At 39.2% G+C, this 72,089-nt stretch overlaps 3 protein-coding genes across 3 annotated transcripts in view; all 3 read left to right on the plus strand.

The window, feature by feature from the left end:
• Positions 1 to 417: 417 nt before the first annotated feature.
• grm1a (glutamate receptor, metabotropic 1a) lies at positions 418 to 37,419 on the plus strand (the record flags this gene model as incomplete). The annotated part of the gene is made up of 8 exons (XM_079256016.1): positions 418 to 1,147; positions 4,045 to 4,294; positions 24,630 to 24,865; positions 26,030 to 26,276; positions 26,678 to 26,846; positions 29,862 to 29,988; positions 32,493 to 33,429; positions 36,609 to 37,419. The coding sequence occupies 8 exons, from the start codon at positions 418 to 420 to the stop codon at positions 37,417 to 37,419; spliced, it is 3,507 nt and encodes a 1,168-aa protein (XP_079112142.1).
• Positions 37,420 to 40,673: 3,254 nt separating this feature from the next.
• rab32a (RAB32a, member RAS oncogene family) lies at positions 40,674 to 62,775 on the plus strand. Its single transcript, XM_079255422.1, has 3 exons — positions 40,674 to 40,971; positions 55,062 to 55,339; positions 61,681 to 62,775. Exons 1-3 carry the CDS (start codon positions 40,758 to 40,760, stop codon positions 61,828 to 61,830), a joined length of 642 nt encoding a protein of 213 aa, XP_079111548.1. The 5' UTR covers positions 40,674 to 40,757; the 3' UTR covers positions 61,831 to 62,775.
• A 1,172-nt stretch (positions 62,776 to 63,947) lies between these two features.
• adgb (androglobin) overlaps positions 63,948 to 72,089 on the plus strand; it is a gene marked incomplete at both ends in the record, with an annotated part of 37,250 nt that continues 29,108 nt past the window's right edge. Inside the window, 9 exons of the mRNA XM_079255099.1 lie at positions 63,948 to 64,012; positions 64,424 to 64,571; positions 64,741 to 64,833; positions 66,088 to 66,159; positions 66,254 to 66,430; positions 67,400 to 67,539; positions 69,351 to 69,437; positions 70,313 to 70,479; positions 72,058 to 72,089. The exon at positions 72,058 to 72,089 is cut by the window's right edge and continues 54 nt beyond it. Coding sequence (XP_079111225.1) covers positions 63,948 to 64,012; positions 64,424 to 64,571; positions 64,741 to 64,833; positions 66,088 to 66,159; positions 66,254 to 66,430; positions 67,400 to 67,539; positions 69,351 to 69,437; positions 70,313 to 70,479; positions 72,058 to 72,089 — 981 coding nt within the window. The remainder of the gene's footprint in view (positions 64,013 to 64,423; positions 64,572 to 64,740; positions 64,834 to 66,087; positions 66,160 to 66,253; positions 66,431 to 67,399; positions 67,540 to 69,350; positions 69,438 to 70,312; positions 70,480 to 72,057) is intronic.

The raw sequence follows: 72,089 nt of genomic DNA on the forward strand, positions 1-72,089 counted from the left end.
CATCAGCAACACGATGCACAATGGACGTGTTTTTGCCGTTGTTTTGTTTTTAAGGCGTGATTGTTTGATCTCTTAAACGTTTGGCTGCGCATGATTGAATCTCTGATTGGTTGGGTGTGGGTTAAGTGCCTTGCTCAAAGGCATCCTGGCAGTGTTTGGGAAGAGAGACGCGAGGGCGGTTGGCTGCTGTATTGGGAAGTAGGGCGTTGAATGAAACGAGCGTGCAGCTATAAGTGAACTTCATGTAGACTTTATAAACCACTGGCACGTCTGGCCTCTTTCTCTCTGGCTTCCACGTCACAGTTGTGTGTCTTGTTTGCCCTGCAGGTCCACGTGGATATACCCCAGGTGTCGTGCCGGCAGGAAGCACTGACAGACAGCAGATAATATGCCTGCAGAGTTGGCACGGCTCACGCTATGTGGCACAATATGGCACGCGTAAAGATGGCTCTCTTCGCTCTCCTGTGTCTCTCCACATGTCTCTTTCACATTCCGGTGCTCTCACATAGCAGCAACATCTATGAGCGGTCGGTGGTCCCTCGCGCCGCGTCTCGCTCCGTGGCTCGGATGGACGGAGACGTGATCATCGGGGCACTATTTTCCGTCCACCACCAGCCGTCCGCAGAGAAAGTGGCCGAGCGGAAGTGCGGGGACGTCCGAGAGCAGTACGGCATCCAAAGGGTGGAGGCCATGTTCCACACGCTTGACCGGATCAACTCCGACCCAAACCTGCTCCCCAACATCAGCCTTGGCTGTGAGATCCGGGACTCCTGCTGGCACTCATCTGTTGCCCTGGAGCAGAGCATTGAGTTTATCAGGGACTCCCTCATCTCCATCCGGGATGACAAGGACGGGTCCAAGTGGTGTATTGACGGTACCCCGTCCAATCAACCACCACCATCCAAGAAACCCATCGCAGGAGTGATAGGACCCGGATCTAGCTCCGTGGCTATTCAGGTGCAAAACCTGTTACAGCTATTCAACATCCCGCAGATTGCCTACTCTGCCACCAGCATCGATCTGAGTGATAAGACTTTGTTCAAATACTTCCTGAGGGTCGTTCCTTCAGACACCCTCCAGGCCCGGGCCATGTTGGACATTGTCAAGCGCTACAACTGGACCTACGTGTCTGCAGTCCACACTGAGGGTGAGAGGCCACCACTAACTCCCCAAACTGTAAAATCACTTTCATTTCACAGCAATGTGTTGGCACTCAAGCTTTTTTTATTAGTGAACAAATTGTGCGACTAAAGTGACCCAGATACTTGTTGTGGTAGTTTTAATTAAGTATGGCATCAAAGTAATACTGTCATTAAGAGTGACACATAGCTTATTAGCTGTTATATTTATAGAAAGGGTGACCACTTTGACATGTCCAGGATCACATGCTGCCAATACCAGAAGTCCTTGGTGATAGAAATCCGTACTAAATACTGTATTCATTTAATCTTTAGTTGTGCATTCATGCAGGTTTTTATGTGTGTGTCTGTTGAGGGCAACTTGAAGTCATTCCTCAAACACTTTTTGTAAATGAGCCTGTTCATGCCTCAGTGTGTTAAAACTCTTCAAAGCCATTTTGAGTGTTTTCATACTTATTTAGTAATTTAGAGATTGCGTAAGTCATTATAGTATGCCACCAATTTGGCCATCAGTTTTTCAGTATGTGGAAACAAAGCTTGGCTATGCTGTCACAGGAATCACGGCAAGTTTCAATAGTGTAATGGAAGATGAGGTACCATTTCAGCATTAAAAATGTAGGTGTTCATTAGGAAAGGTTAAATGAATTATGTGGTTTAGTGAGGAGGGCAAGGACAAAGACAGACTGATGAATATTTGATTAGGTACAAGTTTTTTAAAATAAGTATCATATCATATTTTGTGTTATATATATATATATATATATATATATATTCCCTATATTCATTTTACAGAGGTTTCATATATGTATATATATATATATATATATATATATATATATATATATATATATATATATATATATATATAAAACCTCTGTAAAATGGTATTTCATTCCACAATTGCCTGATTTTCTTTGTGACAACTTTCTGCAACTGAGCAGCGCAGCAGTGTATCAGAGGAGGCAGGATATAAAAGGGAGAGACAAGTTGGGTAGACAAAGTAATTACTGTGAAATGAATTATGTCCATGGCTTTTCATTAACGTCTTGGTGAAACAGTCAGTGATGTGCACCCAAATTATGACTGACAGGCTACATTACCCAGGACCCCCCCCCCCCCCCCCCCCCCCCCCCCCCCCCCACCGCCACCCTCCCCCCAAAGGCACTGCAGACTCATGGGGAGTGCAAAACATCTTTGGAAAGTCTTATTATCTTATTATAGCTAGGTGCAGGAATGGGCTTTGACACAGGAGCTATCAGATAAATGAAGAGAGGGAGTTTGGGAAGCGTAGTACCTGGAGGTAGAACTAGGTGGCGTCAGCTGTCTGACCTTCCTGTGGGATCGCAGTTAAAATTAGGAGTAATAAGGGTCCAGTCTGGGGAGGGGAACTGGGTTGCATGCAACCAGTTCAATTAGTTGCAACGTCAGTTAAAAAATGTGTCTGTGCAGGCATATAATCTGCTGTCTTCTTTTAAATAAAGAAGCTCTTAGTATTAAGATCATGTGCTTTTTTAAAAAAATTAAAAAAAAAAAAAAAAATTAAATAAAAAAAAAAACTAGATAAAAAACAAAATGGAATTGCAGTTTGGAATCATGGTTAATAAGTGAAATTTGACATAATAATTCTAATATACGGTAAATCTTATTTTAAACAAGTTGCGTGTCAATCTGCTTTTTTGTGTTCTATCTTATGTGATCTCTGATTATGTGGTCACGACTAGAGTTTTCGCTCTCCACCACTCTAGACATGTTATAAATGCAGCTTGTTGCCCGTAGCAACAGCTCGGCCTGTGAAATTACATAAATTACCTGTCTTGATTATCATCTCTGTGGTGGGAATGCTCAGAGTGTGTTTTTGGTGGTCGTTGTCAAACGGGGTGTCAACTAATGCACCACCTCCCACCTGTCTCACAGCCTAGATGGAAAGTGATATAATTGGATATCATTATTTCCATTTACCAGAGGCAGAATGAAAAGAGGCAACTGAAAACATTATCAAAGGACTATTGGAAAACTGACACACGGGCGCCTTTGTGTGTCTGAGTAAATACATTATAGTGACATCTATTTCTGCTGCTATCCTTCCTTCTCCAGAAAACCGTGCCATGCGTAGACATCGTATTTTCTACTTAGTTCTCATATAAGAGCAGCGTGGCACAGAGTGCCTTCAGGAGCCTTGTCTCTCATTATGACAACTGCACAACAAATGTTTCCTGATTTTACAGTGAACTGCTTCAAATTTCCTTCTGATGGCATGCACATCCAAACACAAACAGCGTGTTCCAGTGTGCATAAGTGATGGACTGTCTGTGTAATCCACCTCTCAGGATGAGGACCTGTGGGTTTTATCAACAATCCAGACTGTGACACATTAGTCAAGCACTGCAGTCCACATAGTAAACAGAGGATTTAGGCTCAGCAGCTCTGCGTTGCTCAAAAATGGGGTTGTGTGGAGTTAATGACGATAGCCGTCTTTACCCCTTTCTGTGGCGATTGCCATCAGGAACCAGCAAACTCGGATGACGCTCATTATCAGCGGATCAGAGCTTCAGTTCTGCCAAGATTTGATGTAGGGAACAATTCCAAAAGGGTGTGCTTTGAGCATAACATTGATTGTCCATTGGTGAAATAATTAGATATGTATGGATGAAGGCAATTACTCACACTATTTAACAATGTCAGTGTTTTTTTTCTTTTCCAATGACAAGGCTTGTAATGATTTGTTATCTCTAATGGGTCATGTTTGATTCATAAAATAACACCTCAAGAATGAAATAAAGAAATATGATGAGCAGAAATGGATTTCACAAGAAAAATGCTTTTTGAGTTTAATCTCAGTGAGAACAAGATGCTCTCCTACTAAATTCCCACTTTTCTCACTCTCCATTTTCTTTATCACATTTAGGGAACTATGGAGAGAGCGGCATGGAGGCCTTCAAAGAGCTGGCCTCTCAAGAAGGCCTGTGCATCGCCCACTCGGACAAGATCTACAGTAACGCCGGCGAGAAACACTTTGATCGCCTTCTGAGGAAATTACGGGAACGTCTACCCAAAGCTCGTGTGGTGGTGTGCTTCTGCGAGGGTATGACCGTTCGTAGCCTCCTGATGGCCATGAGGCGACTTGGCGTGTTTGGGGAATTCCTTCTTATTGGCAGGTATGGACATGCATCTGCAGGTTTGCTTGTGTGTGCATTATTTTTTAGCCTTTAATTCACAGTTCAGAGCAACCCACCCCCCCTGAATGGAAAGGCCTCAGTTAACTGGCTTGGAGACTGTGACATGATGTGTTGTCTTTCTGAGGTGTATGTCACCAAGGCAACCAAAAAGAATTAGACCACATACCAATAGCACTGAATAGAAATGTTCTTCAGCAATGAATAATTGGTATTTTGGTCACAGACACACAGCTAGAGAGGGAATCAATGCTGCTAGTCTGTTTTCTACCTGTGTGTGGTTATTTTTTTTTTTAACCCTAAGGCTGTCATCTCACACTTGGCAATCACATATTTACCTAGTCACATTTGTTTGTACACATTCAGATAATATTTAGTCAACCCAAACCAATTATTCCCCACTTTTTAATGATTATCCTTCTTTCTCGTATGCTGTATATTTTTCCACTCTCTTTGTTTGTTTGTCAATGCTGAGTGACGGGAATCTTGCTTTAATCTTGGTCATGAAAACCATCTTATTACACCACAAAATAATCTGCAAGGAACATTTGCAGATGTTAGAATAAGTTGCAGTGTAGTCTATGCTACTTCTATATTCATTCATGCAGCATCTTTCTATCATGATTCCAGGAAGGGGAGGAGGATTTTGACACCTGTCTCTTGTAGGTCAGTTGGCAGCTGTGTGTTACAAGATAGGGACATAAAAAGTCAGCTTGGGATGACCAAAGCTTGCAGCCAGAGCCACCAGTACTCACTGGAGATGTGTTTAACTGCATGACAGCAATGCAGATCCTGAAAAAAAATTACATAATAAAACTTTAATCACTATTGTATATTCAGACATATTAAGATTTAGCTACTTCTAATGATTAAAGCCTGTATTGTTATTCATAAAAAATGTATAAATCCAATGAAAGAATAAAGTCATTTTAGATTTGGAACTTATTTCCATTTTCATCCTTTTGACAGTTTTTAGATTTTTTGTTAAGTTTCTGATTTAATGTGATCAGCCCTGTGATGCTTTGTTTCTAGGTTGCTCATGCAACAGATTTCACATAGTTTACTAAAAGCTCAGCTTGCATATGAATATTTCTTTCCGTTAAGTGATTCATGTTGTTAAAAGCAACATATTAAACTTGGATGTAGTTGTGAGATAAGAAAAATGACATAGTTATGACCTGCATCAAAAGAACAAAAAGTTGCATTGGGACAATCAGAATTAGTGACTAGTTATTATTTAATTCCTCTTCTCTATAGATGCATAAAAATCATTGCAGCAAGAAGTTAAAAACAATGCAGGAATAGTTTCTTTGTGTTCCAGTCAAACCAAATTGTCCAAGATGTTTGACACAATATGTCACTCACCCTCACAACAATCAATTTCACCTGTTGTTGTTGTTGACACTGTTGTATGAAAATGAGAACACATTTCTGTTCATGAAAAGGTATTTTATTTAGAGCAGATGGCACTTTATCATGGCCCAGTACACACTATTAAAGGAAAAAGGCCATAATTGGGTCAGATGACCTTCAGCTGCACATTTCTTTGGTGCCTCCACACGTGTTTTCCTGTATCACCAGTGTCCATTTCTGAGATTCATCCAAAACACATTTCAGATGTGAGCAGGGTGCATGGCTTTTTTTTTTTTTTACCTTACAGGTCTGTTGGACACTAATAAAATTCACATATTTTGATTTATGAGATTGCCTATCTTGCCAGACTCCAATCTTTGGCTTTGTGGCCAAAACATATAATTTTGGACCAGTCAGGATACTGTACTGATTATACTGGCAGCTATAGGTAGATTTTTGATTAGACAAAAACCAGGAAGAGCTTAACTTTTGACCTGCTCTATCTGTATGACATCACTGATTTCATCACATTATACTTATTTCAAAAGAGTCACCTTATTATGTTTTTAGGGAACTTCCTACATTTTTACAACACACCATCTGACATAAGGTACTCATATAGTTACTACTTAAAAAGTGGCAGGTGCCAGCTGAGCTAAAACATATTTTAATGAAATATAATGGTATTCACAGTTTGTCATTTATTGATCCTGCTTCATTCTGATTGGTATGTATTGCCACTTATGTCCTGTTCCTTTGCGAAGAACGACACCACCCAGATGTTTCAGGAATGAGAGTGATTCGGAACAAGCACAACTGCTTTAGTAAAACACTAAAAATTTCTGTCTTTGTGTGGACTTTTAAACTGCTTTGTTTTGGAGGTGCAGAAACTTGTTTCAGTTTAATTCTAGTGACACTGGACTATACACATACTCATGTATGCTGTCAGGGGTAATCGGTATGTCTGCAGGACAACAAAATTATATGTATTGCCAGCTGTGAAACTGGAAACTAAAAGGCAAAAAAAAGTAATGCATGAAACACAAGATTCATGATACATTTTTGCCCTTGTCAGATATAACTGTCTTGTGCGTAGCTGCACACATTTGGACACTCTCTGATCTGATCTACACATCCCATGTTAAAGCAGTTATATCTTATTTCTGTTTTTTATCAGGGAGGAATATTTCCCTATCATCTGTATTATCTCCCACTGATAGAAGAAAAGTGAAGGTAAAATCTGGCTCTGTGTTCAGCGCATCCATGCATCTCTAGGTTCTCAGCAGGGGATGGCAGTCTTTCTTTTCAAATGCCTTTTAAATTATCTATTATAATGACACTCTATGATTGGCCACATTGGTTCCTATATCTCTCCTTTTTTCTTCCCTCCATAGGAGATGGAAAAGTGTGTCTTTTTTTAGCTTCTGTAGAAGTCTCCATGGGCAGAAGAAATGCTTTTGGGTCACAGAGAAAAAGAAGGAGGTAGAGAGACAGAGTGTGTAAAATGACAGAGCAAGTCTGGGCCAACACAGATGCCATGCCATGTGTGAAGCTGAAATAAGCTGGCAGCCAGGTATTAGCTCGTCAAAGGGGAACTTGTTGTCTTAATTTATGTTTTCACCAATACTTTCGCCTCAAAAGAGGCCTCTTTTTTATTGCTTGTGCAGTTTCACGTGTGTCTGTGCGCATGTGTTTGCATGTATGCAGAGTTACAGAGGAAGCTGTAGAGAAGAGTTTAGAGAAATTCAAGTCAAGTCTTGTGTGCTTAAATGTTTTACTGTAAATAGAAGGAAAAAAGAAGAAGAAAAATAAAAATAATTGGTGTTTATCTCAAAAAGTTACCATATAAAGCTTAAAACGATATTACCAGTAGTGAAATGGTCATGTTGGAAAAGGAATTTATTTTAGCTCAAACCATAATTACCGTCTCATTTAAAGCAATGCTTTATTTTTCCCATTTAGTAAAAGTTTCTGTCTTTTGCCTCAGAATGACGTGAAAAATGTTTTTGTAAAATGTTGTGCAGCCGATGGAATCTCAGTTGGTCTCACAAAGGCGTCCTGCTGAAAATGCAGCACTTACAGCCACTTTTTCCCAAACCTTACATCCTTCTTGTGCATCTTATCTTTGTGGCTTGTTAAATGATAAACTTCCCAGTGATTTCTGCCCAATAATTTCTGCTTTTCTTAGCTGTATTTCCTTAATACCACTTATATGAGCGCCACACAGGAAGGCATTGGGATTCAAATTTAAGGGTAAGAAGAAAAATATGATTGTTTCAGTTGGAGGACTTGTTATGATCTTAATTGTATTTGGAGAAAACCTACAAAATAAGATGAACCAGAAGAAGTTAACCAGGCATGCAGCTAGAGAAAATCCTCTTCATTCCATGCTCTGTGAGCATCATGAAACATGTCAGAGGCAGACAAAAACACTATACAGGAGTGTCTATGAACTGCAAGTGGTTTGAATCTGAAAGCTTTTGTTTTTGCTGTTCAGCTAACCTGCTCTTCAGATAAGGGCCAGGTGTGGCAAGCACGCTTGACTCACTTCATCCCTTATCTGCAAACTCTACCCTGCATCACTTCAGCATTTTACATCCACTCTGCTCTGCTCTTGTTGGTCAGAGTCTCTTGTCTCTGTATTGTGAGTCATATTATTTCCAATCAGCTTCCTCTGTTTCTGTAAAACACATTCAGAGGCAACATTTATCCAAAGCTAACTTCAGGAGTGCAGAATATATGTGTGATGGTGTATTATAGCTTCTTGCTGTTGTTGCCTTTAAGTATATGTCAAAGTGAAATTGTTTCAATTAATAAACCCCCTCCTGCAGAGGGATTAGACAGAAATGACTGTATAGGGAGGTGTGCAGCTAAGAAGAGTCGTTCAGTTTCGCAATGAACTAGTTGCAGATGGAGACTTATATCAGGATTCCTGACAGAAACACCTACGGAGTATATAAGTAAAGAAAGAGAGAATATAGAGCTAATAAGGCAAAGTTGTAATTGTTTATAATTACTAGTATTGTCTTTGGGATGTAAGATAATATGCTTATCAGCAAGTTAAACAGTTTTTTTTTTGTATGAAAAAAGGGGGAAAATACAAAGATTTCCCTTGTAGGGCTATGTTTTAAGCAAAAAGAAACATAAAAATTGCCATTAGCAAGCATTGGTTTTAAAATTGTCAGCAGCTGTGTTACAGTCCACGTATGCATTTTAACGTCATCCTTAAATCTGATGACACACCAGGTTCTTAACTATTTTGAGTCTTGCTTTGCTGTAATAACTTTCGGCACAGCCTCCATTAAACTTGATTAGAAAAAACTGCTATGATAAGCCCGTCCTTCACCCCTTCTGAACAGCATTTCGGAATGCATTTCTTTACTGTGAAGAAGTATTGTCTGAACATCACACAGAAGCTCCAGCAGACTTATAGTGACTTATAATTAAAAAAAAAGTTTACAGCTAAGTATAAGACATGATTTGCTCTCTACAGCTAATCCCCCCCCCCCCCCCCCCCCCTTTTTTTTTTTTTTTTTTGATGGCAACACGTTTTGCATGGCTGCTGTAAGTGGCTAGTTTGTGCCATAGCTGCTTGCTTGCGTTTGCCTCTAACAATGGCAACTGCAAAAACATTTTTGCAGATGTAGAAAATAGAAATATGAGTCATTTTTCACATTGCTCATAAATTATGTCACCTTGGCAATAGGAGTGTCATATCTCTAAGGCATTATGGTTTTAGAGGACAGAGAAAACATATTTTTTTGTTTACAGTAGAGATTTGAAGCCTGGTTGTGGTTATAACTGTCCAAAGTCTCAAAGTTTTGGCTCTATAACTTCTTAATACGATGTTGCTGTGCTATTTTAATTACGTTTTGCATCTTCCAGATTTAAACTTAGAATTAAAAATTGTTCCTGTGATTAAGGCTGTTTTGTTTTTCCTCATTAAATACACTTTAGATTAAAGCAATGTCTATTTGAACAACAGTGTTAATGGAAATCAATTTTCATTTTCACGATTTAATACCTGTTGTGCATCAAAACTGGCATTTCTTCCCATTGATAGTCAGATTAATGGTGGTCGTTCATGAATGGTCCATGGCTGACCTGAGCGAGATCAGTGTGCAACAATCCCTGCAGTGTTGCACTGTTGGAATAATTGTGATTTGTTTGTCCAGCTACATAACATCTCTATTCAGGCCAGCCTCAAAAGCATTTATCTGCAGTTAATTTAGTCATAGAAAACATATAAAGATAAGAGATTTCTTTTGAGATTTCTTCTTCTAAGCGTGCTACCCAACTAAGAAAAAACAGGATTGTTTACACCTTGTAGTTTTATTTATCGTAAAATAATTGTAAAAAAATATCGGTTGATATTTCCATGTCTGTGAGCTTTAAACATCTATTTGTAACTGAACAACAGGATAGTACTTTAAAATCGCCCCCTCCTCAAGAAGGAGGCCTGTGTGCCAAAGCAAGAAACACAACAGCATTGCTAACTGTGAGGGTGTCATCTAAATGAATGAACAATATCATGTGGGAAAAGTGTGTGAGAGAGAGTTTGATGCTGTTAAAAGGAAGCATAATTATTATTCCTTGTAATTTCACAAAGGAGGGCAACATACAGTGACTCCCAGGAGCCTATATTAATCCATATCGAACATTTTATTTAGTCTCTGCTCTTTTTCAATAGCTCTATTGTCCCCGTGTGATTTCTTGTTGATGTAGTTTCTCCATTATGAAGATCTTTTTTAGCGGCTATATATATAAAATCCTGTGAAATAATATATATTCAGTGCTGGGAAGTATATTGAGCACAGCACAAAATTGTAAAAGATTTCTTTTGAATCTTTAAGACAAAAGAAAAAGCAGTGATGTAGCAACATCTGATGAAAACAGGCCTCCTGATACTGACATTTGAGTCATAGCTAACTCATTTTTAACTCAAGAACAAGCTCTCTCACGACTGAATGCGTTTAATCCCTGCAGCATGTAAAAAGAGGTCCATGTCTAAAAATGTGACCTCTTTGACATTTGTGCTGTGAATTACACCACACTCATGCCGTGTACAGAAGTCAAACTCATTTCTACGGAAGTCAAATTTCAGCTCTTACATGTAGATGAATAGCAAACCCCTCTAAAGAATACAGTATGCCAAGCCATGTTAGATATGTTTCAGAGCAGTCAAAAGGGAGGTTTTAATAATTCATGAAGCGCATTTAAAAATTGCTAAGTTGTGCGTGCAAAAACTACGTGTGAGCTAATGATGTGAGGGGTGCATTTTGAAAATATTTAGCAGTGTGTATTTTCTTTTCTTTTTCTTCATGCTACAATTTCCCTGGGGCCAACACCATTAAACTGAGTTTAAAATGTTACAAGGAAGCTCAGAATCCTGAATGATCATTTCCACCCACTCACTTATACAAAGAAATTACCATGGTATTCAAGTCTGTCTGCTGAGCTGTAGGTTTTGCAGCTTTTTTACAACCAGATTTACATTTACCGTACAGTTTCTTTTGTTTTCACCCCCTCCGCTGCTTGTTCCTCTTTACCAAGTTTCTGAATGGTGGCATACAGTGAATTCACCTACTCATTTGCCTGTCTGCTTGCTCTCTTGCAATTAGCAACATCCGCTGTCTCTCCTCCTCTAATGCTGCTTGAATGCTGTTATTACTAAACGCCATTTGCATAAGCTGCTTTTCCACATGTAACGCTCATTTCTGTCCCCCGTCTTACACACATGGCTTTTGGTGCGGGTCCAGTTTTGAATGCCATAGTCTTGTTTATTATTTCATTCTTGAGGAAATGGACGCTCAGATAGCATTGTGGATGTTTCACTTCTCTGACTGCTTGATACCAGTCAATAAAAGGTTTTGGCTGTGTCTGTGAGATTGCTGGGAGGTGCATAGCTAGCTGGGAATCTGTTTTGTGTGTGTCACATGAATTTCTGCATTTGGCTGTCCCATTTAATTTTCTGCGAGAAAGAGACGGAGGTTTTGCTCCAAGCTTGAATAAATGAAATGTTTAGGGCTACACAGAAAGAGAGGCGTTGTGGAGATGACACATTTCTCTGCCTTTTCCTGCCATCTCTATAGCTCTCATCTACTCTCCATCTTAGGAGGGAGGATGCAGAGGATATGGAATTTTGCCTGTTTTCTTCTTTATACAAGTAATTTGGCAGATAGCTGAACATGAGCAAAGAAAGACAGCCCTGGAAATAAGGCAAAAATTAAACGAGTGTCTTTGCCATCCAGAGCTGTGGCTGTGCAAAGCACATAGAAACCGTTTCCAAGCATAAGCCATCGCTCTGGATCAAACCTTTTCCAAGTGTTTCAAAATGTAAGAAAAGACTTTGAATATTAAGATTCAGGAAATGTAAAATGGCAATAAATTATTTCTGTGCTTTAATCCAACACTCTGCTTTGCATAGGGAGGAAGGGATATTAGCCTGATTTATATAAGACAGTGTTTGACTAAAACCAGGGTTTTATTTTCTTCATTCAACAATATCCTTACATTAAATACATTATATCTATACATTATACATTGCATTACCCAAAAACAGCTTTGCATTTCATGGTTCTGGCTTGGCTTACCCTTTAGAAACATCTTTTTTTTAAAAAAAAGAAAAGAAAAGAAAAAATGTTTTATTAGAGCATACCGTGAATTTCAAATAAAACATTGTAGCAAAGCTGGAATAAATGTGTTCTATTACATAGAAATATGCACATGCCTTAAAAATGAATGAAGAGAACTCAAATGAAAAAATAATATTGGAGAAAGTCATTATGTGTCTGACAAAAATTGATGAATCTTGATAAACACTTGAGGCTTTACAGGCAGTCCCCAGGGGACAAAGCTCCAGTGGGCAATTGCTGGACAGTAAAATATAATAAGCTGCATATACCATCAGTTGCTTGGTGGTTGTGTTCATTTTACCAGACTCAATATGTAAACATGTTCATAAGTAGTACCTGTAACATTTAATAGAAATAACACAGACTGTAGCTCCACTCAAACTATTGATTCTCAGGAAAACTGCAGGGATTTTGTAGCTTCTCATCACGCCGGATCCAAGATTCCTCTATTTTACTGTACAAAGCATGAAGCCCTTTTCAGCAGCCCTGATGGATTTACAGATATAAACAGCACAATCCATGATAGCAGTGCAATCAGTTGAAAAATGTATAGTTTTTAGAGTCTCTTGACAATATGTTGGTTTTGTATCTTCAGACACATTGTGAGCCCTGCTGAGGTTATTTTCCTGGACCAGATGTACAAGCTTCCTTTGCTCTTGGCAATGGGCTGTAGTTTCCTTAGAACTTTTGAAAAAAATAATCTAATTCTTTTAGACATTGGACATTGTGGGAAAGATGTTTGTAGCTGTGGTCAACCCTGCACAACCTGCCACTCTCCCCAAACAGAGAGTTTGTCATTGCTTCTTTTGTTGCCTGGTGTTACCAAGACAGATGTTCAGACATTTCTCTTCATATTTCACTGTTATAATTTATTTTTATTTAGCCTTAATAATGACAAATCTTGCTGTTTCTGATGCAGTACAACAAACCTAAAGTATTATTCTACTAGTATTGTATTTCATATAATATATAAAAGTATATTGGTTTTCTTAAAAGTTTTCACAGAAACCAAAATACAGAATTTTTTTTTAGTTTTTCACCACTGTTTGTTCAGATTTAGTGATTTTTTTTCTTAAAGTTATTTCAAACATGAATTATTATAAGTTCTTTTAGCAGAGTTGGATTTACTGCATGACAACAATAATGAAAAAAAAAAGACTTGTGAGCTGCTTGTTCCACAGTCTCCATGGAGATATTGTTTGACCTCACGATGGAGATGGTGTGATCGTCTCACTGCAGATCTTTCATGCACTCCGTCAGCAGCTCTCCACACAATACAAGACAATAGTCTCTTCTCAGAAAATATGGCTGACATTTGAAAAATTCTCTCAAACAACAACAGAAACTAAGATTGCAATTACATGAAAAGGACACACTGTTGACATTCATGCAGCAGCGGCAGAGTTCCTGGCAGACATGTGGCTCTGGAAAGTGCATTCAAGTTAGGTCAGGATTTGTGATTGCATCTGTTTGTCTTCCACTTAGCAATAGAGCACAATGAGCCACATCTGAATATTCATAACACGCTTCTCATGTTAATTGAAAGCAGCCACACATTGTCAAGGACATCTCTGTCTTCCAGTTGATGCCTTGTGTTCCTGAGTACAAGGGGACAGCTGAACGACATTGGAGTGATCAAAAATAGCACACAGACCTCAGATCTGGACATAGTTGTCACGTGCTGATTAGTACAAAGCTGTAATGTTTTCTTGTACAGACAGTAGAAACAAAAGGGAACTTTTTTGGAATGGTTCATAAGCACAAGATCAAAAGAAAAGAACCTTTTTTCACTTATTTATCTCTTCACTGAAAAGGCCTCACATCTTTTATAGCACAATGAGCTTTTTTGGTGCCACAGTTGAGTTAATTTCAGTCATTGTTTTGGAAGAAGTTTTGCATTATTACACAGTATTACTGTGTAAGTGCAGCAGCACCAGGCTATAACTTTATCAAAGTGAATATGAAAAATGAATCTCATAGTTTTAAATATTGTAATAACAAACAACCACAAGCTTCAAGGCATTTTAAAATATAGAAAAAATTAAACAGCCCTTTAAAACAGTTCTACATTAAATTGGCCAAGTCATTAAGATCTTATCACCACTCGTCCATAAGCACAGACCTTTGTCATCGGGATTAGTGAATTAATGTCTTAGCAGTAAAATGTAAAAAGGATATTCTTCCTTTTTTTCCCCCCAGTCTTCCCTGTGAAGGTGGAGGACACCGATCTCCCAGCTCAAAGTGGGGCATGATGAATAAATAAAAGTAGCCTGGATGAGCTTTTAAAAGCTCCACAGCCCACCCAGGGCCTGCGTGTCACCTCAGGAGAGTCCTTTTGCTGCTGCCATGAAACCAACAAGCAAACATAACTCCTGTTTTAAGATAGGAATAATAAAAAAGGAGGAGATAAAAGTGAGGAGAATGATAAGCTCACAAGGGAGGAGGTTTTGGCATTGCAGCCTTAGTACTCATTTGAGGAAATAAAGCAGTTCTTCAGCTACAAAAATGGCTCTGAATTCATTTGTAATACCTTGGGATCAGCATGGAGATAAATTACCTTCAAGAGGGATTTTCCTGAGAGTAACCCAAAAATTCTGGGTAAACATTTGACTTTCTGTACAGAAGTGTACGATCAAAGTGTTGTGTAAAATGTAAATATGAACAGAATACAATTATATGCAAATGCTTTTAAACTTTTTTTAATAGAATACACTACAAAGACAAGATAGTTACAGCTCAAACTGAATCATACATACACAATCAACATACACACACACATATATATATACATACATATATATATATATATATATATATATATATATATATATATATATATATATATATATACACATATATGTGTGTGTATATATGTGTATATATATATATATGTGTGTGTATATATATATATATATATATATATATATATATATATATGTGTATACATATATATATATATATATATATATATATGCGCAGAGTCCGCATTACTGCAGACGCCGCACCGATCCGTCTGTCGATCTCGCGCTCCATCCTTCCCTCACTCGTGAACAAGACCCCGAGATATTTAAACTCCTCCACTTGAGGCAGGACCTGACCCCCGACCCGGAGAGGGCAATCCACCCTATTCCGGCTGAGGACCATGGTCTCAGATTTTGAGGTGCTGATTCTCATCCCAGCCGCTTCACACTCGGCCACGAATCGCTCAAGCGAGAGCTGGAGATCATGACCAGATGAAGCCAACAGGACCACGTCATCCGCAAAAAGCAGGGACCCAATCCTGAGGCCACCAAGTCGGATCCCCTCAACACCTCGGCTGCGCCTAGAAATTCTGTCCATATAAGTTATGAACAGAATCGGTGATAAAGGGCAGCCTTGGCGGAGTCCAACCCTCACCGGAAACGGATCCGACTTACTACCGGCAATGCGGACCAAGCTCTGACACCTGTCGTACAGGGACCGGACAGCTCGTACAAGGGGGTCCGGTAACCCATACTCCCGGAGTACCCCCCACAGGAGCCCCCGGGGGACACGGTCGAATGCCTTCTCCAGGTCCACAAAGCACATGTAGACTGGTTGGGCAAACTCCCATGCCCCCTCCAGGACCCCAGAGAGGGTATAGAGCTGGTCCACTGTTCCGCGACCAGGACGAAAACCACACTGCTCCTCCTCAATCCGGGATTCGACTATCCGGCAGACCCTCCTCTCCAGGACCCCTGAATAGACCTTACATGGGAGGCTGAGGAGTGTGATTCCCCTGTAATTGGAACACACCCTCCGGTCCCCCTTCTTAAAAAGGGGGACCACCACCCCAGTCTGCCAATCCAGCGGTACTGCCCCCGATGTCCACGCGATGCTGCAGAGGCGTGTCAGCCAGGACAGCCCCACAGCATCCAGAGCCTTAAGGAACTCCGGGCAGATCTCATCCATCCCCGGGGCCTTGCCGCCAAGGAGCTTTTTGACCACCTCAGCGACTTCAGCCCCAGAGATAGGAGAGTCCACCCCTGAGTCCACCAGCTCTGCTCCCTCATGGGAAGACATGTTGGTAGGATTGAGGAGGTCTTCGAAGTATTCCCTCCACCGACCCACAACGTCCCGAGTTGAGGTCAGCAGCTCCCCACCTCCACTGTACACAGTATTGATGGAGCACCGCTTCCCCCTCCTGAGCCGCTGGATGGTGGACCAGAATCTCCTCGAAGCCGTCCGGAAGTCTTTCTCCATGGCCTCGCCGAACTCCTCCCATGCCCGAGTTTTTGCCTTGCCAACAGCCGAAGCCGCATGCCGCTTAGCCCGCCGGTACCCATCAGCTGCCTCCAGAGTCCCACAGGCCAAGAAGGCTCGATAGGACTCCTTCTTCAGCTTGACGGCATCCCTCACTGCTGGTGTCCACCAACGAGTCCTGGGATTACCGCCACGACAGGCACCAACTACCTTACAGCCACAGCTCCGGCTGGCCGCCTCAGCAATAGAGGCACGGAACACAGCCCATTCGGACTCAATGTCCCCCGCCTCACTCGGGACATGTTCGAAGCTCTGCTGAAGGTGGGAGTTGAAGCTCGCTCTGACAGGGGACTCAGCCAGACGTTCCCAGCAGACCCTCACAACACGTTTGGGCCTGCCAGCTCTGACCGGCTTCCTCCCCCACCATCTGAGCCAACTCACCACCAGGTGGTGATCAGTTGACAGCTCCGCCCCCCTCTTCACCCGAGTGTCCAAGGCATGTGGCCGCAGGTCCGACGATACGACTACAAAGTCGATCATTGAACTGCGGCCCAGGGAATCCTGATGCCAGGTGTACATATGGACACTCTTATGCTGGAACATGGTGTTCGTTATAGACAATCCATGACGAGCACAGAAGTCCAATAACAAAACACCACTTGGGTTCAGAGGGGGGGGACCATGCCTCCCAATCACTCCCCTCCAGGTCTCACTGTCATTGCCCACGTGAGCATTGAAGTCCCCCAGCAGAACAATGGAGTCCCCAGAAGGAGCACCCTCCAGCACTCCCTCCAAGGACTCCAGAAAGGGTGGGTACTCTGAACTGCTGTTCGGTGCATAAGCACAGACAACAGTCAGGACCCGTCCCCCCACCCAGAGGCGGAGGGAAACTACCTTTTCATCCACCGGGGTAAACCCCAACGTGCAGGCACCAAGCTGGGGGCTGATGAGAATGCCCACACCTGCTCGGCGCCTCTCACCATGAGCAACTCCAGAGTGGAAGAAGGTCCAGCCCCTCTCGAGGGTACTGGTTCCAGAGCCCAAGCCATGCGTCGAGGTGAGTCCAACTATATCTAGTCAGAACCGCTCAACCTCGCGCACAAGCTCAGGCTCCTTCCCCACCAGAGAGGTGACGTTCCACGTCCCTAGAGCCAGCTTCTGCAGCCGGGGATCGGACCGCCAGGGTCCCCGCCCCTTGCTGCCGCCCAGCTCACATTGCACCCGACCCCTACGGCTCCTCCCGCAGATGGTGAGCCCACGGGAGGTATATATATATATATATATATATATATATATATATATATATATATATATATATATATATATATATATATATGTATATACATATATATGTGTATATATATATATATATATATATATATATATATATATATATATAAATATCAACGACTTAAAACAATACTGTTATGATTATTATTCATAATAGTTTACTTTTATAATCATACCAAATTGCTTTTTATAATCTGTGAATTACAAACAGCTAAAACAGCTAAAAAGTTTTTCATTAACTTTTATTTCCACATTTGCACAGAGCAATTAGGAAGCTCTAAGCTCCCATATCCTCCACTTCCTCTCTTTAAAATAACTCTTCTCATTCATCCTCCTGGGGGAACAGCGCATGTGATTAAATCTCTGCCCTGCCAATTAATTCATGGCTTCATAAATATACAGTTGTGCTGTCAAACTGGAACTGGATCATCTGGCAGAGTCACAGGAGCTCTCTGTTTACACACTTGTATACACGTCAGTAAATTGTCCAGCTGTCGACAAGCTGTGCTCATTTAAACAATGCTGCGCATCAACAAGTTTCAGTAAATCACTGAAAAATCACTTCCTGTGGCATGTGGTGTAAGGCCTGCTTACTTCACTTGCAAGCAAAAAAAAAAGAGAGTTAAATGCTTACTTAACATTTTTAATGGGTGTGTTTGTTAAGAAGTTTGCTTTCTTAAGAGTTTCCTCAGGCTTGAGGGTTTTACTTATTTTCCTCCACCTTGCCTGAAGCAATGGATCACAAGTCCTGATTCGTAGGGCTCTCTGAGGGCGTTTGTCATTGTAATTGTTAAAATGTTTAACCAGCTTTCATCAGCTTTGTGTGTGTGTGTGTGTGGGGGGGGGGGGGGGGGGGGGGGATTTGTACATATTAACAAGCAAACAGAAACCAGAGAAAATATGAAAGTCTCCACTTAAATGCAATTCTTTTAGTCAATCCCAAAGTTGATTAAACATTTAACTTCTATGTTTCACAATGAAAAAGGGAGTTTTTTTTCCTCCTCTGGGGATTACATCAGCATGCACAGATGTGCAGCCAAATCAATCCACTGAGCACACTAGTTTCATGGTTTGCTGGCAATAAACGTTCAGCCCACCTAATGCAGTGTCTTAACTCCCAGATCTAATGTTTAAGAAAGCACATAAAAGTCCAAGTTGTGTCAGGTGCCGCCTAACCAACTAGTGATTGAAGTGTATAAAGGTTTTCTTAAAAGCTGCAAACTTTATCTTTTTCGCGACTCGAAGAAGGAATCATCCACATTCTGGCAGCAGATTTGGGAGTTCACTTTCAGTCCATATTTACCTTGATGAGTTCCACCTTAACCCTATAAATAGCTGCCCATGCCAGAACCCTGCCACCGCCCTGCAAGAGCTGGACTCAAATTGGTTCAACCATCTGCTCCATCAACCAGAATCATGCTCATTCAGTCTGAACAGAAATCCTCCATCCAGGTTGTTGTTGTTGTTTTGTAACCCAGCCATGATGCCACAGCTAATGACTGAGCACTTGTCACTTTATATTTCTGCACTGCAGGTGTGCTGTAGTTTTTTTTTTTTTAAATCTGCTTGCACTGGAGAGGATAATGGTTTGCAGATCTCTAACTGACAACTTTTGATGGGACCAATGTTTTCTGTCAATAAGGCAGGTGCAACAGCCCTTCACATCTCCAGCTAGTCCTTTTCTAACTGGAGACTAATTTGCCTGTTTAAACTCATGCAAATATTTGTTTCCAAATGCAAATTACCAGGTGATTTCATTTTAACACCCCCACTTGATCAGATTCATCCGTATGTCTTCTGTAGCCACACAGGTTATTCGAACAGATCTTGGTTGTGAATATATTTCAATGGGGGCATGAAATTAAAAAGTAAATCTCACAGCTCATGTTAAAAGAACCATGATATATTTCATATTTGAGGTTTTATGCCTTGTAGGAACGTTAATGACTGAATCAGTTCAGGTGAGCATTGCTTTATAGTCAAACTTCCTGCTTCTGTGTATGCAGAGAACCAGCTGCAAAAGTAATAACACGCTTCAGCAGCAGTGACTCCTTAATCTACTTAAACAGGTGTTTCTCTGGTCTATCCAACCCATTTTATGTAATAATGGGCCTTTCAATATGCAGTGTGAAGGTGCAGAACATTGAGGTGACACCATATTTTGTTCCATTGGTTGTCCCTCGCGCGGCCTGAGAGCTTTGATGAGGTGTTTGGAGTTCTGCCAGACGGTACTATTCTGAGAGGGTTGTGTGAGAAGAGAATGTCATTTTACTTCATCATAAACTGCACTGTGAGACACAGTCAAGCATGCCCTCAGTATGCCGTGCATTATTCATGGAGAGTGTTAAACAGCACTCTTCCTGTCTCTCTTTCACTTTCTGTCTTTATTTAAGAACTGGCTGCTTCCATCTCCTCATTTAGAGCAAATGTGCTGAACGCAAATTGTACTGGACGTCATTAAATGTATTTAATTGGCGGGCTTATGAAATGCGCTCTGCAGATACTTGGGTACATTTTTAAATCTTAGTGTGTGAGACTGTCTTTGTGTCTCTGCACCGCTCGGAATGAATAATTGAGGGAGGGACAGAGCCGGTAGTCACTTGAAGTGAATGAAGGAAATGTGACTCGGCCCAATGATGTTCACGTGTTTCTAACTCAGTCAGTCAAGTGGAAAGGATGACTCAGTTTAATAGTCCTTTTTAAATAGTCAGCAAAAAATACAGCAAATTATTTGTGGACGTTATTGTAGGGCTATCGATATGTATAATTACTGCTATAATGAAATGAGGTTAAAATGTTCAAAGAAAGCATAGATTTAAAGTTAAAAAATTGTTATGATGACTCACCATAGAGTAAAGTAAAGCGAGTGTGTCTTAAACATGAATTCCCTCTAAGACCAAGAATATGCTTTTTAACTGTGTTTCCAACCAGCTCTGTCATGAGCATAATATTGTTCACATGCTTGCTTGTGCACTGCACTGGTTACCAGAGGATTCAGTGAGGGGTCACATTAGAGACTCAGACTGCATGGATTTGCAGAAATTAGTTTCAGTAGACTGGTGGTTGATGACATTTCTGAGCCAAGTCTGAACCAAACGCAAAGCAAAACAACTGGCCAGGGTGCCGCTGGCCACTTTGGAAATTTGATTGGACATTTCAGGTGCCAGCTCAGTTGTTAAACAAGCCTCTGAAGGAAGTCCGGAAAGTTTTCCAAACACAGTTGAATCTCCAGTGTCAATACCTGGGCATGTTGCCATAGAGATGGATTTGAGTGTGCTGGTGTGTCCACTTCTAGACTTCACAGCATAAAAGAAGGTGGTTTATAACTCAATGGAGTTTTTATTCTCCTGAAATCCTTTTATTTGTCGTTACAGATCAGCAGACGGTAACTCTGTCTATTACATCAGCCAATCAGTCTAATCCAGCAGCTACTGTGCAAAATCATTCTGTTGTCTGATCTGAAACCACTGATGGTGTGCAAGATGAAACAAATTAAACAAATTTAATATTCTTTCGTGCACTCAGCAAAAAACTAAAACACAGATCTGAGCTGGAAGTTAGATCTGAAGGGGGCGTGGCTCTTCCAGAAAAGTGTTAATAGTTCTAGTTTACATGAGAACACGTAGCTGATGAGGTGCTGATCAGCCACCCACTGACCAGGAAGAGACAGACTCTCGCCCCAATGTAAACCTAGCCACACAAGTCATTGAACTGGCAGACAAGCCATTGATCCCCCTACAAACACACCAAGTCCCACACAAACAAGCAACTTACCTTTATATGGACCTTGTTGAACTTATTGCAAATATTTTCACTTGATGATCCAGATCTATTATGTGTTTCACTAGTATGAACACAGTTCGCAGCAGTGTAAGAGAGAGGAACAGAGTAATTTTCTGTCTTCTGTCTGATAAAGTCTTGCCTTCCCTATTAGCACTCCATGTATAAACGTCTACTTTTGGCTCAGGTGCCAGTGCCTGGAAAAGAGCAGGTCGGACCCAGGATGGAGCAGAACTTGTTCAACAGTTACAGCCACACAATTTCACTTGATTTATTATCTCAGCTGTTCTTCATCCAATTAATATATTGTCTCTAGCTGTGTGTCTTCTTTAACACACCACAATCTCTGTTTTGTGAGTTATGGACTCATTGTGAAGAAATGGACACGCACAATTACTCAGTCAAATGTAAAACCATGGATATGTCCATATTTTGTTTTAAAAACATTTAATCAACTATCAAATGGAAACTTTACATTTTACACGCAGTGAAGCCCAAACCTTATTGGTTTTAAGAATTGTTTGATACATTGATTATTTATTTATTTATCCATTTTGCCCAAAAACTAATTAAGAGCTAAAGTTGATGAAGCCATTGCCTTGAGTACAAATTCCTTATCTTTGTGTTGTTCAGTTATTAATTTCTTCATGCAAACCCTGGTTCTGTACATGTAGGTGCAACAAATATGTATCAGTCAATCAGAAGCTTAGAACAGACGGTCACAGATTAAAATCAAATTAAAGATTAGACAGAGATCCAAACTCTTCTGACAGAAAATAGTGTTTTTAAAGGAATTTCACACAATTACAGACATGGAGTCTCTACATTTATGATAGAATCAGAGTCAGATGTCAGGGTCAGCTGCCTACACTTTACCAACCTCTGGATGACATGACCTCCACTGTTAGGATGATCTCCGCGTTTTGCGTATCCTTTTCTGCCCAACATAACTGTGTCTTTCAGATTTAAAAGGTCTGTACTTGTCTAAATGCACTGGCCTTACCGTGTCTCCTGTACAGTCTCGCAAATTAGTTTGAACGTCTCCATTTTCTCGACTGGCAGTAATTGTGGACAAAAAGTTTGTGATTTTGACCCAGACACGTCCTTATCCTTCACCCAGAACATCCCATCTGTGCAAGGTAATTGGTTCCACTGTGAGTCACACCTAATTGGTGTGTAGCTGTCAATAGAGTAGGTATGTCAAGGCAGTAGCCTGAAGCTCACATTAAATGGAGACTGGGAGGAAAATATAGCTGACAACATCAGCTCAGACTGAAAGACTGAGCCCCTGAGTTAGGCTGTTCATCACTAATTTGTTTTTCAGCGTTCCATTCACTGATGTTTCCTGTTTCTCTTCGAACCCACAGGCGAGATGTGTCCAAATGAACTTGGTAGGGCTGACATTCATGCCCAAAGGACTGTACAAACAAGCAACAAACTAGCTGATGGAGATTGTGTAAAGCCAGTTGTTGTAGGTTGCGTGGCCAGAGTGGCTAACAGATGGCAGTCAGCAGACGTCCTCCAACAAGTTGAGACTTTATTGTGTAATGGTGCATGTTGTCTTAAAATACATAGAAACCTACAATGGGAAATTATCATGACACACATTACATTTTACCCACTAAACATAATTGAAATCGAATAAGCCTAAAGTAATCTAACATGCACCCTGCAACATCAATATTGGCTCTCGCGGACAAACAAAATGCCTGCCTTAAATACCCTCACACCTGAATCCCAACATGGCCGCCCCCAGCATCTTCCACCTTTCAGGTATGCGTGCTAAATAATGTCTTAGTCATTCTTTCCCCGCTGCCACAGATAACTCTCCAAACTGTTTCCCCATCCCCAAACATCTGGTACAATACACATCCTATAAAAGACAAACCAATTCCTGTAACACAATACAACTCCCCCCCTTCTCATACTTGGTACCATCCAGTGACATCACCAGTTGGGTAAAACCCTCTAAATGCAGGACATGAGCAGCTCTTCCTCCTTTTTCGTCCTAGAACATAAGTATGATAAGTAAATCAAGAATACTAACATTTCATTAACACAGCAAAGAGAATATTAAACCAAATTATTTCTATTGGTTATATATTTTAACTTTGCTCAAACACAAAACACAAACAAACCCAGAATAGTTGGTGTCTGTTTACCACTGAGAGGATAAAGAAGAGTATCAGTAACTCAAATACAAAATGGTTAGCTGTTTTTGTGTTAAGTAACAGTGACAAGTGGTGGCACCTTACCCACTTTGTCACACCAGTGAATACAGTTTTGGCATTTTTGTTCAGTCTTCCATCTTCTTGAATTGAGGATTGTCCCACTGGACTTGTGGTACCCCTCCACTAATTTCCTTTGGCTATGTGTCTGTTATTTTCTTTTATGTCTTCCTCTTTCTTGAAAAGTGGCATTTGCTATTCACAAATCACTCGAGGCATCGTGTAAGTCCAAGCAGAGGATAATTAGGCAAAATAGGATCTGTAATTAAGATTAAAAAAAAAAAATTATAACGTACATGATCATTTCAAAGAAAGAAAAAGCGTTCTCGTGCTACCGTGTAGTGCTTTCCTCTTTCTCAGCTTAATGATGTGCAAATGATGATGGAACAAACTTAGAATTTACAAGCTGTACTGACAACTCATTCACCACTAACTTGCTCATCCAAACTTTTATGTGGTTTTAATCTTTTAATCAACCTTTTACGAGAAATTAAGAAACGAGCTGACAACATGGCATTTGTCTACCACTCAGAGCAGCTTCTTGGCTAAAAGTTAAGGATGAGGACTGTGAGAAAGGGCAGGAACGGCACAAATAACATAGGAAAAGCTTCCCGAAGGTAAAGCCGAGTAGCTGTATGTTTGCATTTTGATCCATAAATAAATGACTCATGGAGCCCCGGCTTGTCAATGTAAATCAGCTGTTAGATGCAAATTATAAGATACAGCAAAGAACCGTGGATGTGACTGAATACTGTCAGTGCTTCTAATTGTTGTGACAATGTTTCACTCTTGCCAATCTTTTTGTTGCAGTGATGGATGGGCAGACCGTTATGAGGTTGTTGAAGGTTATGAGCAGGAAGCAGAAGGAGGGATTACCATGAAGCTGCAGTCAGAGGTGGTCAAGTCCTTCGATGATTACTACTTAAAGCTGCATCTGGACACCAACACCAGAAACCCCTGGTTCCCGGAGTTCTGGCAATATCGGTTCCAGTGTCGCCTTCCAGGCCATCCACAAGAGAACAAGAACTACAAGAAAGTGTGCACCGGTGGGTAACAGCAGAGAAATCTAGATGGTTAGAGGTTTAAATTTGACCAAAGTGGAAAACTCATGAATAATTACAAAAACTGCATTTTTTCCCTCTATTTTTCCTTTTTTTTTTTTTTTTTTTTTTTTTTTTTTTTTTTTTACATATCCTCTCTACTTGCTCCCAAAAGGTGATCACGGTAAATTGCGTTCTTGGCTCAGCAAAACTAATGCTCACAGCAATCAGTTTGACAACAAAATAAATAGCTCAGCATGCTTTTTAATCACACAATTAAATAGTAACCAATTAGTGCTGTGTGATGACTGTAATAATCTTTGAGCAGAGCAGGCAGTGCAGTCATGGCTGCTTTTCTGCTTTGTCTGTATCACATTTACAAACCTCTTATGTTCCAAAGATCTTCAAGGTGGTAAGTGTGACATTGAAGCCGATGTTTACTTTCGTCTCTGAATGTCACCTGCACTTTGTTCACATCTGACATCTTCAAGAAGGGAAGAGTTTGACCTATGCTTTTTTCCAAAGCACAGCACTGTTGTGCTTAGTGACACAGCTGGATGTCTTGATCCCGGCACCCTGAAGGATGAAGTGAGAATTGCATCAGTCAAACTCCAATGTGAAGCATTGGGCTTGTTTATGAGATGTAAAAACCAAAATATGTGTTATATATTATAGGGGAAAAAAACTGCACAAAAGAATTGTTCACCCCAGCACGAGATGATGAAACACTTAAAAACTATGAAGATAAAAGATGCTGTTGTTTTCTGTTGAATGCGCATGTTAATCAGCATTTTAAATGCACTGTCTTTACAGGCAGAGAGAGATTTAAGATTGGAAGAAACTCGATTGTATCTTTTTCAACCAAATTTCCCATTTGTACAGTGGGGGACAGTGCCTTTAGATGACTGGAGCAAAACTGATGAGCACAGTCACATGCAACAATTGCTCTCCACACCTGTTTACGTTTTGATGTTTGGTTTGGATAAGTAAGCTAAGATATTCTACGGCATCTGGTAGTTTTTTCACTGCTCTGTGTGTCTGATTCAATTTTTATGTTCTCACGCCGTGAATGCAGAGAAAAACACCCAAATGTTTTCTCCACTTTCAAACAGAAAATCTGTTTTGTGACTTCCTCCTTCTGCGTCATGACTTCTTGTTTCTTTTTAACAGGAAATGAGAGTCTGCAGGAAAACTATGTTCAGGATAGTAAGATGGGCTTTGTCATCAATGCCATTTATGCTATGGCTCATGGCCTCCATGACATGCACAAGGAGATGTGTCCGGACCAGACGGGGCTTTGTGAAGCCATGGACCCTATTGATGGCAGCAAGCTGCTGGACTACCTGCTGAAGACGTCCTTCAGAGGAGTCTCAGGGGAGGAAATTTATTTTGACGAAAATGGAGATACCCCAGGCAGGTAAGAGGACGTGGAAAAGGAAAATGGAGCTTTAATAACATCATTAATTTGATCTGTTTTCCTCCACATTTTCCTGCTCATTAGCACAAGTGCATAAACACACACATGTTCACCAGTATTGAGCTTGAAAGGATGTAATTAGTTTGGACTGGAACAGATTCAGTGGATGGTCCACTGTGGCAGCCACTTTCATCTCTTTTCAGTCCAACAGACACCATTTGACAGTCATAAAACACAGCCATGTGATTTCTCTGTCAGATTAAGGTTAGGTGGAGCACACCGTGGTTTGGGATAAAAATGGGGCCATGGTCTGTCTTGCAAAACCATGTAGAGGGGAAACCCATAAATTCTTCCTCTCACAGGTGCTCATAACAATCTGTCACTTTTCCCTCTGCACACAGGTATGACATCATGAATCTCCAGAATGTGGACGATGATCGATATGACTACATTAATGTGGGCTCGTGGCACGAAGGTATCTTGAGCATTGACGACAATAAGCTTTGGATGAACAGCAGTGAAATGGTTCGCTCCGTCTGCAGTGACCCCTGCTCCAAAGGACAGATAAAGGTACACACTCAAATAGACTGAATTCCTAAGTTCCTAACAAACAAAACAAAAATTCAATTTGTCAGAAAGGTCTATGATCATTTTCAGAACTGGCATCATGAAGTCTTCAGTCATACTAAAGGTTCTTTGACTCTGTTTTTTGGTATAGCAGGCTTGAGCAACTCAGTAAGCACCAGTAGTTATGTTCAGTTTACTTTTTAGTAGAAAACTGGTCAATATTAAGTCTAAATATCTACAAACTCTTTGTGTCCCCCTTTTCAAGCAGTTAAGTTGCATTTAAGTCATGCTTAAAAATCAAAATAAGCTTAGCCTTTTCAGTATGTTTTAGGTTTAAATAATAAAATGGATGGCCTTTCATTCATTCAAGTCCAATTAAGGGTCACTGGGAAGCTGGAGCCTATGCCAACAATCATTGGGTGAGAGGCAGGGCATGAATACAAAGTAATGGATACTTAATAATCATGTCAGTTGGTTAGGCTTCACGTTGGCTACTTCAGGATCACAACACTTGTTTTATTTCAACAAATGCTGGTGGAACAAGTCTCAATGTCAAAAATGGTCAATTTGTTGCTAAAAAAAAAAAGTCTTTTAGTTCACTGACATCTTTTTACATACATTTAATCTCCTTTTTATCAGATACACTTGTGGAGGTATTTTACTTGGTATAAGGTGAAAAAAAGTTAAAACATGCTATATAGTAGCCTTAAAACCAATAATAACAGTAATTTTGCAAGAATTTGGCTATGAACCATAATAATGAACAAAGTGAACTTTAACCTGAATGTAACGCTGGGTAAATAAGTAAAGAATGAAAAAAGTTTGAAGCAATCATGCTGTATAAACTTCAAGGTAAAACTTTATGATCATCATTATAGTAGCTGTTGACATATTCAAAATCAACCAAACACCAATAAAATAAATGGAAATTTGGTTGTCACTGCAGAATAATTAGGGAGCTTGTCAAAGTCATTTGCATGGCATCATGTGTTTCTGCATGTCACTAAAAGTCTTCTGCACACACACCCATACACACACTCAAATCTCTGCTTACCTGACCAAGTGACAAGTGCGTTGGAGGGAGGTACTACTTAAAAACAACAGGAGTCACTCCTGCACACTGATGAAGGCCAGATAAACTGGAACAATGCAATCAAAGATTTCAGCAGTAAACAAGATGCGTGTGTGGAGGAGCTCCCTGCTGTTTGTGACATTTTGCTGATCCATTTAGGCAGCAATAGAGACAGAATGTTTCAGAGAATAAATGTTGACATCATGCATAATGTACATTATCTTCCTTTGACTGCCGATGCTTCAAGCTAACTTGCTCAGGGCTCTGACTAGATGATTGCATATTTGGCTTCCTTTATGACTACTTATTTATGTAAGTGTTGCAACGCCGCCCATCTGAAGTTGCTGAAAGGTCAGATATCTGAAATGTGACAAAAGATTTTTGATGTTGCACGTGCAACTTGCAAGTTCCTCCTTCTGATTGCATGTAACTTCTTGGTTTGAGATGTTAATGGTGTTGTGCCAGATGTAAAGAAAGGAATCTTTCTAATATCTCTTATTAAAAGTTAAAAGATGACAGGTGTTATATGACTATGATGACTGCCGGACGTTTCCAAGTTAGAGCTACATCAGAAGAGACCGTAATGTGCCAGTGCTTTTAAAAACATTGCTGCCTTTGGCCTTGCTGTTTCAGTAAGTCTAATCAATTTTAACTCGGTTTTGTGGGAACTATCCAACAAATCCTCAGGCGGCAAAAAAAAGAAAAAAAAAAATAGTGTTATTTTGTTCCAAAATTTTAGATCAAGCTTCATCCATTTGAAAAATATACTCACAAACATGTAAACCTCACCTCATGACAAACTGTTAAGCAGCTTTTAAAAGTACAAAATGTGGGTCATTGTCGTATGTATCCTAACATGTTTTTGTGTGATGTTCACGTTCCACATGTCACTAGTGTGTTTTTAAGCCACACACACCTCTGAGAAGAGATTCAAAGGAGATGGTGGAAAGTGCTACTTGCTATTGTTTTCAGACCTGTCCTGCACATTGCTGTTGTTTTCCTTTCATTAGAAATTCTTTGCGTTTCTATGCCATTTTCCCAATTTTATGTCGCACACACACACACCTTTACTCACCTTTCTCCACTACGTGCTCACCTTTTCTCAGCTTCTTTCCCTGTGCACTTGTGCAAATGGCTGGGGTGTGCTGTACAAAGCCAGAGCTGGGGTTAATGTACACTGTTAGGTCTTCATGTTTCAAAACACCTTCTATTCATGCAAACGTTCATGTCACATGAATGCTGCCCTAGAAAAAGCAACAGCCTGAGGATGCACGACAATCTAACCATTTCCAGCCACGGATTGTGACACCACTATCATTTGGACATAATGTATATATTTCACATTTTCTGGAGACACTGAGCTGAAAATGTTCACTCAAATGATCATTTTTAAAGGAAAAAAGAAACAAAACTGATAAATCCACCAGTTCTGCTCAGCTTTAAACCTCTACATTACACCACAGACTGTTTAAATTTGTTCTAGATGTATGAGGTGAAGGCCAGTTTTATGCAGTAAACAGTAAAACTAGCACTGAGCCCAGTTTGATGAAACGCCCCGGTTAGCTTCATCTGGGGCTAGATGTTTTTGTTGCTGAGCGCCAAGCTGCCCTGAGGGAGGGTGCATCTCTCATCGCTGCTCACGCTTCTCCCTCTATCTGCTTTGTTTCCTGCCCCACTTATCACCCTGCTTTGCATATCGCAGTGCTGGTAACAGCTACTCCAGGAGCAGAATGTAAAAGCAGCTGGCCTTGTTTTCTAAACACTGTCTGGGGCTCAAAAAAAAAAAAAAAAAAAAAAAAAAATTCAGGAAGACAGCCTTGCCTCTGATACCCATCTTGATACTTATTACTTATTTAGGTTGCTGTGCTGCACCACAGTTTGATCGGTGTTGTGACAGGTTCCTAAGTTGTCTTTGACCCCTCATTGTTAATCATCTTCACATGCAGGTGATAAGGAAGGGCGAGGTGAGCTGCTGCTGGATTTGTACCACCTGCAAGGACAACGAGATTGTTCAGGATGAATTTACCTGCAAGGCATGTGAGCTGGGATGGTGGCCTGATGAGGACCTGGAAGGTAGGAGAAACACACCACCCAGTCTGCTTTTGTTCCTATGAGCAATGTTTCATCATTATCCCTGAACCAGTCCTGATTATTTTAGCTATGTTTCTCTTCATCCCAAGATTGACAATAAATGTTTTCGCCCTCAAAATTCATCCTCCCCCTTAAGGCTATTCATGCCTCAGTAGTGTGTTCAACAGCCAGGTCCTCAGCCCCTACGCTTTTATATCTTCCTCAGCCTCTTCATAACTCCCCCAGAGGTGAAACCCCTCGCTTCCCTCCTCTCTGTTCTTTGCCTTGTTGTATCCTGGTGGTTGTTTTGACAGCGATTTATGAAGTTGAGAGAAGCTCTCAGTTTCCAGGTGTTAAATCCTATTACTGCCAGGAGAGGCTCGGAAACGCATTTCAGCAGTCTGTCGAGGAAGCAATTCTCCCATCGCTCTCATTACATCTGAAGAACGAGAGGCTTGATGGGCCACATGCAGTTAGTTCAGATAGTCTCCATGCTTACCCATGTGATTATGCAGGGAAGGGTCTTTTTTTCAAAGCGATTTGAACATGCAGCTTTTATTTGTCTGTGCAGAGGTGTTAGAGCCGGTGTTTAAATGTTAAAAGGTCTTTGTCAGAGCCCTGAGACTGTACAACAGAATGTAGGAGTATCACTGAAAAGATGAAGATAAAGCTTTTGATTTTTGGCAAGTTTGACTATTTGAAGTGGGCGACATACGTCTCTAAGCACAGCTAAGTGACAGGTGGGCTTCAGACTCCTTCCCCTTCAGTGGCTTACGCTATATCATAATATCATCAAGTTAGACTGAAAAAATTTTTTTTATAATGGTGATAAAAGAAGCTGTTTTAAAATGACTGGTTTCTTATGATTTGACATGTTAGGTGGTAGCTTGCAGATCAGAAGAGGGTTTCTCAGTGATGTCATTTTAATGCTATTAGTAGGCATGTAATTTATGGAGTTTTAAGCTGGGGATGTCGAGGGATGTCATTTTTCTCTCATTAAGCTCTACAAAATTCCTCTGCATGTTAGAAGACAAATATGCAACCAGCACATCGTGATAGACACACACATGCCCGAATATTAGCACATACTCATGGATGTGTAGATGTATGTAAGAGAAATCTGACAAAATTAGAGCTGTGGGATGTGTATGATGACACATGCTAATTAGTTTTAGATGGCAGCCAGGATTCATGACCCTGTAGTTATGGAGTCGCAGTGGGTCCCTTACCCTTCCACATAACTGCTGTTAGACAAACCAGTAAGTTCATTAACATGTAAACGTGCTGAATTTTAAGTCACTTTAAAAATGCAGCAAAAATTCTCACATTACATATTATGTCTCATAAATCTAATTTTGCTATTTAATATACATTTTTTTTCTTTTTTTTTTTTTTAAATTAATCTATGCATTCTAAAATAAATTTGATAAGCTTTAACAGAATTTCAATGCTACCGTTCCTTCTCCCAATACATATAAGACACTTGTGTTGAAGATGCCATGTGATGAAATGTTTCAGATGTTACTTTGTCCAACATATTCTTGCAAACACATCTTAAAGTCTACAATTGTAAATTTAGATTCTGTCCAGTGAGACAACATAAATTGCTTTAAATCTCTGTTATTTAATATGTTTCTACATCAAAACTCTGATGACATAAGTGTGATAAGACTAGGGCATTGATAAAACCTCATACCATCACAAAGTCTGGCTTTTGGACTTGTTGCTAATATTTCCTTTTATCTTTAGCCAGGATCCCACCTTTTTCTTTTTCCTTTTGTTTCTTCTGTAAAGAACTGAAGTACGGATCTGTCTTTTTATTTTATTTTTTTTAACTTTTCCTCTGCGTTGGTTAAATCCAGAATTCCCTAAATCCAGAGAAGGGGGTCACTCCCTCTGGATACAGGTTACATAAACTTTATTTTTGGCACAATACATCAATAATTTTCTTATTGACAAGCAATCATTACAGTAGTCCCTGGCCAGTCTGAGTACACCGGAAATACTGCAGACTAACAGTGTCCAAATCTAGGCATGGATTCCTTGATTTTTCTTTAAGACATAATATGGGAGGAAAAATCTGCAAATCCTGTCCAAGCTGCATTTAAGGTACTTTTTTTCATCCAGTTAAATTACACACACACTTGTTGACATACTAGAGAGACACAACCCATCTATTCTGCACAGTGTAATCCTTGTGTGGATTTTGCTTTTGTACCAAATCATGATAACAACCATCCTTTGGTATCACCTGTTAGAAACATTTGTTTTTCTGGTCTGCGTTGTATCGGAAGAAGCAGTGCATCAATAAATATATCACATTTGCACATAAAGATTTTCTGCCATCTTGTAAAATGCTGAGCTATAAGTTCCTCTTTCCCACCCCTTTAATCAGCATTTCTTTGTATGTACATATTATTATTATTATAATTATTATTTTTATTATATTATTATTAATAATAATATATACAACACCACCAAACCGAGCCGTTTCTCATCTCTTTCAGGCTGCCAGCCTCTGCCTCTGAAGTATCTTGACTGGGCCGATGTGGAGTCCATCGTTGCAGTTGTTTTCTCCTGTGTGGGCATCCTCATCACCTCCTTCGTTACCTTTGTGTTCATCCAGTACCGTGATACACCTGTGGTTAAGTCGTCCAGCAGAGAACTCTGCTACATCATCTTGGCAGGCATCTTCCTGGGTTATATCTGCCCGTTCACCTTAATCGCCCGGCCCACAGTGGCTTCCTGCTACCTGCAGCGCCTCCTCGTTGGCCTCTCATCTGCCATGTGTTACTCTGCTCTGGTGACCAAAACTAACCGAATCGCTCGCATTCTGGCCGGCAGCAAGAAGAAGATCTGCACCAGGAAACCCCGTTTCATGAGTGCCTGGGCCCAGGTGATCATTGCCTTTATGCTCATCAGCGTACAGCTAACACTGGAGATCACATTAATCATTCTGGAGCCTCCTGAGCCCATCAAGTCATACCCAAGCATACGTGAGGTCTACCTCATCTGCAATACCAGCAACATAGGCATGGTGGCACCACTGGGCTACAACGGCCTGCTAATCATGAGCTGCACCTACTATGCCTTCAAGACTAGGAACGTCCCTGCCAATTTCAATGAAGCCAAATACATCGCCTTTACTATGTACACTACCTGCATCATCTGGTTGGCCTTTGTGCCGATTTATTTTGGCTCCAACTACAAGATCATAACCACATCATTCTCTGTCAGCCTGAGCGTAACAGTGGCCCTGGGTTGTATGTTCACACCCAAGATGTACATTATCATTGCCAAACCAGAGAGGAACGTCCGAAGCGCCTTTACCACATCGGATGTGGTGCGAATGCATGTTGGAGATGGAAAGTCTGCTGCTCAGTGTGGCAGCAACAGCTTCCTCAACATGTTCCGTCGAAAGAAAGCTATATCTGGAAATGCCAAGTAAGTTACCTTTCTTTTTGTAGTTTTTCTACTTTTAAAGATGCTTTTCTTTCTTTTTGGGGATATTAGCTTAAAATAAAAACTGATTTATTTATTTATTTTTTATTCTAACATCATTTGTGATGTTCAGTCCCAGTCAGACATTTGTAAACACTTCATGGACATGAACATTGGGCTTTCAGAGGTTTTCCTAACTAGACTTTTTTCTACTATGGAATTATTTTTGAAAAAAAAAAAACTTAATTATAAAAATCATAAGAGTTGAAAGTGTCTGAGCACCTTAAAGAGAGGCTGTATGACAACATCACTGGTTGTTTGAATATTTGACTTGACAAAATGACATTTTTCCTAGCAAAAACTCCAATTTAAAACACTCATATTTTCAATAAAATTTAGGTAGACGACAGATGTAAAGCTGGTGGTTTGAATTATACTAGATTTCTGAGATAGATGTGCAATCTACCAGCTGAACAGCCCTGGGGGAGGAGTGATGCTACCACCACCAAGGCTAACTGGTTGAACAGAGCTCCTTTATTCAGCCATATATTTCTGTAATCATTGTGTAATCATGACTAAATTCTTTGTGTAATCTGACACGAAACCTTCCGAGCTGAAAACTTTAGCTGTACTTTGCTCAGCTTTAGCTTTAAAGTGTAGCTTTTGGATCAGAAACTTTCTCCTTGGACCCCCATCTTTCAGTTCATGTTAGTCCAACCAGTTGTCTTTCATTTGGGTGACAACTTTAATCTTTCCTCAGATATTGGCTGTGATTTGTTGCACTTCCCCAAAAAGTGTTCATGTTATTTCCTAAGATCAGTTCTATATTTCCTACTCATGAGAACAAATATGTTATGATTCAGGCCACAATGTAAAAGGCTCTTCTTAAAAGAAATAAATAAAAGCAGAAAAAACAACCAAATTTCAACTTCTTTACAAATTTCCTTCTGGGATAAATAAAACATTTTTCATTTAATTCATTTAATTTTAATTTCACTCTCCACCAAGTTCGATAAAATCCTGCTTTGTTGTTTTTCACATAATCTTTTTAACATAGAAACAAAGGGCAATTATCCCATTTCTTCTCCTCCACTTTTATCTTCAAGGAGAATTAAATTTATTTATACCCAATTTTATGAACCAGTGGTCTGTCAAACTGTGTGTTTTAGATATGGCTCTAAAAGACCCTTACTTCTCTGGCTTGAGTTGAGTTTACAATTCTGTCTCAGCTCAAACAGAGCTCCTTTGACTTTCACATTGTGCTTTTTAAATGCTATGAGTGCTGTCAAAAAAAAACAACAGAAAAACAAAACCAGTGAAAGCCAGTGACATCCATGTCCATGATGGATTTTGTTCAGAATTATATTTCTGCAGTTTGAAAGGAAACTGAACTTCTTTTGAGTATTCAAACATGACTTTTGTTTAATTCTCAGTCTAAATACAATAAATATAAAACATAAATTCATATACAGTAAATCCTGGTTCTTATGTCACACCTCCCTCCCCTAAGATTACAATTTTATCAATGAAATAAATTGAATTGAATAATTAAAAAAAAACAAAAAAAAAAAAACTCAACACTGATTTGGTGCTAACAGGTCGGGCCAACATGTCAGTGATTATTTAAGTATAGATTTCACTCATCTAAGCTAGATATAAGACTTGTATTTAACTCTTTTGAGATCCACAGCTGTGGCACGAGGGCAGGTGACTAAAGTAAGGAGTGGAACAGAGAATGAGAGTGTTCCCAAAATGTTTAAGTGTTGTCTCTCACCCTTGCTATGCAGCCTATTTAACTTTAACCTTTAACCTTCTACACAATAAAAGCAAGTGTCAAGGCTGGCAAATGTTTTGGCATGGGGGGGTATTCCCATCTCTTTTCCTGGAGAGCTGCTTTGTCAACTGAGTGATTTCATTGTCACATAAATAAAAAGTGAGGCTGTTCAAACCCTCAGTAAGTTTACATCCACAGTTATGTCAAGTTATGGTTAAAGCTTAACTATAGGGCATGTAACAGGACCACTCGACTTGCTCCAATATTCATCTCACTGAGGTACGGATGTCACTACTATCCTAAAATAGCAAGTGACATGTCCCCTCACAGCTTGTTAGAATTGGAATTTTTCTGGTTTGTTTTGTCAGCAGATATTCAATTTAGTTGGTACCATGTTGAGTAGTAAATTGGACAACTTTGCAACTCTGTATTTATTGATTTTTATAGATAAGAAGTGTGCTGTCCTCTGTGACTTTACTTCTTCTGCTTGTTCTGGGTCAAAGCCTGAGGCAGGAAAGATGAAGTGTTTGCAAAGTAACCAGGCCAGATAATGTCCAGTTGTAGGAAAAAATTTATTTCCAACGGATTAATCCAATTTATTTGGACTTGTATGTTTACATGCATGTAAAAAAAAAAAAACCAAAAAAAAAAACTAATTTAGTCAGACTAATAGAATGAATTTTAATGTCAGATAAATGTCTGAACAGCTTGAAGGCAACATTTTCTGCAGTATTTTATTCTTTTTAAATTTTAAAATTGGTTGGAGCTCTGTTTAGGTCTCTGGCGGGCATTTAATCACTTGCTTCTGTGGTCCTGACACTCTTCTGCTTTTGACACTGCAGCCCTCCATGAAGGAGACCTACTACTCTGCTGCTTTTGGTTTATCCTGAATTCACCTCACATTTAACTTTTTCTCAGCATGTCCAACCTTACCCCGCCACCGCCCTATCTAACCACACTAAGCCAGTCCGAGCTCATTCTTCACTAAACTGTGTCTCATTTCCAGGCCAGTTCAGGGAGCAACAGGAGTACTTTGCAAATGCATGCGTCCCATTTTAACTGTAAGATCATAGGAAGGATAAGAAATGAACTGGATGGCTTTTAGTTCTTTCAACTCTGTCTAAAATAATACGAGGATCATAATGCTGTCTGCAGCACATTATGAATCATTGTCTGTGGAGCTGATGAATGTAATGCTCTTTTGAGCTCATGAGTGAACCCTTTGGCAACACTGTAAATGTCAAGTCACGTGGTCAACAAGTATTTTAACATGCACTCGAAATGTTGAAATGCTATTGCTCTGTTGTGTTATGCTGCTGCTATGTTAATGTTGTTTTTCTACCTTCAACCCCACCCCCCCACACCGGTTTTCCTGTGATAGTAACTTCAGTCTTTATCTCGTTCATAGTTCTAATGGCAAGTCTGTGTCATGGTCTGAATCAGGTGCAAGACACCCTCCGAAGGGGGGGAATGTGTGGCACAGACTGTCTGTGCATGTGAGGAAACAGGAAGCCGGCTTGAATCAGACAGCGGTCATCAGGCCCCTAACTAACACCCCCGACCCCCACAGTTGTGAGCCCTCCACCGGCAACCTTGGCACAGACCCTCATCTCTCCCAAGAACCGCCTGGCACTAAGCCTCTGTGCAACCTAGCAGAGGAAGACGACGATGGTGATGCACAACGACCCCTCTGGACTTCAACTTGCTCTGAACAAACGCAAAGACTGGAATCTGATGTAGATGAGCCGGCTTCTTATTTGCCCTCTAACTCGGGCCCCACCACAGAGCCCTTGCAGGGGGCTCTGGTGGACACACACAGCACCCATGTCCCACCGAATGACCTCACTGCCAGGGAGACAATCCCTGCCAATGAGCCTTTGAGCTTAACACCCTCTCAGCTTCTTTCTGTCCCACAAGTGGGGGCGATTGAAGATGAGGGGCTTGAGGACGAGGAACAGGACTTCTTACACAGCTACATTTACGACGCCAAGGAGGAGAGGGAAGGGGAGGACGAGGAAAGCGAGGATTTAACTCAAAACAAGCCAATGTTGGAGGATTTCCTGGCCCTGTCTCCCCCCTCCCCCTTCAGGGACTCTGTGTGTTCAGGGGAGTCTATCATTGGCCCCCCCATCATCGAGTCGATGCTTGGTAGCCCTCCAAGCTCAGTGTATGCCTCAAACATCCTCCGAGACTTCGCACATAGCTCCTCAACACTGTGAGAGCAAAAACGGTACTGACACAGCAGTTGTCAGCATCACACAGACATTTCCACACACAGTTACACACACACACACACACATACACACACACACTTACACAGTACACAAACACAACAGCATACCTTTACATTTAGTATTTTTGTTTCGTTTGTTTTTTCAAAATGAATTGCTTCCTTTTAGTTATTATTTCTCGTAGAAAGTGGTCAAAACTGGAAGTGGAAATTCATCGGGAATGGTCGGTGAGTGCTTACGTGTCTGAAGGGCTGTTAGTGCACAAGGCCTTTCTAAAACACGTAAAACCAGGATCAGTGGCAAAACTAGCCGGCTCTCATGCCAGATTTTGATGAATGACATAAAACTGACAATTATAATAGAAGATGTAGCTGTGTTTTTGGGTGGTGGCAATTTGAAGACGTGTTCTGTGTGGGGTTGAGGGACAATAAGGTACATCCATATGTAAGTGCATTTAATGACAGATTGCATCAGGTATGCCACCCCCCCCCCCCCCCCACAGGTCCATTTGCAGATGAAGCAACCACAGATTAAAAAGAAAAAAGAAAAAAAAAAGCTTTTTGACTAATTCATTAATTGCACCTCTAGTTTTTCTCCTCTTACCTGATTTCATTGTGATATTGCAAGTTATTTAAAACAGATGTTCGTACCTTGGCTGAATATTGCGTTTAAATGTTGAGAGGTGAGCTTGCCACAAACATATTCTTAATGAGATAAGATTTTGCTGAAGAACTACGCTGTATGATATGTGATATGGATATAATGTGCCAATCAAAGCTGTTTTCAACCTACATCCCTGCTTTAAATTTTTTTATAATGTAGCTGATAAAGGTAATGGTGTGATTGTAGATGATGCAGATGTTGTTTATTCCAGTTTACGCTCAATCATGGCCCTGGGAACAAGTTTTACACGCATGGGATGCGAGAAAAGAGTCGCTTTTGCTCTCCATGCTGTGTTGATATTTAATGTTTTCTGGGTTTGCTGTGTCATTGTAATGGAAACACACAGTACAAGTTTGTAATACTGTCAAGCCATCTCTTGTTTTTCACACAGGTGGTATGTTTGTAATACTGATAAATGTTTCTATATTTAGAATGTCAACAAAAAAAAAAAAGACTTTATACATTTTGAAACTGCCCTCAAATACTTGTCAAGAAGCAGTGTTTGATTTTCTTTTTGGTGACTTTTAAGCTGAATCAAGTCGACTGTATCCTCTTAAAAACTTTTGGTTGTAAATGTAACCAATGATTAGTTGCTTCTTGTAATGAGATTATACTTGTTTCAGTTTTGCTTCAATCTTGCTATGAACTTAAGTAGTTTACTTGAGGTTAAGCTTCTTAGTTCTTTATATATAAGAATGCAAATCATTTCAAAGTTTGAGACTACACAGTGCATACTGTAGTGAAACTGTGTTGTATTTTCAAATCTTTTTAGCCGATTATAGTGTAAATTGTTTTAATAATTTTAACCAATGTAAGATATATACACGGTGCCACCTGTTTAACATTGTTGCATCTAGACAGAAATAGGCCTTTATGTTTTGGGTGAGCTAAACATGAACAATGCTGTAAAATAAAAAAACTATTTATATTAAGAGGACTGATCACTGCCTAACCTGTATAGCTGAGTTTGATAAGTTTGCAAAAATCCTTCCACCTACCAAACTTCAATTAGTTATTTTTCTTTTAATCAAATATTTATTGTCTTCAAATGTTGTCTTTTGGATTCCATCTTTTAAATTATTTGGAAGGTTGTCTGAGATTATAAAAAAGATTTTAATATGATGAATTGTAAATTGTTAATTCATCATATTTATTACTTTTTGTTTTGTATTATCAGTATTTCTTCATTTAATTTCAATTTGTTTTACTTTATTTTGATTTTTTTTTCATCCCTGCATTTAATCCCTCACAGAAAAAGACAACAGAACTTACTTACTACTTAAAAATCTGTTGTTTTTTCATTTGATACCACTAAATCCCTAAAAACTTGGCATATGGACGCATGACCACCTTAATAACCTCAGAAAGTCATGTGTCCAACACAACTTGAAAGCTGAAGACCTACAATCCCAACATGATGCCATAGTTACTGGCTTTTCCCTTGAGGGCAAGTGATGTTTACTGGTTTGGTTCTGAATAACCTATTGCACACCAAGGACAGACAAGCTAATACTTAAGATTAATACTCGGAGTGAGGAACAATGTTTTGCGGGTATACCTTTGTTTAAACAACACAGACACGTGTTAATATTCTTTTTCTTATTATTATTTTTATCAAGGGCTTTACAAAAGATAAAACATCACAAAAACATACTACATCATAGCAATCAGCCTGGCAAATACAGAGACATAAACGAGTTAAAACACTGAACATTGTCAGTATTCCTAGAAAATATAAGTGTTTGTAGAAGAATTCACCTTCTGGGGTTCTGAAATCACTTGAGTCAAGCTCTCACTATGTGTGCACAGTGTAGTTTATATCACTGAAACCTTCTGTGGAAAAGATGTGTGGAAATATTGGTCTTACTCTCTTAGGCTGTTTGCTCAGCAGTGACATCTCCTTAACAAGTATTGATGTTTGTGCAGTCATGCGGTTTCACACCACCATGGATGCTGCCCTTTGAACTGCACATTTAAAACAAGGCCACACAGCCTTTCGGAGAGGTGAATGTCATTCCTCTGACTTGTTGCTTTCCTTGTTTTATCGTCCCGATTCCTGTTTATTTTACTTTTGCTTGTTTATTTGTTTTTGGCTCTGCAGCCCATTTTCAGTCAAATGCGGAATTTAAATAATAACAAACAAAAACGACAAAACAAACACTTGTAATTCCAAATTGACACTTTACAAAGTGACGCAACCGTCTTGAAAATGTTCATGTATAGTTTTTCAAAATGAACGCTTTTTTTTTCTTAACTTAGAACAACAGAGAATCAAATTGTTTTTCTTTAATAAAAAAAACAAACAAACAAAAAAAAAAACAAACCCCAAAGCTATTAACTGTAGGCTCCTACTCCCAGCAGCAGCAGGAGGAGAAACGTCTGTCATGCTTTCTCTACATTTCCGGGTCCTATGACTTATCAGGTGGTTGCTTTGTGGCAACAGGAGGAGGAGGAGGAGGAGGAGGAAAGAACAGCATTAGAAAGTGGTAAAGTAGAGGAGGGGAAACGTACTTCTTTGCCTCTCTTTTTTCCCCTCTTCTTCTCTCCTTCTTTCACTTGGTCCTCAGCTCTCAGACCAACCCGGGCGTCCCCAGTTCGTCAAAACCCACATGAGCGAGGAAGCAGAAGTTATCTGAGTTTTCACTAAAGCTGTCAGTCTCAGCATGGCCGGGGGCTCGGTGTCTGAGTGTAAGGAGTACTTATTCAAAGTGCTGGTAATCGGGGAACTAGGTGTGGGAAAAACCAGCATCATCAAACGCTACGTCCACCAGCTCTTTTCGCAGCACTATAGGGCGACGATCGGGGTCGACTTTGCACTTAAAGTCATCAACTGGGACAGCAAAACGCTGGTCAGGTTACAGCTGTGGGATATTGCAGGTAAGGAGACTTTTTAACCGCTTGAGAAGTGTTATAAAAGTTGTATGTGTGACAGCGTGAGAGTTTCCGTTTTGCAGATAAAAGCTGCATGTTGATGATTTGGGGATGAAATTGCGCAATTATGACAGCCGTAACGTTCAACAAGAACTGAAAACAGACGGGGAAGAAGTTCTCATTGCTGAAGACTCCTCAGATGGGGAAATCCAACAGAAAATACCGGTTCATCACGTCTGCTTGTTGTGTTTTCCAGTGTGTGATCTCCGCAGCTCGTAATAGTCAATGGAATGTAGGTCACGTTATTACCGACTGAGCGCCGCCGCACCAACTTCTTCCCATGGAGGTTTTATAATATTTGCTGTGAGAATAAACGACTTGTAGGCTTGTTAGCTGACCTTTCTGTCTCTTTATCTTTACGTCGTGTTTTTTTTTTTTTCTTTTCTCGTTGCAGTGTAGCTGCAGAACTGTGTAAACTCCTCATCACATTGCAAAATCCCTTTCTTTAATTCAAGTACTCCTCAAAGAATTTCACTTTACTGTAGGAACTTTTCCCCAATGCTGCTAAACTTAGCACCCAAGCCAACATGTGCATTCCAGCAGCTTGAGTAAGCAAGCTTAGACGAATCAGAGTAAATAGAAAACAGACAGCAGGCAGCTTAAATTTTAACTTGGGGATGACATAATCAGACAGTAAACAACAACCTTGAGTGTGACAAGCTGTACAGGTGAGTGAAGACTAGATGAAGACAAACCAACAATTAAGTTTGCCATCACCAGCAGTGGTCAAACTGACTGACACAGGGTATTACTGCTGTTAACTTATTGGCTGGTATGAAGGTGTGATGTCTCTTTATTATCTGTCTGAGCCTATTGTCTTACCAGAAATAAATCCGCCATTAGGACTTGTGAAGTTCTCTGGTCACAAAGGCGCTGATAGATGTGCTATAACTCATGAAGCATATTTATGCTTCTTATCTTTATGTTTTGTGAAACGCGAGTGTGTGGTGTAAGGGCCTCTGAATATGTGTGTGGCTTTTCATGAGAAAAGTAAACGGTGCCCATATTTGCTCGGGTATATCTCATTGGATCTTTTTCTTTTCTATAAACTTCATTGTTGTGTTGTAAATTTAATTTTTTTTCATGATAATTCAGCAAATTAGATCACTCTGTACAGTTCACTAAATGAGGTGCATTCAATGGGAACTGCTGCCTTATTTTTGGGACCTTCTGTGAAACAGAGCTTTGGGTTTAAATTCAGATGATAAATTATATTTTATTGACATTTTTCAGACTAAACTGAAAAATTCTAGATTTTTCTTTTTTTTTTTTTTTTGTTGTCAAAAAAGGAAAAATAGAACCAGGAGTTTCAGTTTAAGTGCTAACCTCCTTAAGATGTGACAGATAAAAGCTGCCATGTTAAATCACTCGCGTCAAAAACCTTTGAAGTGTGTGGTGTCATGATACCAAGATCCAAATGCCTCCTTTTAGCCTTTATAAAACAGGTTGTGGATGCATGCAAGTCTGGCCAGCCAAATTGTATTCAAACAATGTGACATAGTGCTGTTTAGTCAGGATGCCTGCTTGTCACAAATCAATGAAAAGGGAAGCCCTTACCATCTGTTTTCAAAGTATCAGGCAGTAGTAAGTTTACTGTATTTCAAACGAAAACACAATCCTGTCCTGAACTTAAATACTTTGCTTCGGTTACTCAACCTCACAAAGCAGCTTTGAGTTTTAGTCTCAGCCAGGTTGACTATAAACTTACACCGACTGACTAAGAAAGAAACATAAAATCAGGAAGTGATAAACATAACTATTACAAACTAATCTCAAACTTGACCCTCATGATTTTAATTCCTGTGATGTTTTTTTTTGTTGTTTTTTTTGTGTGCAACTCCAAGGGGCTTTGACAAAATAGCATTGTTTGAGGCATTGAGATTAAAAATGCTTTTTCTGGGAAAGGGCATCCAAAAAAAAACCCAACCCACTGAATAAACCATTTTTCAATTATGAAAATAATCATCTAATAGGAAAAACCTGTTGACAAACCTCTAATTGTTTTGGAAGTATTTGTTGCATAGGTAATTTAGACTGATGACATTTCCTTTAAAGTCAGAACCTAGCCATAATAATAAAACATTTTACTTATATGTACCTTTGTAGACACTTAAGATCACTGTACAGATAAAAACATGGTATGAAATACAATAAATAGAAGATAAATAGCATGTTTTAAATAACAATAAAGCCATTACAAATAGAATAAACCATCAAAACAAATGTAAACTGAAAAAGGCATTGTCCAGGCCTGTCTACTGATAGAGAGAAAATTGCATGTGAACCACGAGGCAGGCAGGGTGGAGTCAGGTTGACTGGAAATGTAGAGCTGAGTATCATCTGCATAGCAGTAGAAGTGGATATGATATTTCTGCAAAATAAATCTAAGGGGAAGTATATAGATGATACACAACAGTGGACCCAGGACAGAACCCTGGGGTATCATGTTGTGACCAGAACTGGGTGTGATGTGAAAGATTTTAACTGAGTGCAGCCAGAGTGATGAGACTTGAACCAAGTAAAGGGAGTGTGGATGATGCCAACAGTCCAGGAGGATGGTGTGTGAAATGGTATCAAAGGCCATACTCCGGACAAGCAGAATGAGAATGGACTTTGGGTTTTACTGCTAGGTATGTAGTAATACTATTATCTGCAACGCCATCCAGTCTGATGACTCCCTTGGCTGTCCCACTGATGAATGGTTTTCTATGGCTGGGACAGTCAGTGACTGAGGCAGAGTAGTTCATCTAAGCATTTGATAAACTCTTCTGTTTTTCTTGATTAATTCTGGGGTTTGAAATGATAATGATAATTGAACCTAAAAATGATTAGTTTTTGAATTATTACCTTTTAAATTTAAGTTGTAATCACAATCGCTATTAGTATTTTCCTTTTAAACATTTCTCTTTGATTTAATTTTTTCCTTTACTTAATATATTTATTTAATTCAATTCAATAAAATAATTATTACTTGTGCCATATTGAAAATCCAAATTTGGCTTTATTACAGCAAAATAACCTTATTTTGGACATTTAGGTGCTTTGTCACATTTGTCACATTTAGGTGCTTTGGTGGCACTGAATCCACCAAAAAGTACTTTATTATCCTTATTTTTAAAGATTCTAAATTTTCTGGCCTTACATTTAAGAAATGGCTGCAAGTTAAACCAATTTTTTATTGATATAAGATGAAAAGAGTTAAAAGTGTTATCGGAAGTGAAAAAGTGGATTGGTGCATCCCTATCACCCTACTGTCTGACCAAAAATTAAGTCACCTCCTATGCAAATAGGTACAAGTCTGATTGAATTTTATCATGGGTGACTATCTTTTAACTATCAAAAGCTTATTTACCCCAACTGATGCAATGAGTAGCTTTTCATTTCTTAAAGATGAATTCCGTAACTTTTTGACACTAAAACTCTGCTTCTCAAAATTGTTTGATGGCACAGTGACATCTATCCTGTATTTCTACAGTCACTGCTACCCACCGGTGTGTGTCCCAGGGCTAAGAAACTGCACTATACAACTATTCTATTCTATTCTATTCTATAGTCATTTAGCAGACGCTTTTATCCAAAGTGACTTACATATGAGTGAGAACAACACAAGCACAAAATCAAACAGTAGAGGACATCGTAGGAAGGTGCTAGTGGACTCTCCAGTTGGACGCAGGTCCTTCCATGAAGTGCTACAGGCTTTTTTTTTTTTTTTACATCCGGGGCGCGATGTGATGTTTCGCTTTACAATAATATAAGGAACTGGCTGTTTTGAACACACAACACTGCTGATTCAGCAAAAAAAAGCAAGCATATTAAAAGAGAGAAAGGGACTAAACGAGTTATAGGATTGTCTTTTGCTGGCTGGAGAGAGCTAACAGGTTAGGTAGGATGCAAGATGGATGCTGAATTATCCATTGATAGGGGGCACGGGACTGGAAAAATGGCAAAAGTTCTGTGGTGTCTTTAAGCAACCACATAGAAGGACACATCCTGTGTTTGTGGAAAAGATGTTTAATAAGGGTCAAATCCTTGGATCATTGCACGCATCAAGCACATGAAACAGCTAAGGAGATTGCAGAAACTAAAACTGAGTTGAAAAGTTGTCTAATAGTGAAAGTAGGAGCATTTCCACATGTACAGTGTGAGCGGAACTCAAGAGATTGGGACTTGAACAGCTGTGTTACCATAAGAAAACCATTCATCAGTGGGACTAACCAGAGAAAAAGATTCTAATTTTCTTGGGAGTGCAAAGATTCGACTCTGGAAAATGAAAGAAGGTCATGCGGTCTGATGAGTCATGATTTTGCGCTGTTCCATAAAAAGAGAGGCAGATTAGGGGATGCAGCCATCATGCCTTGTGCCTACTGTAGAAGCCTTTGGAGGCAGTGCTATGATCTGTGGTTGCTGCAGTTGGTCAGGTCCAGACTCAGCACATTATCTGCCCAAAGAAGAGGTGAGCTGTTTACTTGAATATACAATATGACCAATTTATTCGATCTATGGATTTTTTTTTCTTCCCTGATGGTACGGGCATGTTCTGAGATGACAGTGCCAGAATTCATCAGGCTCAGATTGTTGAAGTGTGGTTCAAGGAGCACAAGACATCATTTTTACTACTGGATTCCAGTCCAGATTTGACCCCTACTGAGAAATTTTGGGTTGTTCTGGAGAAGGCTTTGCACAGTAGCCAGACTTTACCATCATCATTGCAATATCTTGGTTAAAAAAATATATCCAACAGAGGTCAGAGGTCTTTTGCATGTGCTAGTCAGTCAGCAGAAAACAAAAGGTGTCTGAGCCTTTTAAGTCTGGGCTCCAGAAACTCTGGAACAACCTACCCAGGGAAATCGGACTATGTGTAATTTCTTAGGAAGAATTTGAAAACATTGAGATTCTGTTATGCCGGGCGGACACTGTGCAATTTTAGAAATCTGACTGTCGGGGAAATGCTCCCACTGCACGACCGGGTTTGTCCCTCGTACTCTATTTGACCCTACGACATGTGTACTCATACTGTACGACTGCTGTCAGCCACGATTATTGACAACCACTACTACTTGTCGGCGTCAGTCGGCGTGTGACGGCACGACGTGCTCGAGTGTGAACAACGAAAAACAAAGGCTCCTAGTTCCTATGACAACCACAGCGTGCCTGACAACAAGATGGCAAGCAGGCAGCAAGTGGTTGCAGTTGTGTGCGCTGAAACAAAATAAAAAAAGAAAACCTTGTGTTCTCTCCATAGCTCTACTAATCTCTCTTCTAGCAACCATGTCCACACGTCTGAAGTTGGGGTTGCCCGTCATTGTTTAAAGCTCCACCGGTGTCTCCTGCGCAGGTGCGAATGTAGAATCGTGATGTAACACCACTCACATTGTACGAGCGACGGCAAAAATTTCTGACATGCCAGAAGTTTGATCGGGAGGTCGCAGCATCATCGTTAGAACGTAGCAGCAATTAATCCTTCCTCGTGAGTGTTCTCACACTGTACGGCTCACGACCTCCCGACCGGACATCCCGACGCTACGATGTTTTCACGATGACGCAACGTGGTCTACGACTTCAAAATCGTGGTGAAATCCCCACAAAATCGCACAGTGTCCGCCCGGCATTACTGTGCTTCTTGCGATTGGGTGGTATTCACAATAGAGGTGCTTTTTTTTTTTTTTTTTTTTTGGGCCATCTCCCTTTTCCTATTTCATTTCCTGTCTTGCAGTTTTAGATTCATTAGTAAAGTTCTTACCGAAACTACCTCAAAAGTCTCAAATAGTGTATTTATAAGTGTGTTTTTATTCAACAATGGTTCCCACAATATTTTTCTACATATTAATTTAGGCAGGGCTCTAATCTGTAACATGAGCTTTAACCAAACAAGAGCTGTTATAGAGTCTCCTCTAGTTCTGAGATTTGACTGTCTTGAGTCCAATGTTTTGGTTTCAAACTACTAAGGTCCGATTTAATAAGGTATGTAATAGAGCTTGCATGCCCATGAAAGGGTTTTTTTTTTTTTCCCCAGACTTTTTATATTGCTACTTTTCTTTTTCCTGTCTGGGCCAGACTGCTCTGACAGGCACGTGACATCACAGAAAGAAGTATTGCTTTCAGGTTTTAAAATGAACTTTTTTCTTTATATTCATGTTTCTAGAACCTAGAAGGAAAACAAATCAAAGCCCGCCTTTAGACATTTCAATTGCATTCTTTCCCTCAGTCTAACAAACCTCGTATGCTGAGACGGATCAGGACAGATGGTTGGAGGACTGCTGTTTTTATATTTATTGCATTGCTCACAGCAGTGACACAAAAAGAGGATGAACATTTGGGGAGGGGTGTTGGGGAGGTCGTCACAGCAACTTGTGTATCTGTCAAAAACTGATTGGCAGTAGATTGGTGTAGGCTCCTCATATCCCCCACCCCGACTTTCACTCGGGCCCTAGGCGGCACTAGCGCGATGTGCAGGGGCATCTGTGACTGAATGCCAGGGTGGGCCGTCTGCCTGTCACCGCCAGACAACACTTGATCTGAGGATCTGCGAGGGTAAATAAAACATTGTCACACACACACACGCACACTTGGAAAGCCTGATATTATTCATCGAGACAAGGGAGCACTGGCACATATTGGGGGGGGGGGCAGAACATTTTCTTTTTGCATATACTCCGACCAGAATGTTTGGGGTTAGATGACACAGATGCTAATCTAAATTATTCACACCTACACAAAAGCGTGGCCTAAGGCTAGTCTGAGGAAAAAATAAGTAACAAAATGTGGGTGGAAGAGCGAAAGCTCGAGGTGTATTTGCCAAGTCATTAAGGCCATTAATGAGTGGCCTTCAAGTCATTTGATCATGCAGAAAAAGAGGAGGGATTATCATCTTGGCTACACTGAGCAATTTCAAAGTTGCGTTGCCTTTTTTTTTTTTTTTTTTACTAGCTTCAACCGTGATTACAGTCTGGGGGGTGGGGAATGATAGTAATCAGAGGCTTGTGTACGATGGAGGATGTCTGTGTGAAGCTTACAGGCTTTCCTCCCATTTTCACCCAGAATTGCTACTCTTGTGGAGTTTTCTAAGCCTGTAGACAGGATGATTACCACCATGATATAAAGTAAGGGAAGCCTGAGTCTTGCAGAATTAAAATACTTCTAAATGGGCAGAAAGGTCACAAACACTTTGGGCATAGCAGTGTGTTTCCATGACCCTCTCTAACCCTTGGGACATTGCTCTTTGTACAGCTAGACCTCTTACTACCTGATCTGAATTAACCCTGTGATCTCAACCCTTAAACTGTCCTATGTACAGGGCATAATATACACACTACCTCATGTTTTGCAGTAAAATGACGTTATATTCTCTCTGTGAACCCATGACTTTGGACACCATTCTGAGGTCTTCACTGGGGTTCAGTGCAAAGACATCCTCACTTCTTTTTAAGTTTTTATCACTAATCCTGAACCAGCATCATCAGTGTCTACTTGAACAGTCTCACTACTATAGTAGTGCTCTGATGAAATCTCTTCTTAAGCTCATCGTCTTTGATCAAAGACAGACTTTTAGAACTTTGGCCTGCTTCTGCTGTCAGGTAAGAGTGCCGAGTGGGTCATGTGGTATCATAGGCTGTACATGCGCCAGGCCTTCGCTTCATTTCCTTTGAACAGGATTTTCTTGTTATAAATGTTATTCTCTGATTTACTGGAAATTTCCATCAAAACGTCGCTTTTGTTCAGATAAAACATATTTGAAAACTTTTAGATATAATGTCAGTAGTTTTCCTAAAGAATGGATACATAAATAAAAATAAGGAAGTGCAAACTTAATAGATTTAGGATAAATAAACTCAAACTGCATTTTCTGAAATTTCTGTCTGACTTTTTTTTCCCCTGGTATGATTCTTTCATATCAGGAAAGGCATCTTGCATTGGTTTGGTTTTAAAGGTATGGCAGTCACTGAAGCACATACAGTCCAGGTGTGTGACGTGGCTGTCCCAAGACAAGTTATCACATGTTTCTCTTTCAGGCGAGCGATCCACCACTAATAAAAGTCAGCATTACTTGATGTGTTTTAACAGTTGTGTTTGTAATACAACATACTTAGCTTAAATATAAATTTGGTGTGTGAAAGGTTTATCTTTTGCAGAAAAATGTATTTTCATTAGGTATCTGTTTTCCTTCAACACTGACCGGTGCATGGTAAAATGTCTGTCTGCAATTTACATTTCAAGTGTTTCCTCTGCCAAGGAGCTTATGTTTTAATGGGCGTTTATCTTTTTGTTTGTCTGTTTGTGTTCAAGATAACTCAAAGTTATTGATGGATTTTCATGAAATTTTCAAGAGTTAGAAATGTGAAAAGGAAGAACTGATGTAATTTTGGTGGTGATCCGGATCACTGTTTTGATCCAGGAACTTTTTAAAGGCCTTGGCAGAGGTTTGTGCTCTTTGAGGGCTTTTCTAGTTGTTAACTGAAAAGTATGTGATAAGATTCATAAAGATAATAATTTGATTCACCCACAGATGACTAATCAATAGGCTATTTGTATAAATAGCTGGAAAGTAGAGTTTTAAAAAAGTCCATCAGAATTTTATCTGGTTTAAGCGTATGCTTTGAAGGTAATAGTCTCATCAAAAACCCTAAAACAAGGAAATGACAAACGGACAGCTTCTTAAATGAGGAGCCTATATAGTAATTAGATAACTAATGGGATGCTTGCAGATTAATTGTCTGTCTGTTGACTAATTGATCTACCTCTTTAAATTTGTGCTCTGTTTGTGAACCAGAAAGTGATAGAAAAATCAATGCAAATTAGCTCCTTTTGCAAATGATGCCTTTGCATACTAAATATGTTCCAGCTGACAGCTCAAAGAAAAAGGGAATCAGACAGACTGGACAAGCAAAAGCTTACTGAAATGAGAAAATGGAGTCAAGGTTGAGGTTGTGTTGTTGTTTGCCCATAAATTATTTTGGGAACATAAACTGCCTCCTAATTTTCTTTCCTTGTCTCTCCCTCTGCTTCTTCCTCACTGGTGAGGCTCAGACTTTTGCCCTCACTGTCAGCCTTGAGGTGATATCTCTCATGTTTGCGCTGCATGACATTTTATGTTCAGCTGACTGACTGGAACTTTTTGACTCAAAACCTCTTACATGGTCAGCTTTGCCAGGGGTGTGTCTTCATTGGTTAATGACTTTATCAGCGACAGCTCGGGACTGCAGATGTTTTTCATTCAAAAAAAGTACCAAAATCTTCATTTTTCCCCTCAAACTTAACATGGCTAAACAAATAGTTTCCAACAAACAGATGCCACAGTTCAGATAAACTGCCCAGCTAATGTTGACACACTCGTGGAAAAGCCAAAAAGTGTGTAAGAAATACTAATGGGATCTCAGCGTAACCTCAAAGGTACAAGTGGCTGGAATTTATGAATGATTTGGTGATTACTCATAAAATGAAGCATGCTAGTGGAGAGGTGTGAAGTCTCATGGGAAATGCTCTCCATGTTTCTGTCCCTTCTCCAGTTCTTTGTACAAACGGGTGCAGACAGATCAATTTTACTCCAGGTAGTCATCCTTTTTTTTTTGTGCCCTCACTAACCTGATAAGAGTGCCAGTGTTGCAATATATTCATCCTACTTCCTCTTTTAAGATAAAAAAACAAAAAAACAAAAAAAAACTTGTTAATCTTGAATTGTTGCACAGATTTCCAAAAGTCTTGTCATAATTTTTCCCCAATATCATGCAACAACTTAATTCCTCCAACCCTGTGTCTCAGCTTTACATTAAACCAACCTGTAAGTTAGATGTAAAAGAAAATGAGGGCAATACCACCTAAAGGTCTGGGATTTTCCCCTCAACTCGGGCGTCTGTTCAGTGTTAGATAATCTGTAGTAAGTCATTGCTCACATGGTGCTCAGAGGAATTTGAACGTGCCAGTCATGTGCTCCTCACAGTCTCTCCTTGAAAAGTTGTTCTGAAGACTACCTCAAAGACAGACAGGAGCCTGTGTTGTCTTTGTCATTATAGTGTTGTTGGGAGTGAAAAAGAGGGGTGGGGGTGGGGGGGTTAAAGCCTGTAGCCTTCTAACAGACTACTGCTTTGCTGCTGTAATGTCTGGCTTGGACAGTTTCTATGGTAACCCACCCACAGGAGTATGTACGAACATAGAGGAAACTGGGGTTGCTAGGTCTGTGGATAATGATGAGACTTTACTTTTTCTGTTTCTCTCACACGGCAAACGGAGATGATGCGCCGGCTGTAACTAAACAGTTTTTATCAAGTCGTTCTGCAAGCAACTGTTTTGATGTGCTTGTAACCAGGGAGCCTAATTGTGCGCTGGTGTTTTCCGAAGCTGTTATTCCACCGTAACTCAGTCTTTAAGTCCATATATATGTTTCTCTTTAGTTTGCAGGCAGTTGCCTCGTGTTGTGCATTAGACACAGCAGCAGACGTCTTTGTTCTTTCCTGCAGTCTCATGCTCCTCTGTGGCATTCACTGAGTAAATACTCGATTGTTCATGCAGCTCAGTCCATTCCCGTGTTTTATGCTGATTGGGTTAGGAGCGTATGACACTCATTAATGCTTTCAGTATAATTTTATTTGTCCCTTATGCAGAACAACAAATCTCCTTCAGATGTATTTTTTCTTTTGCTGAACTATAATAAAATGAAATGAAAGCAATGGACCATGGAAAAACTAAACTGGAGAAGAATGGTAAATATGCTGATTTCCTTCAGTCATATTTATTAGCTTATCTGTAAGCAGTGGGAATTGAAGTCTCACTAGAGCAGAACTTGCCTCATGACTCACGCTTTCTGACCTGTCCTACTCTAAAGGCCTTTTTTTTTTCTTGACAAAAGATCCGATTTACTCATTAAAGCAACAAAACTGCAAAGACATTGATTAAAATAGTTTAAAGAACCAAACTGCTAAACATTTTCAGTAGATACATCTTCATTTTTGGGTGTTTGGAAAGTTTGCAGTCGGTCGACTTATTGTTTCAGCTCCACTTCCCTAATGTTCCCTGCTTCCAGTTTTTGTAATATGAGAACATTTAGTTTTTTTTTTTTCTTTCAATGAATTGACAAGTATTTTCCCCCTGATACAGAAATTGCTTTTGTGCAGGGAGATGAACCAATGTGATAAAAATATAGATGTGATGCTTGAAAGGCTGGGTTACCTGAGATGTTATTTACTCATAATAACTTCTTTGGGAAACCACAGTGCTTTATTAAGCCTCAAATAACTGTATTTAGTTTTGCAAATGCAGTTTCAGCAGTAAAATTTAACAGTATTAAATAAAATGTAATATTTACTATTAAATAAAATTCAATTTAATAAAATAAAAATAACTTAATTTAAATAATTTAATAATATTAAAGAGTCCATATTATGGACTCTTGTCATCCAGATGATTGTCACCTATGTATAGTTTTTTTTGTCATCTAACAAGTGCCCATTGCCAAGTGTTAAATATGGAATCTTGTCACATCCTTTAGTGTTCATCAAACCTCCATGCATAAATGAACCAACCTCATCATTTGTGCATACATGTCTATCTTTCCAAAATGGGCTCAGAGGTTGGAAATGAAAGCGCTCTGTTAATTGCAGAGCATACAACACGAAGAAACATGACCTGACGACTGTGGAACAATCTCTCAGCTCTGCACTGTAAGAAAGCAAAGTCTTGCCCTTCTTGCTATGCTCATTGCTCAAAATTGCTCCTCTTTGATTTTGTTGAATGGACCAAATTGAACTTACAGTGTTGGAACCATTTGAAGAAGAGCCTCTTTTCTTGCAGAATTATTATGCTTAACTCGGCACCTAAAAATGAGGAGAAGTGCCTTGAAAATGATGAGGTCCTTATCTCTGTATAGACGCTGCCCTGGCCTGCACTCTTCTGGGCATATGAGCTCCGCAAGGCCTGAAAATGAATTCCTTATTTCAGTCCATTGGCTCTTTATCCCACTGTGTCGTGTCTCTGGTGAATTCACCTGGGGTTATATCTACTAAAATTAGACTCTCAATTATGAGCAATTACCGTCAGGCCTGTGGGCCCCATAGTGTATTCGCTCTCTTGCTCACACCCGCACTGCGCCACACCAATGCCTTGCATGGTTGGATAGGCACCTAAAGAAAAGTGAAAGTAAGCTGCAAGAAGTGGTGCTCACACTTCCTCAATTTTTGTCTTGGTTCATTTTACTAGTTTGCGACTGAGCTGTAGTAAAACTCATAGTCGCCTTTTACACTGTACGATTACACATGCCCTGTAGGCTTTCTTAAATTGGAGCAGCGCTGCATAAATATGTGCTAAATCCATCACATGCTTTCACAAGTCATTGGAGGCCTGCTGTAATTGCATGGACTTAATCTAATCACTACCATGCTGCATGAATAGGCAAGAAATGCACGAGAAATCATAGTGTTGCTTAAAATCAAAACACAAGATTGGAATCTGCCGTCATAAGATCAACTGGGTGCTGCTTTAGTTCAGGTCTCATTAGAACACAAAACAAAACCTGCAGTGGCAGTCTTGCAAAGTCAGCTTTCTGCATGTTTATAGACCAAGCTCTTTTATGGTGTCTTTTAATGATGAACATGCCGTGTTCAATGTTCTGGACCCTGAGTTGCCATAGTGATGATGGCACACACAACACATCAAAAACGGGAAACCGTTTTGAGCAAGATTTTTATTGCATGAAAACCCATTTTTATGTGAAGAGAAAGTAGCTGCCATAAACGCTGTGATCCATCTTTTTCAAGTGAACTGTTTTTTGTTGTAGCAGCATGTACCAAGCCCTTTTTCAGACTTTCCAACTACACACTGTTGGACTGCAACCAGCATCGCGATTCTTTCACAATGATCAGTTTTCATGTGGGGCAGCCCAAGCTCACACACATGCATACTTGGCATTCGTGAAAGCTTGTTAATGCGACCTTCCTGTCTTGGATTTTATTTCTCAGTGTGCCTGTACAGCATTTCTGTGTTAATCCGCACACTGAGGAGAAACGGCTACCTGAAACATGCATTCATGCCAACAATCCTATGAAAAGATCCTAACCATGAATGATTGAAATCCCATCAACAAGTGCCTGATTTTGATATTTCCTCAGCTAAATCAGTGTGTGACTTTCCCTGAGTGAAGTAATCAGTTGAAGCAGATTAATGCAGAAGGGTCAAGCATCTTTCATGAAACAAATTCCTAAAAAAGAGGCATTCGTCATGTTTTAATTTGCATTTAAGGAGTTAAACTTCAACTGCTGATCATAGATTCTCTTCCCCCCCACTGAGTTACTGCTCTGAACGCCTCACAAAGCACTTGGCACTGAAATGTGGGCAAAGATACATTTGAATGCTGTTCCTGAAACTATTTTCTCACTCCAGAGCAATATTTCCTCATTAATGGTTCATGTTTAAATGTACAAATTTAAGCCTGGCAATTTCCAGTGAATCTTAAAGTAGTTGTGTTCTGTGTTATTAAAAATGATGTATATCTGTGATCCTCTTTCTGGTTGCATCCAAATGCACTGAACAAATGTGCAATAAAATAGTTGATTGAATGCATCGGTGTTGGTAAAGTCCTGAGAGAGATTCTCCTCACTGACTGCTTAGCCCTCAGGAAATAGGTGTGAGTCAGAGAAAGCATGAAAGTTAGTAAAGGAATCCACTTGTGTTTATAAGCAAACCTCTCTGATAGATTGTGACACACCCTGCATGAAACATCTTAGATTTTCTGATAGAATGACCACAGAGGGCTTATTACTCCGTCAGAGTACTTCTATGCCTAAACTGGGTGCAGTTTAGGGCCGTGGCAAATGTGGGGAAACTTTGTTAAGCAAAAATCGTCTTTCACTTCATTGTTTTTTTCATGAAAGAACTTGATTGCTCTCAGAGTCGCTACAAAGTGGCAAGCAGCAAAACATTTAGTTGCTTCTGCAAGAGTCACCACATCCTAATTATTTCAAGTATTTAGACAATCCTAAACTGATAAGGATCATCTAGCTTTTTGCGCCGTGGTCAAATATTCCACTAAATTCTTTTTCCCATCCCTCCAGGTCAGGAACGATTTGGGAACATGACACGGGTGTACTACAAAGAGGCTGTTGGGGCATTTGTTGTGTTCGATGTGACGAGAGGCGCAACATTTGAAGCAGTGTCTAAGTGGAAACACGACCTGGACAGTAAGGTGAAGCTGGCTAATGGCAATCCCATCCCCTCTGTCCTGCTTGCCAATAAATGTGACCAGAAGAAGGACAGCTCCAACAATACGGCCCTAATGGACAATTTCTGCAAAGAGACCGGCTTCTTGGGCTGGTTTGAAACCTCAGCTAAGGTGAGTATTTGGCTATTACACACGGGACATGGACCATGTGGAAGGACTACAAAAAAATGTTGACTTTTTAAGATTATTTTAGACAACATACAACATTTGTCATTAGTTACTAATATATATTTAAGACAATTATTTGCATAAAGTATTTCTTAAATGGAATTTGCATGTTCTCCCTGTGTAAGCGTGGATTCTCTCCAGGTACTCTGACTTCCTCCCACCGTCTAAAGACATGCATCTTAGGCTAATTGGTTACTCTAAATTGCCCTAAGGAGTGAGTGTGAGCATGTGTGTTTGTCTCTGTGTGGCCCTGCGATGGACTGACTAGCTGTCCAGGGTGTACCCTGCCTTTCGCCCAAAGGCTGCTTCCCCATGACCCTTCATTGGATTAATCGGTTCGGATAATGAATGAATGAATTTCTTAAATGATTAGAAAATACAAACATTTATTATGTGTTGTCCAAAAGGTACTGGGGATAAGATTTCAGTCTTCAGATAGAAGGACAACCACTCTACCATGTAAGCCAGTGAACCCTGTCTGAGGGTTGTGGAAAAAGAAAGTCAGAGCCCAGATTTGGATCAGATTTAAGCCTGTTACATACTCTGCGAAAATAGAGAACTTTCTTAATCTTGAGGCCACAAGAACAAAATTACGCCATCTTGTTCTCGCAGACGTGGTTTGGACACATCTTGCGACTTATTCTCGCCCAGCAGTACTTTCTTATCGTAGGGGTCCTGGAAGAACTGTGCGATTGTACATTTGAGCTGGGTGTGGTTAACGTGAAAAAGCATCAAGCAGAGAGTTGTCGCTTCCACATTTTGGCTGATGCGAGTTTGAACGGATAGTTTTAATAAACAGCTGATCGAGGAGGCGAGAAAGTACAAGAATGTATACGGCACCTGCTGCATTTAACGACACAGACACCGCTGTGTGCACACCCTCTCAGTGCCTCGGACATAGTTTCTCGTTAAATATGAAAGAACTGGGTCGTTTCACATTGTTGACACTCTTTTGAAGAAGACAGGATTTGTTTACCTTTTGAATGACAAATTCCATTTTCACATGCATTCCTCTCTACTTCTGTTGAACAGACTTCTCTTTGATATATTTTCTCTGTTTTTATTTTCTGTACTTTAAACCAGGCAGCATCAGCGTGGAATTTACCAAAATTAGCTTGTAATGATGGTGGAATTTTTTCTTTATATATTCCAAGGTTAAAAATGGTTTCCTTTAAAGTACTCTGTGTCATCCTCAGACAGGATTAGTGCTGGACTCAAATCATATTTTACACATGAATGTGACTTGTGTTAGCTACAAATCAGATATGGTAAGAGCTTTATAAATGCCCACTTAGCCAACTAAAAATAAAAAGGAGTCTTTGGACATGTTACTGTTTTCTGAATGGCTTATTCACTTCCCTTGCCTGACAGGAAATCCTTACAGGTTTTCCGGCAGGGAAACCCAACCTCTTCAGACTGGCGCAATACCAATGTGGTTATTGTGAAATGTCAAATGTTGCAAAGGTTTTGTCAGGCAGCTGTTTTGCTGTTAAGTTTCATATTTAATATTCAGCTGTCAGTATGGGGATTTGTAGATAATTAACAGGTAATATAAACAGTGGAAATAAAGGCAAAACTCCCGATAAATGGTCAACTTGTTAAGCGTTATCAAATCCACATATATCTTAAATGTACACATTATGAAGCTTGTCTTTTGTGCTTATGAAATTTATTCACAAAATCTTGTTAAATATCTGCATCTGTGCAGCTGAGATCAAAGTATATTACGTGCCAATGATTTGTAAAGATTAGAGAACAAGAAAAGCTTTTTGACATTTCATAAGTTTGGTGTTGCCTTCTCATTGTGTTTTATACTAAATACTGGCTGCAAAAATCAACAAACATGTTGAAAGGCTTATCTTGAAATAGATGTTTTCTGTTTAAATTGACTTACAGACAGTAGTTGCAGCCATTTTGTAAAATACAATGAGTGCGAAATCACCTAAAAGTTCAACCTTGTAACATTGGAGTGACATTATTGATAGGTCAGCGAAGTATCTAGCCAGTGGGTACTACAAAGTAAATCTGGAGTTACTTGGTGGAGATTGTAGAACCTCATATGAGTATAATAAATGCTGTAACACACCACCAATAAAGTATTGTAATAGTGTGGACAGACAGAAGCCATTTCTCATAAAAAGCCCTATGATGGCCTGCTGGGAACTTGCCAAAAGACACTTGATTGACTTTCAGACAATGAAAATCAAAATCCTCTGATGTAATAAAATTCAAATTGAACTAGTTGGGCACAATTCCAGTTGTGAGTGTTTTGGGAAGCAAAGATATGAACTCATTGATATGAGATGACATGCATTCATGACAGGATAACAAAATGTTTTTTTTCTGTAACATGGAGTGTAAAACTTGTGAGGTAAAGGAGGGTTAGATAAAGTAGTAAAATATAGGTACTTCCTGAATGAAAACCTTCCTCCAAAGGTCTCAGGCTGGAAAAGGGTTGATGTTTGTCAGGGAAGCAAAACGGAGGGACTAGGACAAGATTTTTGTAAGCATGCAGCTCTCCATGCGGAGGTCTAGTGACACAAACATTGCCTGAGCTCTGAAGTCCTGTAAGGTGTGTGGTGGACCCTCCGTAGATCAGGCTATGGAGAATCAAGATCAGAATGTGAAAGTCGTTTCAACACCTCAAAGTGTTTCCAAAGTTACTTTTTACTTTGCTGCTGAGTGGATTATCTTCCTGGAAAAGGCAATTGTGATTAAGAAATAGAGGGCATTGCATTTTTACAAGGAGTTTAACCGCATCACCAATGGAGTTTAGGTGGTACCTTTCAAATTAATATCCAAATAAACATTACCTAAAAATCATGTCCTAGTGCATGCTGCTGTTGTCTCCTGGTAAGCAATTCACATAGACGAAGCTATCATCATTAAGTCAAACAAAGCATGTTGCATCAGACTAGACCTCCTTTTGTTGCTCTGTGGTTCATTCTGATGCTTGTTTATCCATTGTGGTGGGATGAAGTCAGTGTGGGAACTCTGATCAATTTGTGGCTGTATTTCACAAAAAAACTGTGATGCACTGTGTTCTTAAAACCTTTTATCAGAACGCACATAAACCTTTTGAGCTATTTGATCTTTTGGAGACCGCATGTGCTAGTCGTAGCTTTTAAATGCTTTGCTTCTCAGTTCTTCTTGTCACTTTTTTAATTCATTTGTTGCTTGTGTGTAGGCCTGCCGCAATAAGTCAATTAATCGCACAATAAGAAAAAAATGTGTGCAGTAAGTTTGCTGGATTCAATAATTTTCCTTTTGTCTTTCTTTTCTCTCTCTCAAGTGTTTGTTCTAAGACAATATTAACTAAACACAGCAATACAACAAGCTTCCATCTGTACTTAAAACACAACCATCAACTGCAATTTTCCCAGCTGGGTAAAAAAAGACCAAAACAAACAGGCTAGCTCCATCTTCCCGCCCGTCCACTCTCACTGGAGTGTTGAACTGACAGAATAACTACCAAAAGGACAGTGCAACGTGGTGTGCACTCAGACAGAGTGGTTGGTATAGCCATGCTACCCTTTAATATTGTTAAAAAGGCTACATTTTGAAGAAATATTGCAAACCTTTCACAGCCAGTGAATTGCCTGGATGAACATACATGTTACAAACGGCATATCCACAACTTTACAATGACATGAAAAATTACATTTTACCATTCCACCTCTTGTCATGTCCAAACATGTCCCCTTATATGAGATTGACCATAGACTATGTAACTGTGTTACATGGTGTTTAAAGACCATATGTTCCAGATCACCACACCAAAACCCCAGGAAAAATCCTGATCCGTTTTAGCAGACTGGGGACTCAATGAGCATAAACTAGGCTGCACATCGAGCTAAAAGACCTTTAGAAATTTAAGCATGTTGATCTTTGAAAGGGTGTACTTGAATTATTGTTATTTTAGTTGAAAATGGTCTCAAAATGACAACAATAATCGCTTAGCGCAATATTATCGTCTATTGCAATAATTTCCGAGACAATTAACCGCATGGCAAAGTTTGTTACCGTGACAGGCTTACTTGTGTGTTCTGTGATCATTTATTTGGAAACTTGCCATATCACCATATCAAATGTTCAAGATATGAATGCTAAGAATCCAGGAAATGTTCATACCAATATATTCACCATCACTTTCTTCTCGTTACTTTTTTTCTTTTCCTGAGGCATTTCTGAGAAATCTTAAAAGCCCCCGAACCAGTAAACATTTTAAACTATAAGCGTCTGTTCTTACACTATTATGTTAATAAATAGTTTTATCCGTTTTAAAATGAGTTGACTTCATTATCTAATTCCAAAAACTCTGGATCCTAGAGCAATGTTAAGTGTGTGGGTGTGAGTGTGATGAGTGCAAAGCCATTTTCTGTCTGAGTGCAATGCTGCTACGTGTGCCTTTCATGTTACTGGGGAACTCAGACCACAACAGGTTGTTGTGGTCAAGTTCCACACATAACAGGGAATACCAAACACACTTTCTGTTTCAGACTACAAGGCAAGTTGTTACCTTGAAGCCATAAACAAGAGTATTGCACAAGCACCTTTGAACATATATTGTTATATAGGTTATATAGTGCTTTTTATAGAGAGTGAAATTCTCAATTGGAAAGTGTTTTAGAGGAATTTTATTCAAGGTTCAAACACAAATTGATCTTTTTCTTTAGAGATTTTGTCAGAGAGGAAGTGGTTCTCTACCTGCTGCTTTAAACTATACTAAAATAGTAGGTTTAGACAAGACCTGGGTTTTTTTTAATGACCACAGCTATGCTGTTTTTGTGAAATGTGTAACTATTTTGCACTGTTTAAAAAGTTCATTATCATCTGAGAAGATGCCACTATTGGTAAAACAACTGGTCTCCCAAAATAGACAAAAATATTATATAATGCAAACTTACAAACCATCCAGTACTTATTGCAGGATAGCTGGCCAAATGGCCACAGGACCACTTTTATATTTTACTGTTTGGGGTCAGGTACTGTAATTGGGATACTTTGGATGTCCTTGTCACACAAAAGTGATGAGGGATGAAGTGTGAAGGATGGTTTGTTGGAGATAACATTCTTTAACCGTCCATAGTCCAGTTTTTTGGTCTTTGCACCATATTATGTACTGTTCAGCACTGGTGAAAGGGGGATGGGAAAGATAGTCCCTTTACGGTATCTATCTCTATTGAGCTTGATTGTGTTGGTTGATACATGGATTACAAGATGTTGGTTTAGCTCTGCTGTCACTTGCTGCAGTTAGGTGCTTTACACAATTCTTACTAACATTTCTTTGTACTTAAGTTGCACTTCCCAACTTTTTTTTCTTTTCTTTTGCAAAGATGAGGGCAGCTTTTCTCTCTAAACAAGTTGAGTTTTTGTTATTAAAGCTTCAACTGTTTGTGCTCTGACAATCAGCCATTTGGCCTGTTTCAGAAAGTCAGAAATGTCACGCTCTTTTAAATAAAGAGATACACAGTAACAAGAAAAATGTCTTTGTTGATGCATAAATTAAATGATGTCTGCCTTACATAATAAATGAATGTAAGATATGTGGCCCATTTCTCTCTTCCACTTAACTATGTTGCCTTCCCAGTGCAGCAGACACAAAGTGAGACAGAATATAAAATTTTAGCTATACTTTTGAATGTGACCTTAGTTAAGTAATTAATGTTATACAGTAGAGAGAACAGAAAATATTTTCATGTTGTTTTGTGTCAGCTTTTTTGAGTTCGCAGTCTATTTATTTATTCCTTTTTTTAAAAATCGTACCTCTGAAGGTTACATATGTTTTAAATATAACACCACCGCTGCATTTTGAGGCTCCTTCAAGATCCCCTCTTTGTAGAGGATTGAGAAGGTGACGGTATATCCGGTATATATTAGGCAGATCTGGTTACAGTCACTGCTTGGCTGTTGGACTATCAATATTCAGCTTTGACTTAAGCAGTGAAGCAGTTCTTGGCTTTTTAAGGATAAATTGAACTCAAATGTACTTCTGCATTGGATTCAGCTTTCTGACTGAGGATATGTGCATCTTTTATATGGTGTGTGGGTCTTGCTAGGTCAGTACCTGTAACAGAAGGATGTATAGGTTTAATATAGCCCCATAATTACCATAGTAAGCAGCATTTTACATTTCACGGCTGGCTGCACACAAGTCTTTTTAATAAGCTGGTGTTATAATTTGTTTAAGGCTGACTTCTGATGTAGCTCTAAAGTAATAATGAAACTATTTGGTACAATTTTCTTATCACCTTTCTGACATGACTGTTTTAATGCTTTCATAGGACAACATTAATGTGGACGAGGCAGCACGTTTCCTGGTAGAGAATATCTTGGCTAACGACAAAGGTTTGCCATACGAGGAGAGCAATGGAGACCGGATCAAACTGGACCAGGAAACTGTGGCTGCTGAGAGCAAGTCAGGCTGTTGCTAACATTCAATCCACTCACATTAGCCATCCACCTCCCTTTGGCTGGGTCCAGTGAGTTCACCCAGCCTGTGGCTCCAGTTCTTTGTTGCACCCTTGAAGAGGAACATGCCTTTTTCTATTTTTTTAAAGTTTCTCTTTATTTTGGGTCTTCGAAGCTCCAGGAACTTCTCTCTGCACTGATGCCCATTTGACCTAAGAATACAAGCTCCTCATTACCCCATTTTAGTTTCACTGTGCTGCTTCAGGATCTTATTTGCTCTTTGTTCTGTAGTAAACCATTATTCTAGGCAATCCTGTTCTCCCCTCTATTGCCCTGACAAGTCCTGAACTATGTCACACCAGAGTGGGGTGCAAAATCAATCAGAAGGTTGTGAAATGCAAGCTCAAAACTCACTCTATGACCTTTTTATAGTCACTTTAGTTTATTTTCTAACAATACCAGGTATGTTGATTTTCTCATCTAATTGTTGTCTGTAAACAAGATATTTTAAGGGTTTCTGAAGCTGTTTTCAGGAAACATGGACATCATAACATCCTTTAAATGTTGAAATTCACAGCAAGCATGTATTGTTTGTCCTTAACTATTCTCGTGTTAAATTGCTTAATGGGCATCACAGTCAAGCAATATCATAATGTCTGCATTTGTTTGTATTGACTTCTGTATTTGTCTAATATTTATCTTTTATCCCTTTTTCCTATGAATTAATATGCCATAAAACTGTTTAATCTCATTTTAATAAGGGGCTGGGTCATACTTTTCATTATGAGGACTTAATTTCAGTTTGAAAAGAAAAGGAAACAAAATAACTGAGGATTCCCACTATCAAACCTTTGTTGCTGTGTTTCCACTGGTATGATTGTGTAAATCTACAGTATCTATGTTTTGCATCATGCATTGTATAAGTGGTGTGGTATAACAGAATCGGAGGACTACACTCTTTTGTACATCGGGATGGTAATCTGTTGATAAAATGTTAAGAATGTTTTAAACATGTTTACATGTTAAAAAAAAAAGAAAAGAAAAAATGTTTAAATCTTTAAGACCAAAATGGAATAAACTTTTTAACAGATTTCTCTTGTCTGCCCATAATTTCTCTGTCTTTGAAGTTATTTCTCACCAATTAAATCTTTTTTTTTGGTTTTTTTTAATTTAAACGTAAGACTGGATCATTTACAGTCCATTCACTTTTAATAATGTTGATAGATTTTGCTGATCACAAATTAGGTTTGCACTGTAGATTTAGTTTTGTTTGTCTAATACAGTTCATTGCAAATCAATATGTTTCTGATTTAACTGTTTATATACATTTTTATTTTCCTGGCCTGTAGAAAATATCATGGTTGGGCAGGGATAAGCTGAGTAAAGTAGTTTTCTTATTAGTAAAGCTCTTATCTGCATACTTTACTAGCAGTAGGTCTAATGCCCAGCTTAAGATATTAGGATTTGGATTTTGTAAGTTCACATTTCTTTGCATATACAGAACACTTCAACATCAAAGAGAAATCAGAAATTTGCTGTAGATATTTAAAAATGATGATGAAAAAAAGCCATTTGACCAAACTGTAGTACATGTACGGTCGTGTTTTTTTAATGTGCAATGTTTGTCAAATAAACCAATAAACAAAATGGAAAATTTACCTCCAAGTAGTCATCTAACTGAGCACAAAGGGCTATAGTTGAAGCTGTATGTGCAAAGAATACAATAAACTTCTGTGTCTAACAAAGTCTTCATGTGACTCCCCTGCATATATGGTGTGGTAATCATGAGGAATGGTGTGAAAGGGTGTGTGTGTGTGTGGAGTCAGTTTCAAGACATGAGAGCAGATATTTGGTCAGCTCTATTGCGAGCCAGAAATTACTGTTGTTAAAAAGAAAGGAAAAGAAAAGAAGAAAAAGCTATAACAAAAAAAACAAACAAACAAAAAAAACAAACCACGTCTTTTCACTACAGCAACAGCTGACGCGCCAGGACAAGATCACGTGATTGGCTGGTTGCCTGGCAACGAGTAAACTTCAACGTGCAAGGACGTTGTTGAACAAGTTGCCTTACATTTGATACATTTTTTGTTTGATTGTTTGTCTCTTAATTGACTTTAAGTCTTTTACCAAAACATACAAAATGTCCCAGAAAAAGAAAAAGAAGCCGTTTTCCAGCAAAACGTCTTTATCAGGTCGCCAGACAGAGTAAGTATGATTTAGTGTTAATTAGCGTTAAATACAGACAACAGGATCAGTTTTAGTTTTAACTACGTGTCATTAGAGCACCAAAAGTCAGCCAGCCATTTAGAAGCGGTGTGCCTTAGCTATGGCAAGTATTTATAGTAGGTTGTGCTTTGTACGGCTTCTTTATACTATATCATAATCCAGAAAAACGAGGGTTTAATCTACAAACTAGAAAAAGAACTCGGAGAGAAGACCTCCGCCGAGCAACTCAGTTCCACCCATATTGTGATTTCCACCCCAGATTATAATCCTATATTCAGTTTATACACGATTAGATTTTTAGGTACAGTGATAATGAATTTACAGTGTCTTGGCTATAGTTTGGTGTTTGTTGCATATTTATACTTTTGATCTCATCGGTCTTTTTTTCAGTGCAGGCTCCCTGGTTCTCACTTCCTCTGACAGCTTAGGAAGTCTGGGGAAATCCAAGTTTGTCCTTTGGCCAGAGTGGAGCGATGCTGAAGCCAATCAGGAAAAATGGGACTCGAGCAAAGGACCCCAAAACAGGAAGCGCAAAACTGTAAATATGGAAGGGAAATTATATGAAAAAAAACAAAAAATCAAAGATTCTCCATCAGCAATCACATCCTGTGTCACTTGCTGCAGACCCACAAAAGATGATTTCCAATATAATGACAAATGAATCATTGTTTTTTGTTATGTAATGTTTACTTTGCTTTTACCCAAAGCCGTTTTTTGAAGATCCAGAGGGAAAGCTCTCCTTTCCTTTAACTTTCAACGTGCACTCCTGGAAGCGACCCACAGACTTTATTATTGACAAGGTAGTCTTTACATTTTTACTGAAATACCCTGGTTACTTCATCTTGTTTTGAGTAACGATTTTGATAAACTTCTTATCCACAACATTAAATCCACCTACATTGAAAATAATATTATCCTGTTACAACATAATGTCCTGCAGTGATCTGAGGGCTTGTCTATATTGTACTTCCTCCCTTCAGCTTCTCTGCGACCCTGTAATGGTTACACAACTGAAAATGAATGAATGAACATAGTGTAGGATAGGGAATGTTGTATACAAGATTGGTTGTTTTTATGTCAGTTAACATAAGGTTAATTGCAAATTTGGTCATTTTTAAAAAAAAATATCCCTTCATCTATTTAGGAGTTAATTTTGTTCCATGACTATAAGATAAAACATTTGGAATGACAGCACTCACTTTTCATTGCACTCATTAATTGTCTTTTACCATTTTTTCAGGTAAAAGATTAATTCACAGTAATTTTTTATGTATTCAAGAAATGCTAAGAAAATGTGAAATGTACTACTGATTTGTTGCTTCCAATGGGATTTTATTTGCATCACTCCATTTTACCAAATGCAGTATCAAGCAATTACCAAAAATATATTAGTTTGTATTAGTTTTTCCCGTGTCACGTGTTGCTTTCTTTTTAACTCACGATATCAAAAGTGTTTAATTAGTTTCACAGAAACGGGAGAACAAGGTAATCAAAAAAAGAAAGTAGCTTTGCAAGGAGACGCAGTGTCTCCTTTTCAGAAATTTTCCCTTCAGCACTATAAAGCAATTTGTATTTCCAAAGGGAATATTCTAATAAGAAAGAGTTTAAAGTTTTCTTTTTTAAGTTAGATGCAGTAGAAGAAAAGAAGAAAAAGCTCCCTGTTCATGCAGACAGTCTGTCACAACATCATCTGACTGATTAATTGTATTTAATTAGTAACATGGTAGAATCTATTAACTTGGTAGTCAGATCATAGACCCAATCTTGAGAGTGTTATGGTGAGGTTAGAACAGCTTTTGCACTGGGATGTATTAAGTCTCATTTGGGTCATTATTATTATTATTATTTATTCATTTTTTTTAAATGAAAGACCTGTGGCATAAATATTCTGATGCTGGTTCATCCACTGTGATGCTTTGATCCACAACATTTCTGTGTGTTTATGCCACAATATGGTGACAGCCTGAATTCAGTTTTTCTAACAGGTACTTTTAGTAAACATGTTATGAATTCTAAAAATCTTCATATTCTATGAAAACCATGTTTCATTTTAGGATCCCACTGTTGTTGAAAACCAGATAAACTTTGATCTGGTCTCTCCAAATGATCATTTAATTGGTTGTGAGGTAAGTTTTCATAAACAGTTTTGCCCTTGAACACCAGGGTCTCCAAAAATGATAATGCATCTTTTGTCCTCTCTCCCTACCATGTCTCTTCAAGCTTATGAGGTCCATTATCAGTGAGATTTATATTGTTTGGATGTCATGTAACTGCACATCTACACCACAAGGTGGCTGGACACCTTGGGAGCACATCTATTCACTATCTAAGGCGGAGAAAGGTCACATTCCACTTTACAACAACTATGGGAAATATATGGTCAGACTTTACTGGATGGTAAGTATAACACAAATGCATTGCTCCTTGTCCCATACATAATCTACAGAAGATATTGCTGCCTTTCAGTTTGATCAAGAGTACATTCGCATGGTAGTAAATCCAAGAATTGTGTCATTGCTGGTCAGTGGTTGACTGGGCCTTTCTTTTTGTTTTAAACATGTTTAGGGACACAATTGGGTGGCCTAAGATTGCATTTCTTTGTTTGGCAGACCACAGTGTTCATTAGATGAGAAAGGAATTAGGATGAATTTAGGGATGTAAGTTGGTGGGGGAGGGGGTTGTGGTATAAGAGCCTTATCCTCACAGAGCTCAAATCAATCAGTCTCACTGCAGTGCCAAAAGTGTTGGTTTATACATTGCCTGATGAATAGATATGGCTTAACTCGAGTCAGCTGCCTCTCAAAGAGCTAGGCTAGAGTTGTAAATCTCCACCCAGTATGACCCTAAGAGGAGGCATAAACCCTCAAATAATGTTATCTATGGCAGTGTCATTTATTGTAATTACATGTAAGTTTTAAGATTTCACAGACATTCACTTCATGTTTAAGGTTATCAGTGCAGACTGATTTGAAATGGTTAAATAAAAAAACAACAAAACAAGATTGCAATGAAGTCATATTTACTATTTGTCCCCACATTTGCCAGAATATTACAGATTTTTTCTCAGATGGTAATTTTTAAAAATTATTTTGTAGATTGTTATTTCCTGCTTAGCGTGTTTTCTTTCTCTGTGCTTAATATAATCACTGCCTTTTTTTAAAAATTAGTTGTTTAGGGAGAATGTGTCAGTATGTTTGTGTCTCATTAAATTGTTGTGTGATTGTAGCATGTAACCACGCTTGGACAAAAATTAGTTCAGAGTTCACAAAGGTTTTGCTAGAACAACAAAAACAACAGTGTATTTATTTATTTGGCCTAATCTTTGAAGCACACAAATCCCCTCTCTCCTCTCCTTTTACTTTTCAGGGTTCTTGGAGAAACATAACCATAGATGATTCTATGCCTTTTGATAAGGAGGATAACCTGCTTCTCCCTGCCTCTACTTGTCAGTCAGAGCTCTGGCCAATGCTGTTGGCTAAAGCTCTAATGAAAGTGGCTTGTACAAAGTAAGTTACTAAACATTCCAACCAAAACTTTGTAAGCTCCTTACCACTACTCCATGGAAGTCTGATGTAGTACTGATTTAAGGCAACAGCAGAACATTCCTAAACTTTAAAACCTAAGTGTGTGAGAAGTCCTCCCATCTAGCGATGCCCTGATTGAATGTCTCTCAGTAGTGCTCTCTGGCACGTTGCCATTTAAGCACATTATGAACACGACCAAAGCTGCCGGGAGTTACAAATGTGAAAATGTCAACATCTTGAACAAATTCGAGTGTCTTGTCAGGTGATGAGGAACAGAATGATACATTACCAGGAGATGCATCACGACTGAGACTGTGATTTTATACAGCTTGCGTTTTTGATAAGAAAATTATGTAAATGTATTAATATTTCTTGTATGGCTAGTCATTTGTTAAGAGATTTTCTCAGGTTTTGTATTATTTATTTAAGATGATTTATTGATTGATTCCTTTTATCAACGGCGATGGATACTATGTTGAATTAAAATGATTATAATCGGAGAGAGTTTTGAGCATTAAAAGGCTTGTGGCTCTAGTCATGAAATTATGATGAGAAACTGGTATTACATTGGTCTGTTCTGTCTGACTAAAGGGAGGACATCAACTCCTACCCCCCTTGACAAATCAGCTGAAATAAATGATGAAACATGAGGGAAAAACTCTTGGAAAATATGTCTGAAAGGAACGGTCGCCTACTGGTATGACTGATGTGAAGAATGTGTAACAGCGACTGAAAACTGTTGCAACAGAGCTTTTTCACTGTAGGCTAACAAACAAATTTGCCGTCTCTGCCATTTTATATAGCAAGTAAAAGTAACATTTTTTGGATTAAACGAGATGAAAAAGTAGTTGCTGGACTACCTGCCTTGTTTTTAATAAAATGGAAAAATAAACTTCATTGTTGGGTTGAATAAACTGACCTATCCAGCAGAAAGCCTGCAGCTTCAGTTTTAAAGTCTTTCTCCCTCATGAATCGTCTCCATTTAGAAAATGCTACACTGATGTAGACTGTGGTTTTCTTCTGGTTATTAATTATTTTTCTTTTCTTGGCTATTTATTTCCCTCGCGTGGGGCAAAGATTGGGGATGGTTCTCCATTTCAATGGAACACAGCAAGTTGAATGATCCAGGTTCACCTTTACTTGTTTTTCTTCCTCCAACGACAACATACGGGGATTCACAGCTAAAATGTATAAAGCTAACAAATTTGTCCCCTTTTGCCTACTGTTCTTAAAGTTGCTGAAGCAACATGGCAGCTTTGGGTTGTGTGCACTGCCACCTATGTATTTCCAAACAACTCATCCTAAGGAACCAGTAACCTTTCATTTGGATGTGATTGTGATTAGACTTGGGTAAAACACGTTTTTACAAAAGCATCAAGCCAAATTGGTTACACACTTTACCTTTAATACAATGGTTGAAGAAAAATACATATATATCTACACTAATCCTTTGTTGTAACCCTGCTGATATAAACAAGTGGACAGGTTGGAAGTTTAGTTTCAAACTTACATAGCTTTATTTAAGGTTTCAATAAAGATTTCTGTCACCAGAAAAAAGCAATTAGAGGACTCTTCTGTGAGAAGGACAAATGCTTCTGTGAAAAAAAGTGTCCTGTAAATCTAGCTACATTAGCCATACGCCTCGTGGAATCAATCAGAACGAAACGTTGTGTGTCAGCATTCTGAATTTGTATTTTTGGACATGTCTACTGGCACTAGTTGGGAAAGGTGCCAGTAGAAAACTGTTGTTCCGTGCATTGTGTAAAAACATTTTTCATGTGTTTCTTTCTCAGTGCAGTGACTGAAGTTGGAAAGGAAATGGGTGAATTCACCTTTATCCACATCCTCACCGGCTGGATCCCAGAATTCACTCCTATAAAGTACATCTGTAATTAGTTCCTAATGTTTGTTAGTGTTAGTTGCTAATGTTTTGCAATCCAATTTTTGGCACGAAAATGCCCTCACTAATCTGAAGGCCAATGACTGCAGTCTTTTATTTAAGTATGCTATTTAAGAAATGATGTTGAATCATAATCATGCAGACATTTATATATAAGCCACAATAAAATAGAAAATTCTATGAGATCAAGTAAAATTCATGATGTGAGTATAAAATAAAGCATAAAATAAATGATGAGATGAAAAAAGTTTATTAATCCCAGAGGGAAAATGGTCAAATTTTTTATAAAATTACAGAATAAAATTATAAAAATACTGAAGAAGGGAAGACAGCCAATGAAAAATGAAGTCTTAATTTGTTTTAAATTAGTCAGGATTTTGGAATATTATATGTAAACAGAATAACATTTTCAGAATGAAAAATTCATAAAATTATCCCTTTACATTTACAGGTAAAGAAAGAAAGCTAAAGTTCTCTAAAATATTGTTCAGACTTTTTTGTTGTTAAATGACCAGTTTAAGTACCTATTCAAAAAGATTTTTTATCATTGTTTGTGAAGTCTAATTATAATTTAAAAAGTACAGAAGAAAAAACAAATTCTGCACTTGGCAGGATAGGAAGAGTAAACATAATCTGCTATCAAAGCTGTCCATGCATGCATGTCCATGCAATCGAAATAATAGGCATGAGGTCCTAACATCACAGGTTGGGTTAGAAATGTTTTGCATGTGTCTGGTTAGTTTCACAAAATTAAGAGTAGAAAAAAACACAATGCTTTTTTACTTTCCAGCTGAATGTGTCTTTATAAGTAATCAAATTGTAAGGTCTATCATGTTTTCTTTCACCCTGTCTCAGGTCAGTAAACTCAAGAAAAATCTGGGATCTCTTGCAGGACATCATTCCTAAATTCAAACAACAGGATGAGAGTTCGCCTGTGATAACCCCAATAATTGGAGAAACAGCTGCAGGCAGTGATTCCAATAAAAGTGACAATGAGGGTCTTCTGCCAGAACCAAATGACAGTAAGGATCCACCCAGAGAAAGATAGTTATACCAGATGCACTTTCACAAATATATATTAGTAACAAACTCTACTTCACATTAAATTAGTAACTATAATCAATGATTCATTACTAAGAGCATTTGTCAGCACACTCTACTTCTGATTCCCTGATAAATTATTTTTTTATCATCATATTTAGGTCATGCTTCTCTTTTTGTATACATATTTATTGTATGTGTACTATTAACACAGCACACATTTGCTGAAATATTTTTTTGCAAAGGAGAAGAAAGATCATGCTGTAAGACTAAAAGTACTATTGTACCAAGTTACATAACACCTACATTTATGAGCCAACTAGCCATAGCTCTGTTGCTTCTTTCTTGTTTTAAGCATCACTTCCTGTTTTCCCAAGTTCATGTATTATGGAGTGCAGAGAGGGTGAATGCATGTATGGCGGGCCATAAATAAACCAGCAGAGGGAGCAGTGGAAGGGTGAATTATTTGGTCCTCCCTCAGGGCAGAGGAGCCTCCCAAGTCAAGTGTGTTTTCGTGGTGAAGGAAGGATTGGAAAATGTCCTCAGAAATTAATGTGTGGCTTTTAGTTGTTTCAAGTCAGGGTAGCGACACACATGACTTTCAAAAGCTTTACTATCAACTCAGAGGATTTGGGCTTCAGCCACAGTTTATAGCATGCTAATTACACAGGTGAAAAGATGATGACGTATGTAAAGAATTAAGATGAATTTCCGCTGCTCAAAATAAAGAGTAAACAGGCAAAAATTATTTTGGTGAAAAATGAATAATGGTATTATAATTAAAACTCTATGCATAAACAGAAAGTGTCATTTTCAGCTGCAACAAAAATAAAACTTTCTTTTTTCTTTTGGCTTTCACATTTGCTTACTGGCTCAGTTTACTGCCCACTTACACTTTTCCATAATCCCATTCAAATGTAATAATTCAAGTGTTGAATATTAATAATGTGTGATAATATGCATACTCAAGAGGTATTACTTAACAGAACATTTTAGCTTTTTAGAAGAGCTCTGCCTGGTGCCTTCATATATGCAAAATTGTCTCTTTCTGTCTTCGTCAGTGCTATGGTGCTCACTGTTTTCTCCCACTGAAACACATAAATCACCATGCAGTGTGAGAACCACTTCTCTGCTCAATATTTAACGTGCAGTCTTTATATTAGCCCAGCATTGCTCCCATCTCTTTTCACCATGGCCCATCAAATTGATTTTTCATGTCTCCTGGCCCATGTGCTCTTTTGCAATACACTTTAAGATCCACTGTTGGGGGTTACAGCCTCTGTGTAGACTAGATAAGCACTGTTGTCTTATTTATAGTTTAGGAAGCTAAAATTCATATGGTTAGGTTTTCTTTTGCACTTTGATTTGAAAAATGGTTGTAGATACTTTAGTAGATGATTTCTACATGATAATCAGTCTATTCAGAGTTAGTTCATGTGTACGATAAGCATGCGTGTGAGATGTGGAATTGTACAATGTGTTAAGTCCTGAAAACATGATTTTTAATGTGTTCCTGCTATAGAGTTTGCTTGGAATTTATCTGTGCTATCCTTTTTTAGGTTCGTTGAGCACCCATGAATCAGTGGTGTGT

Source organism: Telmatherina bonti, assembly GCF_933228915.1.
Source record: "Telmatherina bonti genome assembly, chromosome: 16".
Classification (NCBI taxonomy): Eukaryota; Metazoa; Chordata; class Actinopteri; order Atheriniformes; family Telmatherinidae; genus Telmatherina; species Telmatherina bonti.

Excerpts from the sequence above, each read along its gene's own strand:
- rab32a (XM_079255422.1), top strand. The coding sequence starts at position 40,758 with ATGGCCGGGGGCTCGGTGTCTGAGTGTAAGGAGTACTTATTCAAAGTG. Across the intron at positions 40,972-55,061 it reads ACAGCTGTGGGATATTGCAG|GTCAGGAACGATTTGGGAAC; the intron begins GTAAGGAGACTT and ends CCATCCCTCCAG. Across the intron at positions 55,340-61,680 it reads GGTTTGAAACCTCAGCTAAG|GACAACATTAATGTGGACGA; the intron begins GTGAGTATTTGG and ends ATGCTTTCATAG.